Below are 72,089 nucleotides of genomic sequence, written 5' to 3'. Positions count from 1 at the left end.
GTTGTTTAGTCTCCACATATTTGTCATTTTCCCAGCTTTTTTCTTCTGGTTGATTTTTAGCTTCATAGCATTATGGTCAGAAAAGATGCATGATATGATTTCAATCTTCCTAAATTTATTAACGCTTGCCTTGTTTCCCAACATATGGTCTATCCTTGAGAATGTTCTATGTGCACTTGAGAAGAATGTGTATTCTGCTGGTTTTGGATGGAGTGTTCTGTATATATCTATTAAGTCCAACTGGTCTAGTTTTTTTATTTAATTCCACTTTTTCCTTGTTGATTTTCTGTCTGGGTGATCTATCTATTGATGTAAGTGGGGAGTTAAAGTCCCCTACTATTATTGTATTGCTGTTAATATCTCCCTTTAGGTCTATTAATAGTTGCTTTATGTACTTTGGTGCCCGTGTTACATGCATATATATTTATAAGTGTTATGCCCTCTTGGTGGAGTGTCCCTTTTATCATTATACACTGCACCTTTTTGTCTCTCATTGCCTTTTATATCTTGAAGTCTACTTTGTCAGAAATAAATATGGCAACACTTACTTTCTTTTGTTTGCCATTAGCTTGGAGTATCATCTTCCATCCCTTCACTCTGAGCCTGTGTTTGTCTTTAGAGCTGAGGTGTGTTTCCTGGAGGCAGCATATTTTCGGCCCTTGTTTTTTCATCCATCTAGCTACTCTGTGTTTTGAGTGGAGAATTCAATCCATTTACATTTAGAGTGATTAGTGATATATGACTGCTTAATGCTGCCATTGTATCACTCATTTTCTGGTTGTTCTGTATTTCCCTTGTTTCATGTCCTGTGTATTTCAGACTACCAATTCAGTTTGGTAGTTCTCTATGATGGTTTTCTCAGTTTTCTATTTATTTATCATTGTGTCTCTGTTCCTATTGTTTGTTTAGTGGTTACCTTAGGGTTTGTATAAAAAAATCTTGTAAATGAGGTAGTCCATTTTCTGATAGCCTCTTATTTACTTAGTCTAAGCCCATTCCATCCCTCTCTTATCCTTCTAAGTTGTTGTTGTCACAATTTATTCCATCTTGTGTTGTGAGTTTGTGGTTAAAACAATGAGATTATATTTATTTTTGATGTTTGCCTTCCCTTTACCCTTAATGTTATAATTAAGTGTTGCTAATCTGCTCTGATAGAGAGCTGCAATTTCCTGATTTTGTCTACCTATTTATCTCCTTGCTCAATGCTTTGTAAACTATTTCTTTTTTTTTCAGATATGAGGTTGTCCTTGATCAATTCTTGTAGGTAGGGGTCTTGTGGCAATGAACTCCTTCAGCTTTTCTTATTTGGGAAAGTTTTTATTTCCCTGTCATATCTGAAAGATATTTTTACTGGATAGAGCATTCTTGGCTGAAAGTTTTTGTCTTTCAGAATTTTGAATATATCATTCCACTCTCTCTTAGGCTGTAAGGTTTCTGCTGAGAAATCCACTGAAAGTCTGATGGGGGTTCCTCTGTAAGTTATTTTCTTGTGCATTGCTGCCTTTGATATTTTTTCTTTGTCAACTTTTGCCAGTTTTACTACTATATGCCTTGGAGAAGACCTTTTTCCATTGATGTAATTAGGAGTTATATTAGCTTCTTTTACTTGTATTTCCAGCTCCTTCTCCAGGTTTGGGAAGTTCTCAGCTAGTATTTCTTTGAACAAGCTTTCTGCTCCAACTAGCCCCCTACCTTCTCCCTCTGGAATACCTATAATCCTTATGTTGCATTTCCTAACTGAGGTATTTCTCAGAGAATTTCTTCATTTCTTTTTAGTCTTAGTCCTCACTGTTCCTCCATCTGAAGCATTTTTATATATCTGTCCATCAGACTGCTAATTCTGTCCTCCATAATTTCAGCTCTGTTATTCAGGGACTCTGGATTTTTCTTTATCTCATCCACTGTGGTTTTCATCTTCAATGTTTCTGATTGGTTTTTCTTCATAGCTTTGATTTCTTTTGTGGAGAATTTTCTCTGTTCATTAGTTTTGTTCCTGATTTCATTGAACTGTCTATCTGTATTTTGTTGTAAATGGCTGAGTTTTTATTATTATTATTATTATAGCTATATTGAATTCTCTGTCATTTAGATTGTAAATTTCTGTGCCTTCAGGGTTGATTTCTGGGTTCTTGTCATTTTCCTCCTGGTCTGCAGTATTAACATATTTCGTCAGACTATTTGATGGCATGGATTTGTGCCTTCGCATAGTGATAGTATCTGGTTGCAGCTTCCACCTGCTGCCACTGTGGTGGGTGGTCAGGAGCTGTGTATTCTGAGCTCACTGTGATCCCTGGTGTCTGTGCCTATCCTTAGAATCTATTCTGACAGGGCCTGTCTGCAATTCCTAGCTAGCTCGCCGATAGCTGATGCGTTTCTAACATATGTGTGGGTGCTCTGGCTGACTAGTTGAGCTGGAGTGCCAGGCAGAGGGAGGGGCTCTTTCTTTTGTTCATGATCCCTGGGGCATTCTCACTCTGCCCTTGGTATTTGCTCTCCTAGGGTGCTGTCTTGATGGAGACACCCCTGCAATAGATTAGCCACCTCCATGTGGGGCATTCCCATGGGCTGTGAGGAAATTTGGAGAACAAGGGTGTTCCCATGGGGAGCTTCCCTTCCCCTCTCTTTTCTCAGAGCCTCATGTGATTCCATGCCCTGGATCACTGCCATTGGGGGAGGGAGAGGAGATCCCCTTATCTCCTTCCACTTCTTCTTAGGGTGTCCTGCACCTCCATCTTCAGACATATGGCCACATGGGTCTCTCAGACCTCTTTTATGTTGTGTGAATATCCTCTGTTGGTTTGTGAATGTCCTTTTCATTGTATCTTGGGGGGAGAGTCTAAGGGAAGAGCTCACTCCACCTTGATGCTGACGTCACTCATTGCCACAGTTTTACACCTACAAAAGCTGATCAGTCCTCCTTGGGATTCGTCTACTGGAGAAGGACAGAGAGAATTCAGAAACCACCCTCATCTGCTGTTCAGGAGCTATAGGCCTGAGATCACTGTAATGGCTGTTCATCATGCTATGGGCTTCCACTACCAGTGCTATCAGTTCAGGTTGGGCTCTGGGTTAACACCATTGTCCAGAGCCCAGCCTGCAGGCATTCTGTGCCTAAAACATCCAAAAATCACCTTTGTGGTTTTTAATGGTGAGCTTTAACATTGTTGTAAACTAGGAAATACTTCAGCTGATTCCTAAATCCCCAATAACTTTGTGATAATGTAAGGAGGATGATATTCAACAGAGAGGCTCAGAGCAGCTACTCACTCAATACATCAGAGAGAGTGCAGTATGCTCAAGACAGGAGTCGAAATGGCTCTTTCAATATTTTCAATGTAGCTAATGAAGGGCAAACCTCAGAATGTTCAGAGCTCCAGGACTTTTCAGATAAACACTGGAAATAGTGAGTATAATTCATGTCAGAGATTGATTTACTCAAATATACTCCATACAAAAATGGAGAGAAAATTTCAGCATTTTAATCTTTTCTAAATATGGTCTCCTTGAAATGCAGTGGGAAAGGTCTCATCTGCAAGCCAAGAGATGTGGGCCCCAGTGCTGGCTCTACTTAACTAGCTGTGTGGCCTTGGCAAGCTGCAGTGTCTCACTGGGCTTAGCATCCTTATCTTCACAAATGAGCAGTTGGGGAGCCCGACTGGAGGACCCCACAAGTTCCTTCCAGCTCTAATATCCAATGGAATAAACGACTTGGCATCTTCTATTTATTTTTGGTATCTTTTATTTTTAAAGCGGATGATCACCTTTGAAAGCATACACTTTAAATAAAACATGGATTTAAGGCATCTTGGAAAGGCATCTTGATGGCCACTGGCTGGAGGAAAACACACAGCAATTAGCAGCTGGAGTCAATGCAAAATTAATTCATGTAGCATGAGTATTAAAATATTTTCTTAGGCATAAAAATGAAACTTTCAAGATTATCATTTTTAAAATCATAACTTTCAAAATGTACACAGTTAGTAGCCATGTGAAAAAATAAAGCACAGCATTATAAACAAAATGCATTTTACATGTAAACCTCAATTATAGAAAGCAAAGCCTTCCTATGAATTATTTTCAAACATTCAAATTAGGTTTTAATTCATAACAGCCAAAATTTCCAACCAACTGTATATTTGTATTATACTAGCATATGTGAATTAGTGCACATAGGCTTAGTGAATTTCAAAGCGTTACACATTTATTTAAAGTAGGCTTCAGGGGCTGGCCAGGTGGTGTGGTGATTAAGTTCACACACTCCACTTGGGCAGCCTGGTGTTCACAGGTTCGGATCCCACACAAGGACCTACACACTGCTCATCAAGCTCTGCTGTGGCGGTGTCCCACATACAAAATAGAGGAAGATTGGTGTGGATGTTAGCTCAGCAGTAATCTTCCTCAAGCAAAAAGAAGAAGATTGGCAACAGATGTTAGCTCAGGAACAATCTTCCTCACCAAAAAAAAAGAAAAAGAAAGAAACTAAAGTAGGCTTCAGTATAATTGTACTTCCGTGACTCATCTGTACATTTTTGCTTCAGGGAGCTGAGGAACCCAGGGACATGGCACCTCTTGGCAAGCCATGCTGTGGTGGGTGTCCCGCATATAAATAGAGGAAGATGGGCATGCATGTTAGCTCAGGGCCAGTCTTCCTCAGCAACAAGAGGAGGACTGGCAGCAGATGTTAGCTCAGGGCTAATGTTCCTCAAAAAAAAAAAAAAAAAAACTGATGAAAAGGCACTTCCCATGGCAACTCATGTGAATTATGCTGGCACATTCCAAAATCTGTGACTGATGCCTGGTTTATGAATCAACTTTTTGCTTTTTGTTGCTATCACTGATACTGTTATTTGTCTTATTTTATTTTTGGTTTGGTTTTTCCCTCTCCCAAGAATTCTTATAATATGTTAATTTGTAGATATATTTTGAAACTGCATCTTTTTATCATTTTCTGTTACAAAATTATCTAATCCCTGATCCAAATTGTAATACAAATACCCCATCCTATTCTAGTCCTGGTGAAATCGAATAGCTTGGAAATATCTCTCAAATCCATTATCTGTCATCTCTGTGTTCCTCAAGGGACATTAGCTAAATTGCCAGACCTCTCCCTGGAGGTAACAATGAACCAGAGGAAGGTACCCCAACAAGTGAAAAGTAAGCAAATAAGAGAGATATTCCATACAGTGAGCACACACACATACACACCTACACACACATGGATGCTTATCTGTGTTTTGACCAAATGCCACATTTAGGAAACATTAGGAAACTTTATATAGATTATTCCTGTAAACATGGGATTGCTATAAATAATTATAATTCTGCAGTTACCAATAGTAAATGGTAATTGTGTGTCTTCTAGGTGGTCTTGTCAAAATCGGTCTCCTCTGATGGAAGGAGCTGCTTCCGACAGGGCTGATCTGCTACTTCTGAGCTCTTCCCTTTGGTTGCTCTGAGATGCTGAATGGTCATTTAATCAACCTTAAAGTACCCACTGAACAAGCTCTAAGGAAACCTTGTGATTTAAGTGCTGAGATTAGTGAGCTATCGCTCCAGGGAAATTGATGTCTTGAGTGTTTCTAGGGCAACAGTTAATCTCTCTTCCAGCAACAAGTCGGCTAGAAAATAAGGGGACGGGGATATTGAAACCCTTTAAATTAAAGCAAACACCATGTTTGAAGATTAAGGTCGATGGAGAGATGCAATCAAACACACACTAATGATACAAAGGAGCATGCTGTTTAAGTAATGACATAGTTACTCAGAAAAGCAGAAATCAAGAAAATTTTGCTTGATTAAATAGTTTTTTGTTGGGGTAATTTTGGCTTGGTTCGGTTTGGTTTTCTAAGTTCTTTTCTGTGGTTTGTCGATACAGTTTAACTGCTGCGCTGCCCAGAGGTTTGGCTTCAGGAGAATCTGAAGCAATTGGGCAGCCTTGACAGCAACAGAGAGGACTCGAGGCGCAGAGCTGCAGAATATTTACACAAACGCAGAGAACAAAGGCTACTATTTATTCCCTCGTCTTTTTTCTGCTTTCAGTGATCCTCCCCTTCTTCTTAGGACTACCTTTCCTCTCTATTATTTAATCTCCATTACTGATAAACCTAGAAAACAGACATTCTTCTTTAACATATAATGTTCTCAATTGTAGTGGTTTTTTCTTCTTTTAAAGTCTGCAAAGGCTTAGATCAGGGACCAACAATCTCTCAGAAAGGAGAGTGTCCTCTTTATAGCTTTTTCCTCTCATTCACAGGGAGGTGTTTAGGAAGTGGAAGACACAAGTAGTTTGGGTTTTACCTACCTTGTCAGGGGAGGAAAGAAGCCTTTCCATCTGCAGGAATCCTGTTACATAATGCAGATGGGTAGGAAGGATCAAACTGTTATCAACTGACAGAATATTTCACTAGCTGATAGCACTCCAGAGGGAAGCAGAAGTTCAAGAGGCTTTACAGAATAATGAGGGCTGCTACCGAAGAACATCTGGGAAGGAAACTAAAGGGGAACAAAATCAGTCGCATAACCTGCCAACCACCAGATAAGTAATCTCCCTGGATGGGTAGTTTGTTTACTGTTTGTTTGTTTTGGTGGGGAGGGTCAGACTGGAGAGAGGACAGTTCTAAGCAGCCACAATACTCAATTCAAAGAAAGAAGAAAAGCTCATTGAACCCTTAACACTTGTCCTTATGCCTTCAAGGACAAGTAAGTCCTCAAGAAGCTTGTAGCTAGTAGAAAACGCAGCTTCAGAGGTTTCCAGGTAGGGGGAGTCCTCACTAGTTTAGTGCACAGCTCACCCCACCTTCTTTCTTCTCATCAGTTCATGTGCACCGTCTTCCTCCGACATCACCAAGAAATAAAAGCTCTGGTTTTCTTCTTTTTTACCAAAGTAGCTACAGATGGGGAAGTGCTTTATTTTGTTTAATAAGATAATTTGAAAAATATTTCCCTGAAGAATCAGAGTTTATTCTCAACATACAAAGAAACTACAACATAAGTGAAGGGACGTTTCCGACCAGTGCATTGTGTGACTGGCTGACCTCCACAAGATGTGCGTCTGCTTGTTTTTCTTTATAACAAATGTGCTGTTTTAACACCTACTCACTAATGGTAGCGATAAACATTTCCAACTGACTGCCGATGCAGAAGGATTGGGAAGAACAGGAATAATAATTTCCTCATAGATGGAAGGAAAAATTATTACTCATGACGTATTTAAAAGCAGCCCTTCTGCCAATCTTAGGTCCTTGGGGAAGGGAGAGTTCCCAGCGCTTTACAAAATAAAAATTAAAAATATCAATGCACTGAACATGCTTTACCTATCTGAACACCTTTTGAAGCCCAAGAAAGAAAGAATTTTCTTTCTTTTCTCTGATCCAATAATTTTTTTAGAGATACTCTTCTTCCTGATTATTCTAGAGTATCACTGTGTAGGGGACTGGAATTGGCCACCCCAAGATATATCTCTTTGGCATGAGGATTATTTGGGGCTGGTTAATTTTAAAAACTGCAGACAGGAAAGAAACTCTGAAAAGTAGAATTTAGTTACCCTTTGTTGAGAGACATTTACATTTGTAAAGGAAATCTCCATCTGTAAAAGTGTCTCCCTCTCTGTACCAGGAAGGAGGGATGACCTTATTTCTAGAAACTCTTATCAATGTGGAAGGCAAGGACTCAAGTCTGCATAATAACCTGACTCTTGTTTACTGTACTTGTTTGGTAATCTCCCATGATCGACTCCCCTGACCCCCAACATCTCCCTTTGCCTTTAGCTGAAGAAGATATTTAAGGTGGTGGCTTCAGCCATTTTGGCAAGTTGCTCTGGTTGCCTGGGCCTCTCCCATGTATACATGTTATAAAACTTTGTTTAATTTTCTCCTGTTATTCTGTCTCATGTCAATTTAATTCATTCTCCAGCCAGAAGAACCCAGAGCGGGTAGAGGAAATGTCTTCCTCCCCTACAACCGTTATGCCTCTCCTGTGTTAAAGAAAACACAAATAGATGAGAGAGGACTTGGCAAGTTAAAAAATATGAGCTTTTTTTTTTTTAAAGAAAAGAATACCTGGCAAAGATTGTCTGATTATGTGTTCTTTGGTAAATCTATTTCTTTGCTATACCTATTAAAAAAATCATACCCAAGGACCACGTTGGAGTACATCTACTGTGAAAGCACTCCTTATCAGTTGCCAATTGAAAAAAAAACCTCAAGAGGCAATGAATTTAGTCAATATAGACCTTCTGAGTCCCAGGCCTGAGCTGCAGAAAAGAATGAATAAAGTTAAGAAGCTTTCACTTTTAACTTTTAATTCTGGCAGATTAAACAAACAACATCACCTCTTTTCCCTAAATTACTAACATTACCAGGCGTGGTGGGATTATTCAGAGGTTATTTTTCAAAAATTTCCCCAAACTCTGGCACAGGATTGGCACTGCCCTTGTAAATGTTTTCTTTTAAAGATTGGTGTTGAATAAGAAAAAAAATTGTTTTAGTTATACATTGTAAACAGTCTATCTGACAAATAGCTTTCATGGGGATATTTGTCTTGGTGAAACAAAGTGGCATTGATGGAGAGAAAGTGATGTGAGGGAAAAGGAGGCCAATGAGGAAACAACAGAGGAATATAAATTAAAAAGTAATAAAAGGAGCGGTTTAGTGACTGGCAGTAAATTGTTTATTCATGGCCATTTATTGATGTTATATTTCCAAAAATATGCTATGTAATGCTAAAATCTTTATATTTTAGATGCACATTTATATTTATCTCAAAGTCTTAAGAAACTTTTCACTTCATTTGACATACTTTTTCAACATATTTGATGTAAGATTCTGGAGAGAGCAAATATAGTAAAACTTTCCAATTCTTATCCCTACGATGTTTCCCTTCCTTTTTTATGGGTATTTGGAGGATCATAAGGCAGAATGTGAGATTCCATGTCCAGAGTGGGTAACTACTTTGGCAAACTCTTATATTCTGAGGATTGCTTCACGGTCTGTACAAATTTAGTCCTAGCCAGTGTGCGGGAGCTGGCTCATCTGTCTTGTGAGAGCCAACTGTAAAACTGTCAGGAGATTTCTGAGCCAACTAACATTCCCCCAGGAGTTTGAAATTGGCCATGTGGGAGGATTTACACCACGTTAATTGTCAAATACTATGAACGAGGACTCCCTAACCCTAGCCCGAGAGCTGGTTAACAAACGTTGACAAGCACACCATGGATCAGAGCTATTCTCTGACTTTTTTATCAAATGCCAAGGAAAATAAAATCTATTATGCAATTCAGCTTTGACCGAAAAAACCCTAGAAGACAATTTATATTTATTTTCTAAATCAATAATTTAGGAATTTCAAGAATTGGTACTATTAAACTTAAGGAATATAGGCCAATCAAATCATATGAAATTAGGTTTAGCTGTTAATAATCCTACATGTTTTATAGTTGGAAATTACGTCCTTCAAAATCTCTCTTCGCTTTCCTCAGACACACCAAGCCAGCAAGCGCCCCGCATGTGCCAGTCCCCTCTTGCTGGCCCTCCTGTTTTGAGGATTTCACTCTATTGATTCAGAAATTCCACGTCCTGAGAACACATTTATCTTACAGGTAACTTTATACGTGAAAAAAAAATTTACATTTTTAGCCATCTAGCATTACTTTGTTGAAATAAGCCAAAAATTCAGAAGAAAGTATAGTCAAATGCATAGAAATTTGAGTTAATATAAACATAAAACTAAAATCCTGAGGAGGAGACAGCTTCTGAGACTGAGACTCTTAATCTCAAATTTGTGTGCCGGATGTGCAGCAAGCCAAACCCTGACACATGGTGCTTGGAGATGGAGAAAGGCTCCATTCATGTTGACCAAGATGAGAAGGTGGGAGCCTGGTTTTGCTCAAATCTGCCTCCCCAAAAGCAGAAAGCAGGGAAGTTTTATAGAGCTAAGGGGCTTGACAGGAGGAACTTCAAGGAAACAAAGGGGTCACCCCCCACACGACCCTGGGCAATCTGACCTCTGGATTTCAATGGTTGCTAAGGGCCAGCCATCTGATGATCACAACCTCCCCAAAGGCATTCTCTTTCTTCTTCAAAACAAACTCACAAATCCTTGAGACCTAAGTGACCTCTCAAATTAAACAAGAAAACAGCAGATTGACAAGATTTATCTGTGACTGTGTTGAGAACAAGGTCAAAGGGCAATCATATTCTTATTGAATATCTATAGGAACACTCAGGTACTGGCTTCACTTCCTAGGCCCAACGTTATTTGGTGACAGCTCTGGTCAGGAAGGACCTCCCCGGATGGAGTAACGTGCAGGCTGAGCCCTGAGGAGACCCCATGCTATAGCGATTGAGACACACCCTCCTAAATTCCCAATGGACAACCAAAATGTAGTAACACTGTTTGCACATGAGCCTATTAAAGTTTTCTTCAACTAAATTGTTATAAGGAAAACAAGGTTGTTTCATTCGTTTTGGCTTCAGTTTCACATTTGGGCAAAGAAGAATACTGGTACAGACATCTCTTATTTCTCTAGTGAAAAATAGGCCCTGGGTCTCTGCGTAATAAATATTTAGTGCCTTTGTGGCAGGGTTCGGTTCAAGCAAGATTATGAGAGTGTCTCCTACGTTTACACACGGAAAGGGTTCACAGCGAGGTGAGAGATTTAAGCTTTTCTTTTTGCTGGGTTTGGCTCATGCTTAGTATTCCTCAGGAAATGAAGTGTGCAGGGATGTGCTGCCACACCAGAATTCAGAAAGAAGAGACCTTAAAACCACCACAGTAAACCTTCCTCTGAGGAGAACGTAGCGGGCTGATTATGATGCATTTCATCACTGACCAACAGAACAGAAATAACTAAAGCCGTGGGCTCGTTCCACAAACATTTCTGACCAGTTTTTTTGAGCTTCAGTTTCGTGGCTTCATATTTAATCACTTCAGTATTTTGCTGGTTAAACAACCCTGATGTGAAATATGAATCCCAGAAAGCATTGTTTCCTCCCAAACAGCTGGAAAATTGGTAATTTTTTTTTCCCTGCTACTTGTTATAGATTCAAAGAATCACTCCAAATCCCCACTCTTTATTCTGTTCAGTAAATTGTCTTGTTCTGTGGTTTTACAGAACTGTTAAACAGCAGTCCTAGCATCTCTTTGGAAATGTCTCAGTTTAGATAACTGCTTTAAACAGATAATCGAAGCTCAAACCCAAATTTAGGGTGGCGGATTCAGACTCAAGCCTCCAGAGCACTGGCATCTACACTCCACATAACAGGCAGGATGAGTTTGTTAGCACAGGTGGGGCAAGACCTCCCATCAGTGAACTCTTACTCTTCTCTGATTCTCATCATCACCATTATTTACAATTTTTTTAAGAAATCAAGCATCTTTGTAAAATTGTAGATATTATAACACTACTCATTTTCTTTGCTAAAACCCTACATCAATGACTTTAATACTGAAAAGTTATAAAAGGCAAAGTGCTTTTTCTTAGAGCATGCAAGATACCAGCAACATTCCTACTTTCTCTGCACCAGTGACGTTCGTGAACTTGATCAATGTGTAATCGCTTAAGAATCCAAGATACGATATGAGCCAGTTGGTGTGAATCTGGCTGCATCCACCACTTTTCATCCTCTGTGAAGGCAGTGGCCAGGTGTCGAGTACCACCGCTGGCTTCTCTCTGCAGAGAATGGCAGTGGCCCAGAGGGGACTGAAATGCAAGGCTTCCCTGCCCACGTGCCATCGATTCCGAGTGACTGGAGGCCATGGACTTTAGCACTGAACTCTGAGAGTCCAGGTATGAGGTGGTCTAGCCCAGGCTGAATCCTAATCAAGTGAATCTCCAAGTGGGCAAGCAGAACCAGCCCTTTCTGTCCCTTTCCCGGGGGTCTGAGAACTGATGGCCTTGGAGAGCACACTCTAGCTCTAGCTCCAGTTCTAGGCCGCAGGTCTCGCTCTCTCATCTCCAGACCCATTTTTCAATTTCTAGGAAACTTTGGGTAGACTACATTTGGACCACATATCTATATGATCATTCTCTGGATGTGTTTGGATTTTTCACTACGAAAAAGCCACCACAGATCCCATTTAGCCGTCTAATTCCAGGTTGGTTCCATGTTAGCTTCCAGGAATTTTGCTAAGCAGAGGAAGAAGCCCCACACAGTCGGTCTTATCCTTTGATGCAGCACATTTGTTCTAGGTGTCCCCACAGACCGAAGCAGCAGTAAGTCCGTTAGAACATTACATGAAACAGAAACCTTCTTCATGTTGGCAGTGACAGTTCTCATACTGAGAATAAGATTAGGTTTTTTTCCTTCCTATTGTATTACATATTTTATCAGTAATCTAAAAATCCCAATATTAATGCGTCTGTGCTGCGTAGTCAATGCCTGTAAGCTTGCACTGTCAGCATTTTGCATCACTATTTATCCTTCATATTTTTCTTTGGATGTGCCTTTGAATGAAACAAAGAAGGATAATTCTTCCTGTTTTTTGTTTTCCTTCCACATCTCCCTGTCCTTTGGGCTGCTATTTTACAGAACACTCTAATTCATAAAAGAATGGTCTCTCAGAAGTGACGAAGTATAAGAATTTTAAACCCCTTAATTGCTATGTTTATTTCAAACCTTACAACAATGAATTCTAATTTGTTCTTCAACAAATTAACATCCCAAGGATTCTTTTATCTAACAATGTTGCAAAATATCAAGTTGAAAGTCAATGCAAGAGGCATAACAGTCCCACACAATTTGGGGTTTGTTTTATGGTCAGGTGCCTGGGAGAACTCCAGAAAAAGGTTTGCTATTTTCAGGTAACTTGTTTCCTTTCTGCAATCTATACCCAATTAAATAGAATTTTTAGCATTCTTTTTATTACCTACTAGATCTTCGTTTAGTGAAACACAGCATGTATATGAATATATCAGTTTATGTCTCATTTTCCCCAAATTTATGACACCATACTTTTAAGTTTACAGTCTAAAAGTGGAAAAAAGATTCACAAACATCGTTTATGTTTTCTTTTGCTTGAGTAATGGCAGTGGTATCACATGGCCTTGGCCAACACTTGGGGAAAGATGCCAAGTACAAACAGACAGGCCAAACGTCACTAAAGATAAGCAAGTCACTGTGCACGGTCTGTGGTGGCACCAGACATCTGCATAAAATAATTCTTCAAAATAAAAGAAACTCACTGAAGAGAAGTGTAGCTTATATTAATAAACTTTCCTCTGGCAATTGATATCTTCTCATGAAATTCCAGAAACATCCAGCTGCGTAGCCATGATTGTTTGGACAGCTTCTCGTGTGAAGGCCCTAAGTCATAAGGAGTCACAGACTTGGTTCCCTCCATCCCACACAAAGAGAGCTGGGGACTCTTGATTAATGCTGTGTGTTGTTACATTAACTTGGTGATAAATTAAAATTATTGTTAAGAAATAACAGATTTTTTAAAGAACTAGGCTTTGGTTGAATAAGCTGAGCTGTAGAAGTATGGATGTGCCTACAGTGACACTTGCGTGAATTTAACCCAGAGCAGCAACAACTTAACAGAAATGGATGAGACTGCATCAAAGCGGTTTCAACAAAATGCTTACTGACACTTTTATGTAGTTTGTTTTCAAACATGTTAACTCAGTCTTTGGAATTCTTTTTAAAAGATTTTATGTTTTTCCTTTTTCTCCCCAAAGCCCCCCGGTACATAGTTGTGTATTCTTTGTTGTGGGTCCTTCTAGTTGTGGCATGTGGGACACTGCCTCAGTGTGGCTTGATGAGCAGTGCCATGTCCGCACCCAGGATTCTAACCAACGAAACACTGGGCCTCCTGCAGCAGAGTGGGCGAACTTAACCACTTGGCCACGGGGCCAGCCCCTCAGTCTTTGGAATTTTTTTAAATATTTTAATGTCTTCTATAACATAACTCTTTAAATAGAATAAACAGGTACTTACTAGACTCTAAGGTTAGGGTTACAGATTGAAATTATTGTTTTAATCACTTGATTTGAGACCATCTCTGTTTTTAGCACTTGAGCCAAAGGAGCAGGAAGGGCTATGCACCATAGCATGCCCTGACTTAAGCATTAACATGTGACTGACTCTAACTGACAGGCATCTCGTGATCGATCACCTCTCTCCCCCCCACTCTCTCTGTCTTAGTCCCGACCTTCATTATCTCTAACATGGCCTCTGGGCCTCCAATCCCCCTCTCGCCCAGCTCACCCTCTACTCTGCAGGAATCTGCCCATTTGACACCTTTCCTTAAAGCTTTGCCAACTGTTCAATTGCCTTTAGTCTTCAAAGTTCAAACTCCTGATATAATAAACCAATTTCTTCACAATTTGTCTCCAACCTACTTCTTCAGCCTTGTCTCTAACCACCCCATATGGACTTTCAAGTACCTTAACCTGTAATTTTTATCACAATGGCTAATAACACAAGCTGTGTGATGGACTGTCTGGGCCCTAATCCCAGTGATACCACCCACAGATGTGTCAGCTAGCGACAAAGTACTTAGCTCCTCTAGATTTCAGTTTTCCTATCTGCAAAATGGGGATCAAAGAGTCGTCGTTAATATCAAATGACACATACTAATACTCAACAGAGTAGCTAGTATTAATCACAGCAAATAAACACTTTATTCATTCTTTTTTAAAAAAAAGATTGACACCTGAGCCAACATCTGTTGCCAGTCTTTTTTGTTTTTCCTTCTTCTTCTCCCCAAAGTCCCCCAGTACGCAGTTGTATATTCTAGTTGTAGGTCCTTCTGGTTGTGGCATGTGGGACGCCGCCTCAGCATGGCCTGATGAGTGGTGCCATGTCTGGACCCAGGATGCAAACCGGCGAAACCCTGGGCCGCCTAAGGGGAGCACACGAACTTAATCACTCGGCCACTGGGCCAACCCCACTTTATTCATTCTTACTTCCATGCCTTTACCCAAAGCCACTTGCCTGATGTGTCCCTCCCACCTGGCATCCCTCCATGATGAGCTCCTATTTGTCCCTCAAATCCTGGTTTAAATAACTGCCTTTGAAAGCCTTCCTTTACCATTTCACTTAGAAAAGGTCGTTGCCCCACTGCGGCACTTTTACTACATTTTGTGCACGTTGCACTATTACAAGCTGCATCTTCACAGCTCTACATATTTTGCCTTCTCCTGCATACGGTAGCATCCGCATGCAAAACAATGGCTTTGCATCCTTGTACTCTGTTATGGGTTTTATTGTGCCTGCCGTGAAAAAAGATATTTTGAAGTCATATTACCCAGTACCTCAAAATGTGACCTTTTTTAGAAATGGGTTGCTGCAGATGTCATTAGTTAAGACAGGGTCATACTCGAGTAGGGTGGGCCCCTAATCCAATGTGCCTGGTGTCCTTATAAGAAGACAGCTATGTGGAGACACAAAGAAAACACCATGTGAGGATGGAGGCAGAGACTGGAGGGAGGCATCTACAAGCCAAAGAACGCCAAGGGTTGCTGGCCTTCACCAGAAGCTAAGAGGCAAGGCAGGATTATTCCCAAGAGGCTTCAGGAGGAGTCTGGCCCTGCTCATGCCGTGATTTCAGGCTTCTAGGCTCCAGAACCATGAGACAACAGATTTCTGTTGTTCAGCGCCCCTGTTTGTGGTGCTTTGTTATGACAGCCTTAGGAAACACACACATATTCCCAGACTTAGGAGACAAAACTCCAATATATTAGTGTTGAAGAAGTAATTGGCTTTAAGAATTTCACTTAATACATTTGGACCTACATAGAAAAATAAGAGTATCCATAGAAGGCTATATTAGATCATCAAAAGTTCTGACTCTAAGAATCTATCGTTTTATGTGATTTCATATTTTAGTGTCGTATTTCAACTCCCCACCCTATCTAAAAATTTGAGATAGATTCTTAGGACTTAGAAAACTTTTCTATATTCCTCCTTGCCCTGTAACCTACATTGATTGCTCATAAAAAGGAAATTATTATTAACCATCACGGCAGTGATATAAAGGTTTTCAACACATGATTCATATAAATGACACAATTATTCATCTCTGTATGCTATCTCTAATCTGAGGATATTGTGTCTGAGACTTTAGAAAAATTTTTTTCAAAGAGTTTTTAATTACAACATGTTTCCTTTTAGTGTCGTATTTATCTATTACAATGCAATTACGCTGATATGTGCTTTACCCAGAAACATTTTATACGGAAATAACTGTGTAAAGATGGACAAAACTAATCTTATATTCTAGGCCAGAATCAAGGTCTACTTTCTACTTTAGGAACTGTAGCTAAGAAAGAGGGAAAAAAATTCTGGAAGAATTTGGAAAGAAAAATGTAATTTCAGTCATTGTGGTTAGAAGAGACATTCATTGTATAATTGAAAATTCTGAAGTATACAGGGAAGGTAGAATGCCATACTATTTGGTGCCTAAAATAACACATTACTATAAAGTAAAGCAGTTTCATTTTGGGAGCATGGAAAAGCCAAGTGTGCTTTCTGAGATCTCTCTGAGCCTTGACTTCAAGAACAACCAGTGAAAGTACTAAATCTGTCATGAAATAGAAACTCTGCCCGCCCTGAGCCAAACACCCAGTTTTCTGACACCTACGCTAAGGCTGATTCTAAATAGATGCCTCGCCTTTTACTGTCCAGGTCTGTGAGCACCAGGCCCCACAGTGAAGGAAGTGAGTATAATCAAGGTCCAGTTGTCCAGCTTGTGGAACCTCTGCGAGTGTACATATTCAATCCAGTCATGCAATAACCCTGGGTTATGTTTTATCCCAGGCCACCACTGATTTGCTGTGGTGGCTTTGGGTAAGTTATTTTTCTCTGAAGTTCAGTTTCCCCATGGGTAAGTGAAGATAATGACAGGATCTGCTTCCCAGGATTAAATAAAAGAAGACTCAGGGTGCTTAACGTAGAGCCTGGTACATAATAATCACCCAATAAAAGTTCATTATATCTTCATCATCATTATATTGGGGTGCATAATGGAACTAGTAAGCCAACTGAAGGTAGGACTATGCCCATTTCTTAATGGACACCCCATACTAATACTCTAGGCCCGTGATTAGCAACTGAAAGCCATGGGCCAAATCCAGCCCAATGCCGGATCCTGCAAAGAAACACCTACTGGAACAGTCACTCCCATTCTCTTACATGTGCTCCATGTCTGCTTTACCCTGAAGGTGTGAGCAGCGGTAAAAAAGACTGTATGGCCTTCGGATCTTAACATATTTATTACTGGGTCCTTCAAAGAATAGGCCAGTGCTACTTAAAGTGTGGTCTTCAGCTGGTCAGAATGCAGACACTCAGGCCCCCAGATCTACTGAATCAGACTCTGCACACTTTCACAAGATCCCCGAGTGATGCACACGCACGTCACAGGCTGAGAAGCACTGGGGTAGGCCATAGGTCAGCAAACCTTTTCTGTAAAGGGCCAGACAGTAAATATTTTAACCTTTGTGGCAACACGTCTTTGTTGCACTTATTCAACTCTGCCCTTCTAATTCGAGAGAGCAGCCATGCACGTGCATGGTCCTATACCAGTGAAACTACTTGTGGAAACTGAAATGTTAATCTCATATAGTTTTCATGTTTCACAAAATATCCTTTTAATTTTTTCTAACACTTAAAAATGTTAAAATCTTTCTTAGCTCAGGGGCCACATGAACACAGGCAACAGGCTGGGCCTGCCCCCAGGCCATAATCCACTGTCTGGTCTAGACAGCTGGGACATCCCTGCCCAGCCAACACTTGGCTCCTCCCCCTCCTCACTCTCCCCAAGACTAAACACCTATTTATATTTTCTAGCACATGTGACTTTAGAGAAAGTACCTGTTACTCATCTAAGTTATCCTAGAATATATTTCTGTTCCTCCCATATAATTTCTAACTTGTAACATAAACTTTCTGTGAAATGATGTGAAGATGGACTACATTCCTTCCTCATTAGCTGAATAGAACACAGCACAGAGAGGCTGCACTGGGAACACACATACACTTGCCTCTGAAAAAATAGGAAACTGATCATAACAAAGAATTCTTTTGGCCCTAAATTCAAACCAACCATTTTGAGCACTTCTAAATATGCAATCAGAGCTCAAGGCTCTTTATCTGATATACAAATCTTATGATATACCAAGATTATACGCAAATCAGTTTCATAAAAGAAGCGTAGTTCATAAAAGCCTTTAATTTATGTTCAAACTTTACTGAAGCTGAGCTCAGTAGAGACCTGTCACTAATGATGGGTAGATAAGAGGCTTTGTTGAATTAAGACGGCATCAATAATTTAAGTTTAGCAATTTAAGAAACACAAAAGCACTCAAGATTTATCAGATGCACAAACTATATAAACTATTTGAACAGTCTTAGATAAAACATTTATATATACAGACATATATATATATATATTTACAATATATAACCTTTACATTTTTCTTTTTCTTTTTTTTTTGCACAGAAAGATTCACCCTGAGCTAACCTCTGTTGCCAACATTCCTCTTTTTTTTCCTCCCCAAAGCCCTAGTGAATGGTTGTATGTCCTAGTTGTAATTCCTTCTATTTCTTCTACGTGAGCTGTCACCACTGCATGGCAATTGACAGACAGGGGGTGTGGCTCTGACTGAGAAGCAAACCTGGGCCACCGAAGCGATGAGAACGCTGAACTTTAACCACTAGGCCATCAGGGCTGGTTCTACCTCTTTTTTTTTTTTTTTCAGGAAGATTAGCCCTGAGCTAACATCCACTGCCAATTGTCCTCTTTTTTTTTTGCAGAGGGAAATTGGCCCTGAGCTAACATCCATGCCCATCTTCCTCTACTTTGTATGTGGGATGTTTGCCACAGCATGGCTTGATAAGCAGTGCATAAGCCCGCACCCAGGATCTGAACCAGCAAACCCCCAGCCACCAAAATGGAGCACATGATCTTTACCACTGCACCACTGGGCTGACCCCTGCTTCTACATTTTTAATCTGAATGAATTTGTTAGAATAGGTTGACTCCTGGTTTAGGTTACTGCCACATCTTTATATTTTTTTTATTTTTACCTTAACACACTATTTTATCTTTCTACAGTCATCCAATTTTTGCTCTCCTTTCTAGGATAGTATATTTTGTGGGACAGGCTGAGATAAAGACTATTCTTAAGCTGACAAATCCTTCAACTGTAAATCAATCACTAATGAAATATTTCCCCAGTGTATTAATTAGAAAAACCTCAGGTAAAAGAAACAGAAAATCCTGGCTTAACTACCTGAAACCTTAGGAAATTTATTCTCTCATCTAAGAAAGTCTGAGTCGAAGCAGCTCCAGGGCTGCTTAATTCAAGGCCTCCACAACATCAAGGACCAAGGATCTTTCCACTTGCCCATATTGTGTTTTTTAGGGTGTAGACTTGTCCTCAGGCTGACTGCCTTATTATCGTAACCAGACAAAGTAATATCCAATAAAAATACTATCTTTTCCTGTGTCTCTTTTCATTGTTACAAAATTTTTCCCTAAATCCTCCAGAAGATTCCACTTCATGGCTCATTGACCAGAAATGTAACATACCTATTGCTAAAATATGAACAGCCAGGAAGAAAGGGAGTACCATAATTGGATTAGGAAAGCATCTGGCCATGGGAAAAAGGTTAAATTACCTGAACAAAAATCAGTATTAGAACAGAGAAAGGGGCCAGAGTGTGTGAGCTATTGCTGAATAGTCACACAATACTCAATACTACAACCAGAATTAGTAATTAGCAAACTGCCACTGATAAAACTTATCCCATTCACCAACTAGGGTTAATGTGAAGTAGCTAATTACTTTTCATGGAGTGGATACCATTGGGAGATTCTGATTGGGACTATAAAACTTGATTATTGGAATAATATAGATCCGAAAGAGTGAAAATATAGTTGCACAATTAAAGGCACATACCATAATCTGAGAATCACTACAGAACGTGGCGAAACCTCACACCTCTCAGTAGACCAACGTCCAAGCAGACCATGTGATTCAGGCAGTTGGAATTTGTAACCTCCACTCAGGCTCCAGCCAAATTTCTCCATGATGTGATCATTTCCAATTCACATAATTGCTGACCAATTAGAATCTGCATTCTTTTTAGATCCCATTTTGTCCAGTTCAATCAAAATGTTTGTCATTTTAGTAACATTCCAGTGGATCCTAAATTCCTCTCACAATTTTGTTGTACTGTCAGTTCTTGATCACAACTTTACAGTCATCCTAAGTTTCACTATTTGTACTTGTCAACAGCAAGCAACACTTCCCTTCACAGGTGGGGGATATTAGGGAGTGTACGGTCTGTGAAAAAATGGAAAACATGTTCTCCACTCAAAGGACCAGATGCTTTTCAGCTTAGCTGACTGATGCTAGTGGAAATGTCGGCTCAATATTATGAGATTTTCCAACTTTTCAAAAGAAATCAGGAAGCTGGATATTTACATAGTAATATCTCAGTTTGTCAGTTTTGGCAATTAATTACTGGGTGTTAATTACATAAAGGTGTTCACTTTGTGACAATTCCTTAAGCTGCACACTTTGATTTGTGTATTATTCTGTATCAAAGAATAACATGTACTTGAATACAGAGTTTACTTTAAAATAAGCAACAACAAAAATGAAAAAAGCAAAACTAAGTTAAAAAAATAAAACAAGAACACTCTGATATGACCTAGAGGCTATCAGTTTGTGACTATTCAGGGAGCTGTCTCTGACAGCTTCATTTCAGGGTGCTGCAGGTGGGAAGAAACATGACTTGGTCACTTGGCTGACAGGTGACAACAGACTGAGACAAGAAGAGAAGTTGGGGCATTCTCTTCTTTCTGTCCCTCGCTGTCCACCCTTAGTGTCTCCCCAGCAGCAGAAAGTACAGAAAGCTTAGCGAGGACGGAGCACTGTTTCTAAGACCCAGCTGCTGGAGGGTAACTATGCAGACAATTGCTATTTATTTTTTCTCAACTATTTCCTCAAGCAAGGAAACAAAAATCTATTCTAAATGTAATCTATTCTAAAACCATTCTATGTTTTCCAAATATAATATAAAAAGCATCTCAAACAAATTTCCTTTTTGTAATTTAAAAGTCTAAGCTGGAAACTGACTGATGTTTATTAACATAAATCAGAACATGATGAGTTTCAGAGAGAGTTATTTATCTTAACTTCTTGCTACGTTTTGCTCTTTTTTATAGCAATATAGTTATAGAGCGATTGGGTTATCTCTAAGTGGGCTTCACAACAAATAGTTTTGCTGCAGACTTACTTCTTTTAAGTACTTTACTGCTAAAACAGTGACAGAGTTCCTCCTTCCTTTTCCCATGAATGTCCTGAAGACACGTTTAAATGTTTTAACCTATGAGAAGCTGCTTACTTCCTCTGCAGAATATTGAAGGACAAAAAGTTACCATTTGAACAGGAAAGAAGGAGGCATTTAAATATGATCAGATATCTAGAAATGAAATAGCACATTCCATGAAGAAACTGTGAGAAATCACAACAAAGATATATTGTAAATGAACGACTCACAAATGTAGTATAAGAGAATAGGAATATAAGTGATGTTATTATAATTCACTTATTAGAATAAGCAAAATGACACCAGATTAAATCTATTGGTTTTTCCTACATGGAATAGAGGAAAAAGTAAGATAAAAATTCATGGTATTAAATTTTGCCATTCTTTCAACTTAAGGGTGAATTATATAGCTTGAGAATTTTCTGAAAGTTTAATGAATAATTATTTCCCTTTAAAATCGAAGTTTTTCCCTTATAACTTTTTGGAGAACTATCTGCTCCTTGATAGTACTCAGTCTTGGCTCTTGAATAAGGCAAAAATAGTTTACGAGCGATGCAGTCTTTTATGTATGGATGTGTGTGTGTTGGTGTGTACGTGCATAACTGTTTATAATGGAAACATATTCAGAACAAGGATGAAATTACTGATTGAATTCTTAAAAGACATGACTACTGGGGCTGGCCCCGGGGCTGAGTGGTTAAGTTCGCGCGCTCCGCTGCTGGCGGCCCAGTGTTTCATTGGTTCGAATCCTGGGTGCGGACATGGCACTGCTCATCAGACCACGCTGAGGCAGCGTCCCACATGCCACAACTAGAAGAACCCACAACGAAGAATACACAATTATGTACCGGGGGGCTTTGGGGAGAAAAAGGAAAAAATAAAATCTTTAAAAAAAAAAAAAAAAGACATAACTACTGACTCAGAGCCTTGAGAAAACTTGCTCAGAAGCTGCCAGGATTCCAAGAAATCAACCAGGAAGTCTAAGGGCAAATGTAGGGAAATTTTAATTAAAACTTCACTATCTAATCTAAGGTGACTTGAGTACTTCTATAAATGTCTATGAGATTTTATCACATATCATTAAGGTTCATAAAACACATGATTTATACACACAATAACCATATGAGTCAAACTCTGTAAACTTTTTAGTTATCATCCAGCTCACTTACCCTGATTTAGTACATTGCGCAGGATTCCTCCTGGATGGGAAAGATGAGATAGTAGGAAAGTAGCTAAAGGCACAGCCAAGCTGCTGACCTTTATGCTTTCTCTCTAAAGGGTATTTAACAGTACTCACCTGTCTCAGGCAGGTAAGATGTGGGTTTACGTATACTTTCATTTATATAAGGTGTTAAGACCTTGGAATTTGAAAGATCACTTTGGTCTTTCAAAAAATGAGGAGAAAGGGGCGCGGAAAGCATTCTCTGTAAGTGTGCTTGAATCAGTTACTTTTGGTACGTTGGCTTTTGGAATGGAAGATGAGATCCTGCTGGAGATCAGACCCTTCTATTACCTAGCTCACTTCTGAAGGCCCTTCCAGTCCTGCGAAGTACACGATGCCATGAATACTTGCACAGACCCTGACCACAGCAAATTCAAACTGTCCCATAATAAGACACCCTTCAAATAGAGACTCTTGCATTCGATCTGCCTTTTACTCAAAAACAAAATGCAAAGTATGAAATTTTTCAAGATCTCATTCTAAGATTTGTTGTCTACTATTACCCAAAGCTCCACATACCTTTAATTAAATTTCTTCTTAGACTGAGGAAAAGCTGAAATTTCCCCACCACTGATATCAACCCCTGTCATGGAGCCACAGGTGAGCAGCCTCGTGTGTTCACAAAGCACCTTACAGATCCGAACATTCTCGTGCAACCTTCTTCCCCTGCCTCAGACTCTCTGTCCACAGAAATCACTGAAGAAGCAAATTCACTCATCAATATGGTTTGTTGCTTTTTTTTTTTTAAAGATTTTATTTTTCCTTTTTCTCCCCAAAGCCCCCAGTACATAGTTGTATATTCTTTCGTTGTGGGTCCTTCTAGTTGTGGCATGTGGGATGCTGCCTCAGCGTGGTTTGATGAGCAGTGCCATGTCCTCGCCCAGGATTCGAAACAACGAAACACTGGGCTGCCTGCAGTGGAGTGGGCGAACTTAACCACTCGGCCATGGGGCCAGCCCCTGGTTTGTTGCTTTTAACTAAGAAGACTCTTTGTGGTGTTATAGAGAGCATTTCACCAACACCATAAGTCATTCATGTGGCGTTCTAAAATAGGGAAAACAAAATCTGTATCCTTTTTAGGATCCCAAAATCAACATGCGGCTAAAAAAAGGTAATAACAAATATCTCCATTGTGAAACACAAATCGAGACATACTTCCTTAATTCATGCTGATTTCTGAAAAAATTTCCCTTCTATCTAGTTCTGGTACTTTAAGCCCAGTGGATGCGGGAAGAGCACAAACATGAAGCCGTTATAAAGCAATAGAGAGAACACAGCCCTATTTATTTGTTGATAAGAGTTCTAGAAGCTAGGAACGGAAAGCAAAATAGGAAATAGTAGTTTACTTATAAATAGCTTATAGCTTAAAAGCAAGAGCTGGTCCATATAAGTCCTAATTCAGTCCAATTCATTGTCAAAATAGCCCCCTATCTTACCTAGTTTACAGCTACTCCTAAATTTCCCTTTGCCTTTGTGACATTTCTCCTTCTTTGTTCTGGATCTCAACATGGTGCCTAAGTAATAAAGAGCTGAACCAGGATTGTAGGTGCCTCATGACCCAGATCTTTTTCTCACTGGCTTTGCCAGGCATGGCTTCTGCTCCCACTGTGACCCTCCTGGCTGTTGGACGTGGGCCTGTCCTTTCAACCACCCCCCACCTCTCCCTCTTCCCCATGTCATCTTTCAATTCCTGGCACCCCTCTGGATGCTGTTTTGAATGAACTCTGGACCCCGCTTTTTGTTTTGTTTTGTTTTTTTATCTTCCTGGTTCTATGAATTTTATTTGCATTTGACCACACCAACCTGACCTTCCCACCCACCCCAGCGCCCATTCCCACCTTGTGAGTGACCTGAAATGACAGAAAGGAAAGTCCTGACAAACATCAAACTCCTATAGAGGGACGGAGCCCTGTAGACTTCACTTACAGTGTGCCCCTCCCCGGGGGAACCGGGGTTGAGGCACTGAAGTGAAGGAGGATAAAGCCCAACACATAGTTGTTTTGTAGAGAAGAGCAGTAACAGCCAGAAATGGTGTTTTGCCAGAAATTCAGTTTTCCTTTCTATTCTCTAAAGACCATTAATATTTTCCTAAAAATATGATGGATTTGCTAAGTAAATTTACTCCAAGAGTGTATGCATGTTTTATCTCCATTCATATAGCCCGAACTTTTAAGTCTCTTACAAAAAACAAATCCCCATTGTTGTACCCTTACCCCCCTTTCTTGGAACATTCCATCACCAAGTGTTATCACAACCCTCTCCCTGTTGCTCCCAAGACTGTCTGATTTTTTCCCCCGGGGCAGGCATGGCTAGGATGCCAGACACACCTTGGCCCCAGCAGGCAGTGGGCAGGTGAGGTTGGCAAGGCCCTGGTTTGCGTGGCACAGGAGCAGGCAGTGTCTGGAGGGTGCCTCCTCGGTGATGCAGCAAAGACAGACTGGGTCCAGCAGCCTGCCTCACGAGACAGAGGGCTGTCAGCCAGCCACTCCCATTTGGGTGGTCTCCTGTCCCACAGCCCTTCACTTCTGATAGTGGGAAGGAACGGGTGCCTTCCTGTTGCTGAGACCTTGCTCCTCAGCAGGCGGGTATCAGTACCTGTTGCCCTGCCCTGCTTTCTGCCACCTGGGGACCCAGGGCCTGCTGAGAGCATTTGCGCAGGTGCAGTCTGTTCCGCAGGACCAGTGTGTGCCAGTTTGATCCAGTCAAGGCCTGTTGGACCAGATCCAGGTTCCGCACAGCTGGGCATCATCAGGGGCTAGATGCCATCCCACATACCCCGGACCCCCCTACCCATTGACTTGAGTGGTTGGAAAGATAGCTGGAGCTAGACCCCTTCCTGCCCTATCTGGGATGTAGAGAAACCAGAACCCCTATATATATATATATGTATGTATTTCACGGAAGCCACTGCCCTAAACATCAAGTTTCTTGTGCCGTCTCCACAGTCCAAACCTAACCCCGTCTATCAGTGGGGGACAGCAGAAGGAAGGCTTTTCACAGCCTCTGCATGCCTCCCTACCAGGCTTCCCCCTCTTAACCCTGAGTCTGTCTATCTGTGGTCCACTGAAACGTGGCTAGGGACAAAGGCTGAGGAGACATGGGAAGCCCTCCTTGGGAGAACAGGAGGAGGAGGCGGGAGGACTTGATATCGCCACAGCCCATGTCCTAGGAGAACAGAGGTCAGCAAACAGTGTACGCCGTCCAGCCCCGAGGCCGGGGGAGAGATGATGACTCAGCTTGCTGCGTAGGGAACAGAGGCTCACGTGAGGGAGGGACCGGGAGCCGGGGCAGCAACACGGGAAAAGCTCTTTTTGAGATCTTTTAGTGCTCATTTAGCCCCAATTCTAAGGCGAAGCTCTTCTGGGGTTTCTACTAAATGCATCATCTATTCATGAGGGTCTCTTTACTTTGGCTTGTGGAAACTTGAATGATTCTCAGACCTCTATGAGCTCTAGGAATTGTTCATGTTGCATCTCCCTAACAATTGTTGTTTTCCCTGAAATTGTCCAAGGACGTACTTATAAATTGATATTCAGCCAAAGACTCAATGGGACTCCTGTGAAGATACCTGGGGCATGTCTGCATAGCCCCCTTCTCTTAGGCAGTCTGCACCACAAATTCTAGATGCCTCGGCTTCCCCAAATGATGATTTCCATCTCAACTCAATGACATACCCAAGCTTTGTTTGGATTCCCCTTCCTGTACTTTCAGTAGAAATTACTTCCAGGCAGAAAACCTGGGCAAAGATAGGGTTCACCTCATTTGTTTTTCTTTCCTCCAGGATTATAGCCCTGTGCCGCCCACCATCGAGTATCTTAAAATAGTTGTTTCCTAAAATGTGTCTAGTTTTCTAGTTGTTTATGGACAGAGGGTAATTCCATATCCTTATTACCTCTTGTGGCCAAATTCTGACTTAACTTAGAATGGAGTTTGGTTTTAGAAAATCTTGAGATCTAATCTTTTGAAGTACAATAGAATTGAAAGTTACTTTAAGCTGTAAAAAAAAAGAAAGAAAGAAAGAAAGAAAGGAAAAGTAGCTGCCTTTATTATTTAATCTCACATGTCCTTTGGAGTCCAATTCCTTCTACTAACAGGAAAAAATAAATAAAATTGGCCAAATAAAATTAACTCACCTTCTTTTTTAATTGACTTATTTTTTCCCAAAATATTTTAAAATTAAGTTGGTCACAACAGTTTCTCCTCTTGTACAGAGACTTCTCTCTCTTTCCTCTACAGCTGGCTTCTGGGTTTGGGCCAGCACGGTGGTGTAGGAGAGATCTTTGGTCCACATGCTCTCTTCTGCTGGAATTTTCCCTTCCCTCCCTCGTCACTGGATAGCCTCCACCAGTGTGTCCTGAGGTCTGACTGATCTGGTCTTGTTCCATGGTGTCATCTGCTATTGATGCCGCTGGATCTTGTTGTGTTCTCTCATCCTAAGGTCCCCATAGTGGTTCTTGTCTGTTCTACTGGTTGTCTCAAATCTTTGACCCTCGTGGGAGACCCAAGAGCCGTCAGCCGATTTTCCACACCATGCACCAGGATGCAGAATTCTCTGAGGCAGCCTTTAAACACTTCCTCAAACACGGCTCTTCTGCCCAGAGACTACATGAACCAACACAAAGCTGAATGCAGGGCTTTGCTAAGGCGCTCAGAGCATTCCCTCTTCCCTCTCCCCAGGGCACTGGCACCCAAGGAAGTGAGTAGATCACTCATATCTATACTCTCTCACTTCTCTTCCTCCATTTTCCAAATCCTACTCATCTTAGAGAAAGAGAACCACCTTCCTGTCATAAGGAAACTTCCCTTGCAGTAGTCTCTGTTCTCTTTACGCTATAGCATCTTGTAAATACAGCTCTATAGGAATTGAGTGAACTGAGCCCAGACTTTTAATTGTAAAATGAAGCTTTTGGAATTTATAAAACACTCTTGTTCTTTAAAAATGAGACTTAAGTCTTGCAATGGATAAAAACATGTTAACTTGAGGACTCAAAGAGGAATAAAAGGCCTCTTTGTTCTGTACCTGCTCTCACTCTGAAGCAATAAATGCCATTGATTTAACAGATAGGGCAGCCACTAAACACCTAGGGACTAGGGGACAAAAAATAAAGGAAACACTGACTTACTATATAAAAAATATTATCCTTTTTACCTCCTCCAAAGTAAATCTTTGTGTGAGAACTGACTTTCCTCATATCCTCCTCCTCCCTACTAGCATCTGCATGACCTGATTGTAACAATAGTAAGAGCTAAAAGGTAGTGATTTCATACAGTGTGTCAGGCGCTGCTCCAACTGCTTAAACTCACTTAATTCCTGTGACAATCCTGTGTGGTATGTATTTTCATTACCCCCACTTTACAGAAGGGACAGCTGAGACACGAAGAGCTTAAGTACCTTCCCTGAGATCACACAGACACTTTTTCTTAGAGAAAATTACTTACCCTTCAATTCTTAGAATTTTCAGCTACAGAATGAGGATAGCAATTACAGTAATAGAAATGAGGCAGTGTGTGTAGTAGCTAAGCTAAAGTGTCCCAGGTCCAGACCGCCTGGGTTCAAATTCTGTGTTTCGGAATTGCTAGCTGGTACCGTTGGGCTCCCTGACCTCTGACCCTCAGTCGCCTCAGCTATAAAGCAGGTAGGATGACAAATGCATCTGCCTCTGCGGATTATTGTGAGGATAAAGGAATCAATGTAAGTAGAGACTTGGACCCAAACCTGGCACACAGCGAGTTCTCAGTAAATGTTGGCTCTTTTCAAAAGCACCCCCTACCTTGTCTGAAATCCTAGAGATCAGGTGAATTTTGGAATTTGGAGACTTTTTAGAATGGCAATATGGAACATTACCCCAGGGGGTCTGAGAAACACCCCATGACCAAATATTAAGATTTCTACTGCAAAATGCATGAACATTCACTTTAAGTGAGATAAGTAAAGACTGAAAATAGCCTCGTGTCAGTTCAGGTCAGATTTTGCTGCTGGATCAATTATTTCCAAGTTTTCGTTTGCAGAGATTTTTTTATTTTAGAGTTTGAGATGAGGCATTATAGACTGTTTTATTTCACATTGTTGTGAGGATTAAACGAGTTGATCTGTGGCAGCTGAGCCAAGCGTGATGCCTGGCACATAGGAAGCTCTCCATAAATATGCATTTGTCATTTTATTGAAATTAAGACTATTACTATATTAAATCCACAAAACATTTACAGCTACAGCTGCATCTTCATAGTACCTTTACAGTATTCTCCTAGATATTTTCACAGATAACTTCCTATGAAGTTCCTGATTTCCATATTCTATCATATTTTATGCTTGGGCATGAAACTCATGTATCCCCTTTATCTACTCCACCTTCCTTGGTGAACAGTCCTTCATGGGATCCCACAGCTTTGTCACTGTCTCATCAGTCAGAGTGAGGGAAAGAACACAGTCTCATAGAAGAAAGGAAGAATAAAATGATTGTCATTTATTGAACATTTGCTCTGGGATCCATGCTAGATACTTTATATAATTATCTCATTTAATTCTCTCAACCACTTTGTGGAGTAAGTATTGTCATTCCCATTTTACAGATTGAGAAACTGAGACACAGAGAGGTTAGGTGATTGCCCAAGGACTTTAGAAAGAAGTCCCTGACCAGCTTCCCTGGTGAATTCTATGAAACATTCAAAGAAGACCTAACACCTATTCTTCTCAAATTCTTCCAAAAACATTGAGGAGGAGAGGAAGCTTCACAACTCATTCCAAAAAGCCAACATTACCCTGATACTAAAATCAGACAAGGACAACACAAAAAAAGAAAATTACAGGCCAATATCACTGATGAACATCAATGCAAAAGTCCTCAACAAAATACTAGCAAATCAAATACAACAATACATTAAAAAGATCATACACCACGATCAAGTGGGATTTATTCCAGGGATGCGGGAATGGTTCAACATCCGCAAATCAATCAACGTGATACACCACATTAACAAAATGAAGAATAAAAGTGACGTGATCATCTCAACAGATGCCAAGAAAGCATTTGACAAGATACAGCATCCATTTATGAGAAAAACTCTAAATAAAATGCATATAGAAGGAAAGTACCTGAACATAATAAAGGCCATATATGACAAACCCACAGCTAATATCATTCTTAATGGAGAAAAACTGAAAGCTATCACTCTAACAACAAGAGACAGACAAGGATGCCCACTTTCACCACTCTTGTTTAACATAGTATTTGATGTGCTAGTCAGAGCAATCAGACAAGAAAAAGAAATAAAAGGGATCAAAATTGGAAAGGAGGAGGTGAAACTGTCACTATTTGCAGATGATATGATTTTATATAGAGAAAACCCTAAAGAATCCACCAGAAAACTTTTAGAAATAGTAAATGAATACAATAAAGTTGCAGGATACAAAATCAACATACAAAGTTCAGTGTGTTTCTACACACTAACAACAAAGTAGCATAAAAGGAAATTAAGAATACAATCCCATGGGGCTGGCCCCGTGGCCGAGTGGTTAAGTTCACGCGCTCTGCTTCAGGCGGCCCAGTGTTTCATTGGTTCCAATCCTGGGCGAGGACATGGCACTGCTCATCAAACCACGCTGAGGCAGCATCCCACATGCCACAACTAGAAGGACCCACAACGAAGAATATACAGCTGTGTACCGGGGAGCTTTGGGGAGAAAAAGGAAAAAAATAAAATCTTTAAAAAAAATAAAAATAAAAAAGAATACAATCCCATTTTACAATTGTAACAAAAAGAATAAAATACCTAGGAGTAAACTTAATCAAAGAGGCAAAAGATCTGTACACTGAAAACTATAAAATGTTGAAAGAAATTGAAGAAGACACAAAGAAATGGAAAGATATTCTGTGCTCTTGGATTGGAAGAATTAACATCATTAAAATGTCCATACTTCCTAAAGCAATCTACAGATTCAATGCAATCCCTATCAAAGTTCCAAAAACATTTTTCACAGAAATAGAACAAAGAATCCTAAAATTTATATGGAAGAACAAGAGACCCAAATAGCCAAAGGAACCCTGAGAAAAAAGAACAAAGCTGGAGGTATCACACTCCCTGATTTCAAAATATACTACAAAATATACTACAAAGTAACCAAAACAGCATGGTGCTGGCACAAAAACAGACACACAGATCAATGGAACAGAATAAAAAACCCACACATCTATGGACACCTAATTTTCAACAAGGGAGCCAAGAACATACAATGGAGAAAGGAAAGTCTCTTCCATAAATGGTATTGGGAAAACTGGACAGCCACATGCAAAAGAATGAAAGTAGATCATGACCTTACACCATACACAAAAATCAACTCAAAATGCATTAAAGAATTGAAGGTAAGACCTGAAACCTTGAAACTTCTCAAAGAAAACATAGGCACTATGCTGTTCAACATTGGTCTTAGCAGCATATTTCCAAGTACCATGTCTGACCAGGCAAGGGAAACAGTAGAAAAAATAAACAGATGGGACTACATCAAACTAAGAAGCCTCCACATGGCAAAGGAAACCATCAACAAAATGAAAAGACAACCTAACAATTGGGAGAAGATATTTGCAAAGCATATATCTGATAAGGGGTTAATATCCAAAAATATGTAAAGAACTCATACATCTCAACAGCAACGAAACTAACAATCCAATTAAAAAATAGGCAAAAGATCTGAACAGACATTTCTCCAATGAAGATATACAGATGGCCAACAGGTACATGAAAGGATGTTCAACATCAGGGAAATGCAAAACAAAACTACAATGAGACGTCACCTCATTTCCGTCAGAATGACTATAATAAATAAGACAGGAAACAACAAGTCTTGGAGAGGATGTGGAGAGACAGGAACTCTCATACACTGCTGTGGGAGTGCAAACTGGTGCAGCCATTATGGAAAACAGTATGGAGATTCCTCAGAAAATTAAGAATAGATCTACCATATGATCCAGCTATTCTACTGCTGAGTATTTATCCAAAGAACATGAAAATGTGAATGTGTAAAGATGCATGGACCTCTATGTTCATTGCAACATTATTCACAATAGCCAAGACTTGGAAGCAACCTAGGTGCCCATCATGGGATGAATGGACAAAGAAGATGTGGTATATATACACAATGGAATACTACTCAGTCATAAGAAATGATGAAATCTGGCCATTTGTGACGACATGGGTGGAGCTTGAGGGTATTATGCTAAGCGAAATAAATCAGAGCGAGAAAGTCAAATACCATATGATCTCACTCATAAGCAGAAGATAAAAACAACAACAGTCACACAGAAACAGAGGTTAGGTTGGTGGGTACCAAAGGGGAAGGGGGGAGGGAGGAGGGCAAAAGGAGTGATTAGGCACAAGTGTGTGGTGATGGATTGTAACTAGTCTTTGGGTGGTGAACATGATGTAATCTACAAAGAAACTGAAATACATTGATGTACACCTGAAATTTATATCAAGTTATAATCCAGTGTTATCACAATAAAAAAAGAAAAGGAAAAAAGAAAGAAGTCCCAGAAATTATTCAGGTGCTTCTCCTCCCCTACCCCATGAGGAAGACTCATAGATTATTCACATTTCCTAAGGAATACACACTGTTCCAAAGCTTAAGAACCCTTGAAGTCATAGATACTATAAAAATCCTAGATAATCTAGGTGCACTAATGAGTGCTATCAGATTCCAGATTCAGGCGGGATTTATTTACAAGTCCTCCCTTCAACCCAGGAAATACAATACTGGTGCCTCTGTGCAGATGGGGATTAAAAGACACCCCAACAACAACATTTTGTTATTGCAGCCTTCCCTTCTCAGCTCACCTTCAACATTCTCCCCACAACCTCTATCTCGTTCACTCTCTAAATCTGATTTGTGTGCTCCCTTCAGTATGCCACCTTCACCAGATTAAATTCTCCTTTGAAAGCAGGGGCCATGTCTAATTCCGCCTTCCATCCATCCTCAAACTGCAATGTTTTACCCATAGTTACTTCTTAATATGCTTTTGATGAAACAGAAACTAAAGCAATATCTCAGGGGAAATCTCAGACTGCCATTTCAATGTCAGTTGCATCCTTATTTTATACATATGTCAGACTCAACATCCGCTACAGCCCTTACCTTCCTTTGAGTTCCCAGAAACTGAAGAATCTTGGGGTTCTTGTCAAATAACTATAAAAGAACTTTTTAAACATTATAATAAGTATTTCTCCAGGCTTAATTCCTTAGTTACTCCTATTCTCCTGCCTTTGAAATTATCAAATGCACTCCGCTTTTCCTTCAGTCCCTACATGTGCGGGGTGTAGATGTCTAGAAGTAGGTGGTGGACAGAAATCCTCAAAAATTAAGCCCAAGTCAACATAAGAGTGAAAAAAAAAAACCCCAGAGATAATCCCTATCATTTCCTTGTTTACAATACGTGGACAGCTTTCCTATAAAACACACATATATAGAATATGATAGACTAAAAGCTGTTTCAATGATATGACTTCATCCCATCATCCATAAAGTATACACTATAGAGCCATTTGAGTCTTTCTGTTTTCCAGAAAATCATCTGTCTCTTCCTTTAAGAAGGACTCTATTTGCATGACGCTTTGGGTCTTTAGGGAATACTGACAGTATTCTTTTCATTTTCTTCCAGGACAATGAACACTCAAATAAATGCATGTTTCTGTGTTAAACCACATGATCTCTCTACTGAAAAAAGTAACTAAAGTTTGAATTAATAAGCATTGAGAAATAGAAGGTATTTTTCCTTTGTTTATATATAGTTTAATGATTTTTTGTGACACAAGTCAATAGCTTATAGCAGGCGCTTCTTTTCTTTCTTTCTTTTTTCTATTTTTTCAAGGCCATATCCACTGATCCCAGTACATATTCTGGGTAATACAAAGATACCGGAAATTTCAGGGTAGAAAGTACATGCCTAGCCCTAAAGTTGGCCCATAAAACTCTTCAAATTGCATCCAGTAACTCTTGCCAAATGAGTTCATTGAAACAGTAATATTAACTTAATCATATATTATTTTAGTTTTTATGATGAAATCGTTCCAAGGAATGTGATGGAGTAAATTCTTAGTTTTTTATTGGGAAATCCATTCTGTAATAATAATAACTAGGTACTCACATTTTTCTTAATGTCCAAGTAACATACTGAGGTTTGGATAGGGCAAATTAATTGTCTAAAGTCACTCAATAAAGGGCAAAAGTTTGGGGGAAAAAAGAGTTTCTTTTCCTGTTGTGAATAGTAAATCCACATCACCTGAATAAGTTAAGGAATAAAAAAATGAGCCATAAAGACTTTCAGCTTCCATTTCATCTTGTGTGCAACAAACATTAAATTCTAAGTTAGATATATTTCCTTCAATTTTTTAAAATAAAGAGATAAATGTCATCTATCAATGTTAAATAGATGATTATGAAGTACTTCTGATTTGTGTAATCAACTTTTAAATTAAAAATTTATCACAAAACTAATAAAAAAGAAAAGAGATAGCTTTAAAAAAAAAAGTGGGTGGGACATTGTAGTTTCTCAGTTGAAAGGAACAGCACTTCCTTTTCTCATGATACCCAGAGCTCCCCGGATAGTGGATCATGTCTGATTAGAAAGTGTCTCTCCCTCTGGCAGAGCAGTGCCATTAGTTTTCCCAGCAGCCGATTGGGTCACTTCCCCTCAGGGCACTCAGCTGACCGCCAGGGTATTACATTCCCAAGACTGAAGACTCTCCTTTTTTCCCCATCACTTAATGCATCATTCGTCTCTGTAGAAACTCAAGCTCCTTCCTCTGAAAAGTAATACAGAAAGACAGCTGAATTATGGCTCTTTCAGACTGAAGCATGATCTATTTTCTCTTCTTTAGTTCCTGGAGAGTAAGGGGAAAAATACATTTAATTCCTGATGTAACTTTGACTCCCATTTTCTGAATTGATAGAGTAGACATTTGAAATTCTTGCATTGAAAAAAAAATTGATACACGGTGACTATATTTTAGCTTTATTTCAAGAGGACAAGAATTCCATTAGATTGAATATGGGTAACATTGGGGAATAAAGGACTCATTAAGCAGGAATTAGGTCACTAACCTAGTTTATTTTCGGTACCATAGATTCTACCAAAGAATGACCTTCTCTCCTAGCTTACACAAGAATGAATGAAAGTATGCGTGATGAGAGATCATTTTTGTGGCTTACAACTCTGGAAGGTTGTTTTACAGCCTGAGTGGAGAAATGAGGCTGAAAGTCTTTGATCTCTAAATTCCATCGATAGCTTTTAAACAAAAATAACAGTAGAGTGAGCTGTGGAAATAGTAACGAAAGAGAGAGGATGTTTCAAGGAAAATATTCACACAATTGTTTAACGTTAAGGGGATCAAACAAAATAAGATCATGAGCCATTTTCTTCTAAGGAAGAAAAAAGGATGTTTACACTCTTAATTTTTCTTTTCATCTGAGTCCAATAATGAAGAATCCAAGAGTCTAAGACTTGCTGGATCTCCCAGTAATTCTTCAGAGAAACTTTCAATGAGGAATTAAGAAAACCAATAAAGGAAGCTGTTTTAATGGGAATGTGGAAATTTGGGGAGAAGGGGATGAGAAAATAAAACAATAAAGTCAAAAAGGGAAATAACTCCAAAAATATAAATTTTTTCTCTGTGGTTCTTAACCTGGCACTTCTGATGGAGATTTTTCATAACACAGTTGCCAAGGTGCCACTCTAGGCTCTTTAAATCAAAAACCCTCGAAGTGGAAGAGGAGCATGGATCTTTTTTTGCAAGTTCCACCAGTTATTCTGAAGCACACTTCAGCTGAAGGGCTACTTTTCCAGTGTAATCCACACTTACCCCAGGCCTCACCACTCTATGATTACAAAACTGCAATAACAGCAATAGCTCAAATCTCATGGTCCTCCACCTCCATGTTGATTGCAGGATCTCATCCACCTATTTTTGTAGCCCCCAAATGCATAGCACAGGGTTGGAAAGCACTCTTCCTGGATTTTTCTTGTTGCGTTCCTGGCTAGTAGAGTCACTTGAGAGTGGTACTTAACACTGGCTCCCTGCTCCAAGAGTGGACCCCTATCCTGGTTCTCCCAAAGAGCAAACTCTCAAGCCCAAACAGACTTTGTCATCTCAGAACCAAGCTATGGTATGCCTAGATGTGGCGAAAATGATGCTCCTTCACAGCCCGGAAAGCACAGGTTCACTAAAATGCTGAGGCCTAATCGCAGGAATATAGAATGCTCCCCCTTCCCCATATGCCTCACTACCACATTGCTAAAACCTATTTACAGCAGTTCCTGTTACCAAGTACCTCATGCCTGGCTATCAAGAAAAAATTACAAGGCATACCAAAAGGCAAGAACACAATTTGGAGAAAGAGAGCAAGCATCCAAACCAGACATGGCAGGGATATTGGAATTATTAGAGAATCTAAAACAACGACGATTAATATGCTAAAAGCTCTAATGCATAAAGCAGAAAGCGTGCAAAAACAGATGGGCAATGTGAGCAGAGATGAACTTCTAAGAAAGAACCAAAGAGAAATGCTTGATGTAGAAAACACTGTAAGAGAAATGAAGAATGCCTTTGATAGGCTTACTGGTAGACTGCACATGGCTGAGGAAAGAATCTCTGAGCTTGAGGATATACCAACAGAATCCTCAAAAGCCAAAAAGCAAAAAGAACAAAGACTGAAAAAAATAGAACAGAATATCCGAGAACTGTGGGACAACTACAAAAGGTGTAACATTTGCATAATGGGAATTCCAGAAGAAGAAAGAGAAAGGAATAGAAGAAATATTGGAAACGGAAATGGCTGAGAATTTCCCCAAATTAATGTCAGATGCCAAACCACAAATTCAGGAGGCTCAGAGATCACCAAGCAGGATAAACGACAGAAAAACGACACCTTCGCAATATCATTTTCAAATTACAGAAAATCAAAGATTAAGGAAAAAATCCTGAAAGAAATTGAGGGGGAAAACACCTCACCTGTAGAAGAACAAAAATAAGAATTACAGGGGCCGGCCCCGTGGCTGAGAGGTTAAGTTCACACGCTCCGCTGCAGTGGCCCAGGGTTTCGCCAGTTCAAATCCTGGGTGTGGACATGGCACTGCTCATCAGGCTATGCTGAGGCGGCATCCCACATGCCACAACTAGAAAGACCCACAACTAAGAATATACAACTATGTACTGGGGAGCTTTGAGGAGAAAAAGGAAAAAAATAAAATCTTTAAATAAAAAAAAAAAAAGAATTACAGGGGCAGCCCCAGTTTGCACGCCCCACTTCGGCAGCCCTGGGTTTTGCCAGTTCAGATCCTGGGTGTGGACCTACTGCTCATGAGGCCATGCTGAAGCTGCGTCCCACATAGCAGAACCAGAAGGACTTACAACTGGAACATACAACTAGGTACTGGGGGGATTTGGGGAGAAGAAGGGGAAAAAAAAGAATTACATCTGAGTTCCCAGAAACCATGCAAACAAGAAGAGAGTGGAGTAAAATATTTGAAGTGTTGTGAGAAAATGATGCTCTTCCCTAACCAATTCCTGCTTCATCATCTTGGCCCCTAAGCCGCATGATAGATGCCTCTGTGCCGGTGAAAGCAGATCCCACAGATTCTTCTTGCAGCCTTCATCTCCATCAGGGTTCAAATTAACTCCGTGGGACCCATTAATAAAAGAGAGAGCATCCTGTCCACTCGTGTCCTTTACCATCTCTGTTTCCGGACACCCTGCTCTTTGGAGACGCTTTCCTACCATGTAACCTACTTCACCCAAATAGCCTCCGTGAGCTTTTAGCTGCAGCTTTTCATCAAACACACACCAAAATTCCAAATCCCAGTTTAGGTTGAGACGAGATCCCTATTACACTAGTAATTCTTCTATGACAATATTCTTTCTCCCAAGTCACCTAAAATCTAGCTAAATCCAAGAAAATCACAAGGTCTTAGATCAAGTGAGTTGCTAAATGTCAACCTCTATAGTTACCTAGAAAATGGCAACATCTGCATTTCAAACCCAAGGCCCAAGTACCATTTGGATTGCCCCAGGGATAAGGGGAGGGAAGAGGGTGAGAGCATTTGATAGAAAATGTATTCTCAGATCTCCAGTCCTAAAAACTACTAAGGAAGATACAAGCCTGTATCATGTCAACACTTCATGATCCCCTCACTCCCTACACCCTTCCTCTGCTCCCTGTCCTCCCCCACTTTCCAAACCTTCTTGTCAGGACTTTTCATCTGAGCAAGTGGCTCCAACACTCAGCCAGTTCTTGTCAGCGAAAAATTGGTTGTCAACTTTGACTCTTCCTTCTCTTTCCTCTCACCTCCCACGACAAATTTATCACTAAGTCTCATTGGTTCTATACACTAACTTTCTATTGATTCTATTTTCTTCTTCTCAGCATTCTCATAGTCTCTAGTCTAGACTGATAGCATGACTTGCTGAGACTAACGCAGTAAGCCACAACTCATTTCCTCACGCTCACTTTTGTACCCTGAAATGTTTTTCTATTGTTTAATCAGAGTAACTTTTTAAAAATGTTTGCTTCCCTTCTCTTAAAAATCTTAAAATACTCTTGAATCCATTGCCAGGGTCTGCAACTGTAAATTGAGACAGTGATTTTTACATTGATGGTTATGGTAAGAATTTGAGAGAATATAAAATATATGTATAGAGGATATGTATATAAAAAGCTTTATATACAATAACTTTGAGCTACTTCAGCAATATGTTTCACCATCTTGTCACACAATATGAAAACGATGTGTACTCAGGGATGAATTGTAATAAAACTAGTGAATGTTTCTGTTTCATCAGAAAATTCTTAAATAAAACTTGCAGTTTTTCACGGAGAATATGTTGACATGAAGAATTCCGTGACTGTAAGCCTTAATTAGAGCTAAATTTCCAGACATTTACCCACTATTGCTTTTGCACTATCAGTGCAAATGTCAAAACAATTTAAAGGGCAAATAATATCTTAGCATTATCACAAAAATAATTTTTACCTTGTCCTAGTGTACTTTGAGAACAACTACTGTAGTCTAAAGTCACAAAGGTCTCTTGGTTTGGTTATTCCAATAGGTTCCCCACATCCATTCTGGCCACCTTGTAATCTGTTCACCAACAAACAGCCAAAGTGGACTTGTAATAAGGCGATTCTAATCATGTCACTCCCTACTCAAAACCTTTTTATGACTTCCCATTAGTCTTAGGATAAAATTAACAACCTTATGATGGCTGACGGAGCTTTCTACGATCGGGTCCCTGCCTACCTCTGCAACCTTATCTTCCTCTGTTCCCCTCTTCAATCTATTGGCAACAACCATACTAGCATCTTTCGGTTCTTCAGACACAGTAGATTTGCTCCTGTCCCAGGGTCTTTGCACATGCTCTTCTTAGTACTTGTAATGCTTCCTCCATGTTCCATTTGCCTGATTAACTTGACCCGTCCTGCAGCTATCAATTTAAATCTCACCCTAAGAGGCTTTCCTTACCCGTCCTCCATTAGATTAGATCCCTCATCATATGTTTTCACACTCTTGTAATTATATAATTAGTGTCCTACTTATTTTTGAGATCTGCCTTCTCTGTGAGACTGTGACTGTCCTCAAAGACGAAACTGTCTGCCGTGTTATCCACGGGATCCCGAAGGCACAGATTAGGGGCTTTGATTGTCTGATTTTATTGAAGGGTGTCACCGAGCATAAAGACAAAAGGAACTGGAAGATGATCTGCATGTAAGTGTCAGTCTGTCTGCTCCTTAACCATGTGCAACACTGACCCTGTGGGCCTCAACTGAAGGAGCAACAGACCACCTTAATCCAGCACCAAAGTGCCTCACAAAGGCTTCCAACATTAAGAAAAAAACCGCACACACACACAAACAAGAGGTGCAGAGAACACATCACTCCTTCCCCACAGGACTAAGATTGCAGCCAGACCAGAGTGTCTGCACCCAAAACTGAAACTCCACTCCAATCATAAAGGTTGGATTACAGGGATAAATTTGCCAGACCTCGATTCCTCTTTCCCTTAACATGATGCCTTTCCAAGGAGGTTCCTAAATTCTCATTCAAATAGACTTCAAAGAATCTTCAGACACGTCCAGCAAATGTCTGAACTCTAGCAGCAAGCGTCGCTCAGCCCCAGATGTGGACTTCCACCACACTTTATTGGTGATTTTGTTACCTCCTCCGTCCCTCCATTTCTGGAAAAATATTGAACCATGAACGCGCTCTGAGTCAAGTCTGTAACTTCTAAACTTTCTGGAAAAATTATCCTACTCTCAAGCTTAACATCACAGTAAATTTTACCTCTAGAAAATATTGTGGCTCTCCCGTTAAAGAAAAATGTACCAGAAATTAAGTAACTCCAGGAGGCTCAAAGTTCTTCTTCAGAGTATACCCAATATGGCTTGCACATGTCTTACACTGGGTGGATGACCAGCAGGTGACTGGAGACAGTAGCCAAAGAAGATACCGTTAGAAATTATAATTTTTTTTTCTTGCTGAGGAAAATTAGCCTTGAGCTAATACCTGTTGCCAGTCTTCCTGGTTGGTTTTTTTTTTTTGCTTGAGGAAGATCAGCCTTGAGCTAACATCTGTGCCAGTCTTCCTCTACTTTATATTTGGGTCACTGCCACAGCATGGCTGATGAGTAGTGTAGGTCCACACCTGTGATCCAAACCAGCAAACCCAGGCCACCAAAGCAGAACTCGCCAAACACAACCACTATGCCATGGGCCCTGCCCCAGAAATTATAATTTTCAGTATTTATTTTTTACTTAGTTCAAAATAAGTCACCCAAATGATCTGACTTCCTAAAATACTCCGTTAATTCTACTCAAGATGAAATTGATTCATCTTACATAATGCTGTGTATGAGCAATTCATAGTAAGTCATAAAGCTCAGGATTGCTTGGTGATGAAAAGTGGAAGTTTTGGTTAAATGGCTAAATATTTGATTCACAATGTCTCAGTTACATGTAGAAGAATGTGAGATAGTGTTTCCTTTTTCTATTTCCTGCAGTATTGCTCTCAAAGCTGAGTTTGTTTTAAAAAGACAAAGATTAAACACTGCAGTGAATTATGTCTACACCCATGTGCAAACACCTTTTTCTTTTTGCTGGTCTTTGTGGCTTTTTGAAACCTAATATTTACTACATTTTGTTTGAAAAAGAGACAGGTAAAATGTAGCTTAGAAAAGAAAATGGTAACAGTAAGAGATCTCATTACAGTGACTTACCGTAATTGGGTCAGCAAGAGGCCAGGAATGAATGTATTTGTAATGGAAATAGGAACTTTTCTGGAATATGTAAATAGCTGATACGGTGCCATTGCCTTGGAAACTGGCTTGGATGTAATCAGTCATTTTTTTAGGCTGGTTTGAGAAAGGAATACCAGATGGAAAAATTCAAAGTAGGAGGTTAATATCTAGAGAGGAGCTAGTGGCTGTGCTTGGAAACCTAGCCATCAGGAGACCACTGGAAGGGCTGATTGCTGAGAGGAAGTGAGAGCCAGGAATCCCAATCCTGTAAGTGTGGACGCATCAAGGAAGAATTCCAACCTCTGCAGCAGCCGCTCCACGCGGTTGCCGCTAGTGCAACTGAGGAACTGAATTTTTAATTGTATTTCATTTTAATCATTTTAAATTTAAATTTAAATGGCCACGTGTAGCTAATAGCTACCGTGCGGGTTGCCACAGCTCTCGAAAATGCCTTTCTAGTTATCACAGTCAGCTGTACAATGTAATTTCATTAACTCCAAATCCACTAATTCAGAAACCACGATTATTCGACTTGGATTGAACTAGTCTATCAGCAACTTTTTGAACTACGAAGAAAATGGCCGATGATCAGATTAATAATGCAAAAAACTTTGTAGATCAAAAGTTTAACTTACACAGTGGCAGGCACTAGTTACAAGAAGTAGTTTATAACTATTAAAACTATTTGTTAATGAATATAGAGAGTAGATTTGTTAGACAATGAAGCACTTTTATTATTCATTGATCTGAAGCTGGTCTAAATGGACCTTTACTTGGAAACACTCTTTCAATGGTTCATTTTATGTCAACCCGGCTGGGCTAAGGGATGCCAGATAGCTGGTGAAGCACTGTTTCTGGGTGCGTCTGCGAGGATGTTTGTGAAAGAAGTCAGCAGTTAAATCTGCAGACTCAGTGAAGCAGATCGCCCTCACCAGGGTGGGCAGGCATCAACCAATCCTTCAAGGGCCCGAATAGAGCAGAAAGGTGAAGGAGGGCAGATTCTCGCTGTCTTCTTGAGTGGGACGTCTCATTCTCCTGCCCTTGGACATCAGAGCTTCTGTTCTCGGACCTTCAGAGCAGACCTGGGAACACCAGCAGCTCCCCTAGGTCTCACGCCTTCAGACGAGGCCTGAATTAGACCAATTTTCCTGTCTCTCCAGCTTGCAGATGACAGACCTGGGACTTCTCAGCCTCTATAACCACATGAGCCAATTCCTATAATAAATCTCCTCTTACGTATGTCTATATATATCCTGTTGGTTCTGTTTTTCTGGAGAACTCTGCCTGATGCTACTCTTTAATAATTAGTTATATATTTATTCACTTATTCAAATTGTATGCCAGACACTAGACTAGTGCTGGAGACTTTTTAAAAAACTTACCCTTAAGGATCTCAATTTTACCCTGGAGATTAAATATGTATTTCTGTCTTATTAGAGTTTAATAGATATTCATATATTTGTCACCTTAAAGATATGTAAGGACATTAAACCACTTAACCTCAAAAAAAGCTCACTTTTATTTTTAAAGATTTCACCAGCGCATGATCTAATATAGTTCGTATTTCATATTTTTCACACAAATAATACTGAACTCTTCCCCGATTACTACAAAATGATGCCATTTTTAATATTTTATTTAATTGTACTTTATACTAATTATTATTTATATGATTATGTTTCTTTAGTATAGTAGATTAGCATACAGTATATATAAATATATACGAAATAGTTTAAGGTTTTCGCCACATATTTAGTTAACGAGTTTAAAATTTCCTGATATTTAAAATTTGATTTAATTTTATATATAGTACGTAGTACTAATGTACTAATAGAATACTAATTATATTCTATAAAACTAATATAATACTAAGATAACCTGCCTCCTCTGCCACAGAGAATATATACTAATATAGGTACTATACTACTCATATAAGAATTATGTGTAATTATACTTATATAACCATAAGAATAACCGTGAGTATATATACTAGTATAAGGATAAATACTAATAGTTTCTTTTTTCTAATTTTCTGCATAAGGTATTAACACCTAATATGTACTGTCAATAAAATAGCGAATTGATTTGCACTTAGTGAAAGGGGCTTAATCTGTTAACCTTTCCAGGAACATTGAGCACGGGCTGTGGAGCTGGACTGCCACACTGTTGGACTCCCAGCTCACCCCACACTAGCTATAACCTTGAGCAAGTCATTAAGCTTATCTGTGCTTCTACTCTTCACTGGGAAAGTGGGAAATAATAACTGCCCCCTAATGGGGTCATTGTGAGAGTTACATGAAAAGATTCGCGGAAAGTGGCTTACGGATTCCCTGACACATGGTGAGCGCGCAATAAAACTTCATCATTGTTATTATTATTGGAAATATATTGCAAGTTAAACTAAATAAATTTGACACCCTGTGTCACGTGCTTACAGGAGATCCTTGAGGAGAGGAGCTTACCAATGTCTGTGTGTTCTTATAGAAGGTCACGCAGGGTCTGTCCTCACACAAAACTAAACCAGAGTTTCATACTGGAAGATTTTTACTCACTGGTATCTAAATTTGTAGATAAAACCTTCAAGTATTTTCATTTTTATAGAATGTTAATATACTTATCTTTTTCCTTGAAGTACAAGATTGGAAAATGCACACTGTTTTGTACTTTTCATACTTTATCTTGAAGAATATGCATTTGACGTGGAGTGATTGCAGAAGATGTTTGTCATGCTGAAAACAAATTGTTTTTTCTCTGAAAGAGGACTGTATGAAATTTGAAAATACGGCCTTTACCCAGCGTGCCTGTCAAAGCCCTTCTCTTGCAGAGGTGTGCTTCTGCTGATCACGGCTCTCCTCTAAGTGGCATATAAAGAAGGATAATTTTATTCTTAAGTACATTCTATCACTTACCCTAAAACCAAATAAAGAAATTAAGTCAGGCAGGCCCCATGGCTGAGTGGTTAAGTTCACGCGCTCCACTTTGGTGGCCCGGGGTTTCGCCGGTTCGGATCTGGGGCACGGACGTGGCACCGCTTGTGAGGTCACACTGAGGCGACGTCCCATGTGCCACAACTAGAAGGACCCACAACTAAAAATATACAACTATGTACCAGGGTGCTTTGGGGAGAAAAAGGAAAAATAAAATCTTAAAAAAATTCTTAAAAAAAAAGAAAAATTAAAAGCTATAAGACTCTACATGCTGAATAAAAAACACAGATGGCGTTTCTGCACTCTAACATCCTTTGCCCTTCACAGTGGATTGGTAGGAATAAGAGAATTAAAAACTAGCAGCTGGAAATACAGGACACTACCTAACTTAAGACCAAAATGAAAACTAGAGTAGCCAGGAGACGTGGACCTCATATTCTCTCTTTTCCTGCCAGCCTATCACTTTCACTGGTGTTAAGACAAGTGTTAGCTTTATGGGAGGGGGAATTTTACATATACACCAATGCACACGAATTCTCCTGGGAAGCCTTGTAACTGTTGCATTTAAGATCCTTGGAAAATTTTGGCGTTGGAATATGTGAGCCCAACAAAATAATCCTAAAGAGTTTAACGTCATCAGTGACCAATGGTCCCCATCTCAAACCTGCCTCTTCTGCCACAGAGAATGAAATGCTGCCACAATGAAGCTTGAAGCTGATAGTGTTGGAGCACTCAATGGCTTTCTAACAAATTTAGACCTGACAGTTATTTTGTCTTTCTCTTGTCTTAGTGGATTAGTCCACAAGAGCACTGCCTGTTCTCTGGCTGCTCTCGGAATTCACACCAACCTACCTGCCTGCAGGCAGCTGGCCAGGATGCACACCCTACAGATTGGCTGAACCAACGCCAGCTGTTTGACAGCACGGGGAAGGATGTCCAGAGGCGATTGTGGGTGAATGCCAGGCCAGACTTCTCGACTTCTCATTAGTCTCCTTTTATAGGCTTGAGAGCTAACCACAAGCAGTTGCATGCTTTGATAAAAGTGGATCACAGAAATGGAAATGAATGCCATATCTGGCAGCTATTTTAGGCTCATTTCTTTGGACAATTGAACATAAACGGTTGTCTTTATGGGGCAGTAATGTCTAGTAGGTATTTTTAAAGGATTTATATGTTATCTAATAATATTGTATAAATTAAGCCCTTTTTCTGTAAAGTAAATAGCATCTGAATACTGGCATTTCGTTGTCACTGACCTGTAAAGTCATCTAGAAAAATTTGCTTCATTGTTAGAGCCAAAATTTTCTGCTTATAAAAATAGCAATAATAAAAATCATCTTTCTATTTCCTGTGTTGGCGGGAAAGCTATTGCACAGATAATGTAAAATATCACTTGGGCATGAATTAGCCCTGAAGGATGACGTGGGCCTGGGCTAGGAGACTACAGAACCTTATAGGGCGCCTTCTTGGGAGCCAAACTTAAAAGGCTAATTCATCTTCCTACCCTTGTTTATCTTTTTCTCTGATTTTACTACCTAGCTCTTTTAACTTGTTATGTGTATATATATATGTATACTTTGTAAGATACCTGCCCCAGATCCTTTTGGAATGAAATGAGGGTATAAAAACTAAAATTTTATTGAAATGCTATAAGCATTAGTTGGATTTTCTTGAGCACACACTGGGTGATTATGGGGACGATGAAACAAGGGAATCGTAGAAAATCCTCGTACATTTCTCAGGAACCCCAACTTGTTAACCACTTAAAATGCGTAAATCCCATACAAACAGACAGGCTTTCCTTGACATTTGGGAGAAATCTGAAAGCGAGAAGAATGCTGGATGTGAGAACTAAATATCTATTAATACACTTTTAGACTACATATTATGTGCCAGACACTATTCTGTTTGTTTTACATGTATGATGTATATCCTATTATTACCACCATCCCCATTTTACAGATGAGGAGACTGAGGGTCAGAGTGGCTAAGTACTTTGCCTAAAGTCACACTGGTAAAAAGTGGCAGCCTGGATCTGAAACCACTCAGGCTGCTTACGGGGTCCATTACACCATTACACAGCATCATTGATCCAGACAGCAGAAGACAGTTGAGGACACAGCTTTGTGATTCTCAACCTGAAGGTCCAGTAGCATCGTCTTTGGAAGGGGGAGAGGGGAGGTTAAAAACACTTTCTGATGTCTGTGCCCCACTAGGAAAGCATCACGTCTATATTCTATAAGCCCCACGGGTAATTCTATTCTAGCACCCTGGGTTGAGAACTCCTGAAATAGACAAACCATCAATTTCAGCTCATAAACTACAGAGCAGCAAGGACTCCGAAGGGGTATTCTATATTCTGAGCAGACTCTTCCAAATCTTTAAAAGAGAGGAAGGAATGAGTAAAGTGAGTGCAGTGTCATAGTGATAAAACAGTTATGAGAATAATCATGACCCTGAGAAACCAAGCCCTACACAGGTCCCAAGTTGTCACTCTCCTGCCAACAAAAGACACCACAGTCGCAGTAATGGGGAGCTATATTCTCTCTTCAAGAGAACACGGAAATTTAAGCGCAGAGATGAAGGGAGGCAGATGGAGCAGTGCCTGTTTCACAGCATGTGCAGGTTACACTTTGCCTTAATAGAAATAGAAAGAAGCAATACTGTGAGAAAGCCACTCACTGAGCTACAAGCACAGCCACATACTCCATTGGTACGACACAAAGAAGAATGCCCTTTTAAACCTGTGTTTTATGGTCACAACTATGCAAAACATCTTTAACCACTTTATGTTGTGATAGACGATCACAGAGACTGAAGGTTAATTTACTGAGTTAATTTACTGAGTACTGTGTTCTCAAAAACAAGATGTTATTTGGAGAGAGAGCAAGAGTAAAGGAGCAAGAAAGATTAAATGAAAGAGGCTGAGACACGTATTACCAAGTAATAAATTAAAATGGAGGTGTGTGTTTCCCCTGGGAGTTGTCGATTCTGCGTGGAGACATCTGATGCTGTGCCTTTTAACGGCAACCCTCCCAACCCTTTCAGTTATTTCAGTTGCTGGAGTTTTCCAGATGCACAGAGGGTTGAACAAATTAGACAGACCGCATATGTGAATTATCCACTGGACTCCTTTTGTGTATTTCATCCGTATCCACACTGCTAGATGCAAAGGCGTTAGGTGCCAAATTCCTGAAAAAAGGTTGTCGTCTGCTCAGTAACGGCTCAGTAACGGCTCAGATGCTTCAAATCCTTTGGGGCATGACGGGGGTATAAAGAAATGAATTCATATTACATGTCCTCAAAGGCTACTTGTGTCTATTCCTGCACTAACATCAAACTGATTTGCTAATAAAGTGGCTTAAAGTAGTGGTTACAGTTTCTTACTCATGTTTGACTATGACATTCTTAACTTTAGGGAATAAACTGCTATTTGTGCCCAGAAACTCACTCTGATACCTAATTTTATCTTGACTGCCACGTGGTAAATAGTCCTCAGACTTTATTTGGCTAATTTTGTTCTTTCTTTCTCTTCAGACTTTGCCGTTTTACAGTCTGAAACTATAACATAGCGCCTGGAGAATCTGAGGAAGTCACCCCATATGAATTTGAGTCAGCGAAAGGGACAACATTGTGTACAATCCTCCAGGGAGGAGACACATTTGTGAGGTGTTATACTAACTTCTTTCATGCTAAGGGGGAAATCTACCAAACAATAAGAAAAATGATAACCAAAATGATCAATAATAATAATAATCTGGAAGCATGATCATTTGGGCGGGCTCTAGGTTGACATTTTCTCTATAGGACGTAAGTAGTTCGAAGAGACAGGCTGAACAGATTAATACTCCAGGTAAGATTACAGAGCAAATAGTATTCAAAATAAATATTTCCTCGGATGCTAAAAGCATCTGCTGATCGACAGGGCATTCTTTGGGGCAGGGGTTTGCCTGAGGCGGCTCATTGCACACAAGTCATGGGGGCTCATCCTGCTTCTTACAGTGTCTGCGTCTGCCAGGCAGGCCTGATGTCCTCCATGGGGCTGGCAGGGCAGGTGCACGTGGAGTCAGCCTTGCAGAGCCAGCTCCACCTGCCGAGGGGCTCCAAGGGCTCCGTTCTGAGACACAGGTATAGAACATTGCTGTTTTAACCTTGGGTCCCAGCTGCATATGCTGAGTCAGTGTTACCAGCCATTAGCACACAGACTCTTTGATCTTTTTCTCTTATTTGTGCCTACCTTCTACCACTTAGAACTCAGAGAAGAAAAGGAGTGGTTCATTGACTCCTAACTTCCAACGGCCTCCTTAGGCAAGTTGCTTCACCTTCTTACGTTTCTTAGATGTAAAACAAGGAGATTTCTCCATACTAAAGTCCCCTCCTGCTATTTCATTTACAACTTTCCTAGGCAACACCTTTTATTTTTTTTTGGTGAGGAAGATTGGCCTTGAGCTAACATCTGTTACCAATCTTCCTCTTTTTGCTTGAGGAAGATTGTTGCTGAGCTAACATCTGTACCCGTCTTCCTCTATTTTGTATATGGGATGCCAGCACAGCATGACTTGATGAGCAGTGTGTAGGTTCATGCCAGGGATCCGAAACTGTGAACCCCGGGCCCCAGAAGCAGAATGTGCAAATCTAACCACTACGCCTCCAGGATGCCCCGTTAACACATTTTTTTTAAGCCAGATTCAATTGGTTATAATCAAAAGTAGCTAAATGTGCATTTTTTAAAAACACTGCAATTATGTTCAGGTCTTCAACAGAGGTCTGTCCAAATTTGTGAGACTTTAAAATAGGAATTAAAAATACAAAATAGAGTTCATCTACCTTACTTCTCTCTATTCCTTTAAGACAGTAGATCAAATAGTCAAATGTCTTCTTTCCCATTAAAGGAATTTTACAAATATTGCTGTCATTTTCTTATCCTATTTAGGATACACATTTCATCTAGAAGATTCAAAAAGAAAAAAAAAAAAAGACTATGTGGAAAGATATATGAACCTAATATGTGTTTTCATGAAATAAACATCCCAGAGCCTGTCATCTCCAGATTGCTGGGAATCAAAAACTCAAATATGATTGCAAACAGTTGCCACGACCAAATTTGCCTGAAAAGGAAAAAGAAAGAGAAGAGAGCTTCATCTTCGGAACATCCAGATGTGCTAAATATGATGTTAGAGACATTTATATATCTATGTAGTTGAAATCTTTGCAACAGCTTTGTGAGGTAGATAATTTTATTTCCATTTTCACAGAAAAGTCCATTAAAATCCAGAGAGATTGAGCACGTGCCCAAGAGCACATTGTTAATGCCAGAGACTTCGAACCCCTATCTGATGAGCCCAGAAACCAAGTCTTTTCCGAACTTTCCCAAAGTGGTCTTTCACTTCTGACGCGATCAACTCCCTTCATACTCCCATCATCTGTGCTCTTTTTCAAAGAGCATCTCTTCAGTCATAAGCCTGACATCCTCAGGAAGCAGGCATCCCGTCATTCCCAGAGGACTGTCGTCTCCTTGCACGTTGGATGGAATGAGGTCACAAATCAGGCCCACGGGACTGGGCTTTGTTTAAGGTTTGATAACACATTTGTCTTAAGGTCAAATGGGCTTATTACCAGAACTCTGCTGAAACGTAAAAGGCAAATGGAAAAGTGACCAAAAGCAGTGGTCAGAACTCCAAAAAAAGAATACAGAATGTATTTGATGTAGAAAAGGAAAAAACCAGGGGATGAAAAAGCAGGAATACAGATGTATTTTACAAGCATCATAACGATTTGTTTAAAAAACAGATTTTAGTTTTGCAAGACAAGGGGATGAAATCAAGAAAATTCTTGCTTCTTTGCTGTTGAGGGAGAAAAACTAGTAACAGATGACATTAAAAACACAGATACTCTGGGGGCCAGCCCGGTGGCGCAGTGGTTAACCTCACACGCTCCGCTTTGGCAGCCTAGGGTTCACCAGTTGGGATCCCAGGTGTGGACATTGCACTGCGTGGCAAAAGCCAAGCTGTGGTAGGTGTCCCACATATAAAGTAGAGGAAGATGGGCACGGATGTTAGCTCAGGGCCAATCTTCCTCAGCAAAAAGAGGAGGATTGGCAGCAGATGTTAGCTCAAGGCTAATCTTCCTCAAAAGAAAAAAAAAAACCCGACAGAGACTCCAAAGTATTTTACTCCTTCATATATTTTATTTTTTTACTGAAAAAAATAACATACATATAGGAAAGTATATGCATTCACTTACATATACACAAGTATACATTTCAGTGAATTTCCATAAAGTGAACACATCTAGGTAACCACCACTCAGATTCAGAAATAATACATTTCCAGGACTCTGGAGGTCTTCCTCACACCCCTGCCAGTTGTTGCTCCCTCCCCTGCAAAAGTATCTATCCGGACTTGGAATACCCAGAATACTGAGATTTATCTGTTTTTGCCGTTCACATAAGCAGAATCATGTAATGTGTACTTCTTTGTGACTGACTTCTTTTACTGAACACTATGTGATATTTCACTCATATTGCTGTATGCAGCACTTGTTCATGCTCATTGTTGAGTAATATGTGGTCGAATGAATAAAACACAATTTATTTATCCATTCCATATTTATAGCTCTTTGGATTGTTCCAGTTTTGACTATCATGATGCTTAAGAATATGCATATTTGCGTAGACGACTTTCTGTTGTCCACATATTTGTTCCATTTCTACCTAGGAGTGGAATAGCTGAACCATTGTCTGTGCATTTGGTCAGTTTTAACATTTACTGCCAAAAGGATTTCCAAAGTCGCTGTATCAATTTCCATTCCCACCAGCAGTGCGAGAGAGTTCCAGGTGCTCCACACCATTGCCTGAGTTGGTATTGTCAATCTTTTTGATTTTAGACATTCTAGAGGGTGTAGAGTGGTATCTTATTTTGGTTTTAATTTGTATTTCCCTGATGAAAAACGAGATTGAGAACATTTTCATATGTTGCCAGCAATTGGATACGCTTTTTTGTGAAATGCCCGCATAAGTCTTTAGCAGTTTTCTTACTTTTTTACTTTCTCTTACTGATTTATTGGAATTTTTTTTTTGTATTCTGACTCTAAACCTGTTGGTTTATGCCTTGCAAATATCTTCTATTTTATGGCTTGCCTTTTTACTTTCTTAGTATTACATTTTTATCAACAGAAGTTTACAGTATGATTTATCAGTATTTTCCTTTATGATTAATGTTTCCTGTCTCCTGTTTAAGAAGGCTTTCCCTACTCCAAGTTCATGAAGCATTCTCCCGGGTCATCTCTGTAAACTTTATTATTTCATCTTTCACATTTAGATTTCAACATCACTTCAAATGGATTTCTGTGTATGGTAGAAGTTTCCTGTGTCTTTTGGAAAAAATATCAATTCTAGTCAATTATCCAGGACGAGAGATAGAAAGAAGCATTAAAATGAAAAAAACATTTTAATTGTAAAGTCGTCTTAAAATATTATACACGTTTGGATTATTTGTGCTTGAAGATGGGCTCCTCATTTACAAAATATATCAGCAGCTGTCACTATAGAGTCAGCAGCTTTATTATGACAGTATAAGAAAGAGAAACAGAGTGACTGTTTTGAGACACCACAGAATACAAAATCTCGAGTGAGTTCAGGAGCTTTAGCAGGGGTTTTGGAGTCAAAAAGAACTGCGTTTGTATTTCAGCTCTGCTGCTCCCCAGCTCTTCCTGCTGCATTATGTAACTCTCCATGTTTCTCACCCGCACAATTAAAATCACACCCATCTCACTGGGTTAAAAGGAGGAGGCAATTAGACACCATATATGTTTTGTTCGTGGTTGTGTTTCCAGCACTTACAACAGCATATGTTGCATCGCAGGAGCTTAATGCTACATTCCTGTCTGTCCTACACTATCATTATTAGTTATTTACACTCTAATTAGGATAAATTTAGAGGCTCCAATGAGGGTGAAAAAGCAAGAGGTCACGAGGTAACTTGCAAAACCAGAGACTCTCTACTTTCACAATTTGGTCAAAGCAAAATTAGACAGCTTAATGTCGCTATCCAAGGAGAAAGTAGAACACCGTCATTGGGAAATGTCCTTGAGGAGCCGGAAATAGAGTAATTAGCATGCTTTTGCAGACCCAAATAGTTCTAGAAAGACCAATTTAATTTCCTTTCCTGATATATAACAAATATTGAAAAAGGGAAATCTGTAGATTCAATCTCTTTAATCATTAGGAAGCCCTTTCATTTCATCCTACCTAGTGCTCCTGCTAATACACTGGATTCTTGCTCCTCAAAGACTGGGCCTTGGCCCCAGACCAGCAGCATCAGTATCACCTGGGAGCTCATTAGAAATGCAGCCTCTCAGGCCCTTCCCCAGACCTGCTGAATCAGAGCCTACATTTCAGCAGAATTCCCAGGGGATTGTTATGCACTCTCTTTTTGAAAAGCACTGGACCAGACAGTAGATTAAAATATCTATTGATCTGATAATCCACATTTTAAAAATAAAGCTAGGAGTGGAAGAAAGGATAGAAAGAGGGGGTGTGAAACTGAAGAAATGGCAACCATCCTCTCTGAAGGTCAACTTCTTTGTTAGAAGGTCATTCTGCCTGTGTGGCTGGGGAAGTGGGCATGGCGTCCTTTCAGCCAGGGTTATTTATCTTTCCACTTAACCTCATTTTTTGGCTCTTTTCTCCACAGTCTCAAATAAAAATCATGATGATTGTAGCTTACTTTTCCTTTTGATTTCTATCTTAGCTCAAAGAGGACTGCAGGCAAAAGGAAGGAAGAAGAAAATGGGGGACAGGAAGGAGGCAAAGGCTTTAAAAGAAACTGCAGCTGACATCCCACGCTGATCTCTCATTCGGTCATTGATTCGGCCAAAAACCATTTTTCTTTTCAACCTCTGACTTGGAGTTCCAAACCCTCTATCTGTACCTTCCATTGAAGAAAATTCCATAGAATTTTCTCCCTTTGAAGAGAAAAACAGCATGAATGGCTTGGGCCACAGAGTCTCTAAAAAAAGTATTTTTTGTCAGTTGGTTTGTAGAAGTAAGCTCCGGTGAGTTTAATAATGATACGAGAGGGCGGGATTGCTGAAGTGGTCTGTGAACCCAAAAGTCTGCGAATTGCTAGATGGTTAAGGCCATTCTGTTAAGTGAGTACCCCCAAAACTTACTGTTTAGGGTTAACTAACTTTGTTAGAGAATGTTTATAAAATAATGATAGTGGTAAAAACTACTAATATATATGGTTTGATTAATATGTGCTAGGACTATGCTAAGTGTCTTAGATACAGTCCCACATTTAGTTTTCTCATTAATATCATTAGATGATTTAGGGAGACCTCATATTAGTATTCATTTACTGAGTCCCAGTGGTTAAGAGGAAAGTAAAAGTCACAAAATATTCATTAATAAATTTGACCACTTATAGAATGAATTCCCACTCAAACAAACATGACTTCCATTTAATGCCAGCATTCAAGGACAAGAGCCAAAGCTTGTGTCCCTCAGTGTCCTGTTCATCGTATCAAACATCCAGCAACACAGTGAAAATCAACAGCAAAGTGCAATTGTAGATTCTGGAGCAGATGCCGATTTCATGAAGTTGGTGAAAAATATGTTGGAACACTGCTCAAATCACAGGCAAAACATTACTAAATAAGGATCTGGCAGAATTTAGAATAGTTAACAACTGAAAAAGAAAAATCAGCAAACTGTTGATGGGTTATGTTCTTTATATCATATGAATGACTTAAATATCAAAAGATTCTGATCCTGCTCTCAAAGCCAGATCTGAAGTGAAGACTGTCTATCATGCTATGATATAATTTTATCCCCCCAAAATTATGCCAAAAGTTAATACCTGATTCATTCTCTATTTACGCTAAGAATTAGTGTATCTTTGCAATGTTAATTATGAATTAAAATGAATTCAGCTTCAGGGCCAGCCTGGTGGCATAGTGCTTAAGTTCAAATACTTTGCTTTGGCGCCCCAGGGTTCCCGGGCTTGGATCCTGGGTGCAGACCTACACATCACTGATCAAGCCATGCTGTGGTGGTGTCCCACAAGCAAAAAAAGCAGATTGGCAGCAGATGTTAGCTCAGGGCCAATCTTCCTCACCAAAAAAAAAAAAAAGAAAAGAAAGAAAGAAAAGAAAAAGAATTCAGTTTCACATACTTTAGCTTGAATTTTTTTTCTTTGAGGAAGATTAGCCCTGAGCTAACATCTGCTGCCAATCCTCCTCTTTTAGCTGAGGAAGATAGGCCTTGAGCTAACATCCATGCCCATCTTCCTCTACTTTATACGTGGGACGCCTACCACAGCATGGCTTGCCAAGCAGTGCCATGTCTGCACCTGGGATCCGAACCGGGGAACCTGGGGCCGCCAAAGCAGAATGTGTGAAGTTAACCTCTGTGATACCAGGCTGGCCCCAGCTTGAATCTTTAAAGATGAATTTGTAAACTTCTTACAATTTGCTATAAAATGTATGACATTTGAAGTGGATTCATTTTGGGGGGGGGTTCTTCCAGTATCAACCCTGCTCAGGTAAGAAGGCTCTCCTAGTTTATTTTCCATGTTACATGTCAGAAACCGAGGCTTTACACGGCTCTGTGACTCGACCAAGATCACAGCCATGCACGCAGTCTGCGACATCCAGTCTTGGTTCTACAGAGTCTTGCTACTAAAGTCAAGATTCTAAAATCATTCTAATAATAAGAATTTGACCAATGAAGCCGGCAAGATGGGAGAGAGGAACTTTAAGTCCTTGACTTCTAAAGTTGTTGAAAGGAATATGATGGTGTAAGATATAGAATAGGATCTGTGGAACTCATTGAATTCATTATTTGGGGGTCAAGATGCCTCTTCTTCTTTAGAGAAAGTGAATACAGCTGGCACTGAAAGAAGCAGTTTTCTAAAAGTGTGTGTTCAGTGGATCTTTTAGTACAAAGCAGTTTTGAAAGATCAGAGAACATCTGGAACCATAAAGCCATGTCACCCAAGCCCAGTGCTACACTCTGCTCCAGTTCACGGGCTGTGAGCACGTGATTGATTGCACATGCAAACTGAAACAAATGATGAGTTTCCTGTGGGAGCTCTGGGGACGAGCTTCCATTTACAGACACAGCTGTAAGTCCCTGACTTTATGGATGTACATGCTAATGGCAGCAGTGACAAATTCCCTCATGATATAAACTGTACGATAAACGGTTATGAGGTGGACATCACCTCTTTTGATTCCAGTCGCTAAAGCATGTAGCTTTGTCCATTCCTCTTCTTCCTATATTTGAGGGAAGATAATTTGCCTCACATTTTTAGTTGGATAAGCAAAATATCCTTGGGGGAGCAGGGAGAGAGAACAATTTTTTATGGCCCATTATCAGCACTGCCACTGGCACAAATTAAATGCAATTTTGTTAGAGATAGAAATAACAAAAACAATAAATTTGACTCATGAGAAAGATATACATGAACTGAGGAAGTTAGTTGCTTGCCAGGATCAGTCTTAAGTTGACAATCAATTAAGAATGTTAACCCTCTTCTCAGGAAAAGTCGGTGTAACAAGGAAATTCCAAGACACAAAATAAAGTGTTTTATAATCAAAATGCATTAGTGGGTTAAACTGAGCCCTGACAACTCCTCACAGAAGAGACACATTCAAGCTAACGTAACTTCCAGCATTTATCGCGGTGTGTGAATTATTCTTCTGAATACATAATTTGCTTTCCTTCCTTTTTTACTCACTGTATATTAAGAGATAGAAATATGAATGCTTATTACTTTTGGCTTCTGGGACAGAATTAAACAATTGTGTATGATTGGTAAGATGAATTATACAGTGATTAATGTTTACTTGTGCATATTTGCAAGGGTGGAGAAACACTAGTTAAGCTGAGTGTTCAGCTATGCGCTTGCATGAGGGTGAGAGTTATAATATTTAAGCTGGGCTAGCTAAGGTAAGGGTGTAGGGAATGGGTAGATTCGGTTATACACAACTACAGAAACACATGGTAATTTGAAGGAAAGTCAGAGAGGTCTTTGAGGAGATGGGGTTTAATAATAATTATAATGATGAAAGTCACAGGCACACCACTATGGATCCTGGGTGAATAAATTGTGAATGAATGAATGAATGAAGGATTTAGTCAATGACTAAACTAAAAGCCTCCAAACGAAATGAGAAATGCTTAAAGTGTATGAACATGAGATCACTGGATGAATATTTACATAAGCCTCGAAAAAACAGAGCAACTGCCCCATCAAAGTCTATTTGGACATGTCAACGGAAGTCTCTCAAAAGCCCGAACACTGCAGAAAATGGCCTGTAGCATCCGGCCATATCTGATTAGCTTGGGAAATCCATCTGGGCAAATCATTGTCACCAGGTTTTGTGTAAACTAGAATAATCCTCTCTTCAACTAGAGACTAGAGTGCTGGCCACGGTCACAGTCACCTCATTGGAAAGACTCGTCATCCAATGGAATGTGTGCATAAAGGTACAAACAGCCACTACACCAAATGTCACTCTACCTGCCACATGTTCAAGTATATCATCCAATGTCTAAAACCTACCATCTATGCTGAATACAATACTGGGCAGCAGGAAGGAATCCACAGTATGTTTATTAAAGTTTTCAAATAATACTAAGTTGGGTGGGTTAAATGCAGACAAAAACAAGGTAATAGCTAGTAACCAGGAAAGACTGGCTAAGAAAAAATAATTTAAAAAAGTCTAAAGAATCACAAGGGCTGACAAATTAAACATGATGTCCCTAACCTTAGCCCTATACCGTCACACAATGCTTACATGTAAGATAGATAGGACAATCCGAGTGAGAAAGTATTTTCCCCTCAAAATTAACATACATCAAATCTTAATAAAGAGTGTTGCATTTGAGGGCCTTATATTCCCCAACAAACTGGGAAACAGGAGAGAATCTTGGCAGAATCTTAGGAATAATAAGAAATAATTTAAAATATACTAAGTCCTGTGAAACAGTAAAGATGTTTGTATAAGAAAAAAGAACTGTTGTGTCTTCTGAGAGGCTTGTCTCTCATTTATTTCCAAGTAATATAAAACAAAAGATTTGTTTACTGATTTTACATAGAATGGAACTCTTTATAACCCTTTAATGGGAGGATGATATCAAACCATGTATAATCACAATGAGATACCACTTGATATCCACCAGGAAGGCTATAATCAGAAAGATGGAGAGTAACAAGTGCTGACAAGGACATAGAGAAATGAGAACCCTCTTACATAGATTGTGGGAATGCAAAATTGTGCAATCACTTTGGAAGGCAATTTGGCAGTTCCTTACAAAGTTAAACAGAGCTATCATGTGATTCAGCAATTCCACTCCTTATATATACCTGAGAATTGAGAATATACGTCCACACAAAACCTTGTACATGAATGATAGAAGCATTATTCATAATAGCCCAAAAGTGGAAAAACCCGAATGTCCATCAATTGAAGAATGAATAAACAAAATACAGTATATCCATACAATGGAATATTATTTACTCATAAAAAGGAATGATAGAAGCTACAACATGGAAGAACCTTGAAAATATTATGCTAAGTGAAAGAAGCCACACGTGAAAGGCCATATGTTATGTAATTTCATTTATATTAAATTGCCCAGAATAGGCAAACCTATAGAGGTAGAAAGTAGATTAGTTGGCGTAGAGAGGGGATGAGGATGGAGAGTGACAGCTAATGAGGTCAGAGTTTCTTTTGGGGGTAATGAAAATGTTTTAGAATTAGAAATGTTCTGGAGGGGCCGGCCCGGTGGTGCAGTGGTTAAGTGCACACGTTCTGCTTCAGCGGCCCGGGGTTCGCTGGTTCGGATCCTGGGTGTAGACATGGCACGACTTGGCAAGCCATGCTGTGATAGGCATCCCACATATAAAAGTAGAGGGAGGTGGGCACAGATGTTAGCTCAGGGCCAGTCTTCCTCAGCAAAAAGAGGAGGATTGGCAGCTGATGTTAGCTCAGGGCTAATCTTCTTTAAAAAAAATAAAAAGAAATGTTCTGGAAACATATAGTGGTGATGATTGCATAACTCTGTCAATATACTGAAAACTAATGAATCATACACTAACTAATATTAGGAAAATAGCTATTATGTTTTAGGAAAAAAATGTCTTTTTATCTAAACTTATGCAGTTAAAAAAATTCATTTAAACGATAGTGCACATCAACTGTTCCCTCTTCTTTAGAAAAGATGAAACAAAGGTAAAAAGACTGAAATAAGATTAATAATACTTGTTCTCTGCCTGCATAGTCTGCAGTAAAGTAGACACACATACAGACAATTAAATTACACAAAATACATAGAAAAAATAAAGAGATCTATACAAGGTATAACACAGAGGAGAGAAGGTCTAATTTCGGGTGGCATCAAGGAGCTTCGGAGAAAGTATAAATTGATCTGAGTCTTGAAGGACGAGTGCATATTCACCAGACGCACAGGGCATGGAAACACGCACACACCAAGAGGTCTGAAACAGCATGTCAGCTTCTCAGATCTGCCAGTCATTCCATTGGGACAGAACTTTTGAGTTTTTTCAGAAGAGCTGATGAGGCTCAAAAGGTTTTGTTTTTACAAAGAATAAAACTGTGAGCTTTGTTTCATAGGAGATGGAGAGCCATCAAAGATATTATTTGAGGAAGTGAACTATTCAGATTTCAATTTAGGTAGATCATGCTGGCAGCTTTGTGGGGCAAGGATCGCAGGAATACAAGGCTGGAGGCCAAGAGATGCATAGAGAATAAATGATTAAGGCAAGGCAATGACGAAGCAAGATTAGTAGGAATAGAGATCAGGTGGGCAGTTGGAGAGCTCCTTGGAAAGGCACCGTGAGCTGAGGGAAGAGGAGGAACTGAGAATGACTCATCTCTGACTTAGGCAGGAAGTGCGTCAAGGTGTGTTTGTGTTGGTTGAATTTCTAACAAAATTGTATTTAAATCGTAATGTTGAATTTGAAGTGTTCATTGCAGGTATAGAAATCTAGTCAGTAGGATTCTGAGTTTGCAGCTTGGGAGAGAAAGTCTGAGCTCGAGATGTATGTTTGAGGAGTCATTAGAACATACCTGAAGTAATGGGAATGGATAAGATTGAGCAAGAAGAACTGATAGAAAAAAGAAAAGAGAGCAAAGACCAGAAGCCATTAGAATCCTAGATTATGGATACGACAGCATAGAGCCTGGCACATATCGCTCAACGAGTGTTCGTCAAAGAAACAGACAAGTGAACACATTTGGTCCCTAGGATAGCAAGTAGGATGAGGAGACGAAAATGGAATCAAGAAAGAGGGATGCCACAGAATCTTCTTCTCTAGCTGTCTATGTATCACAATGAGAAATAAAAGTCAGCCTTGTTCTTCATTGGCTGGGCATATAATTTTGGAATTTTTCAGCTCAGAGGCGAGATGGCTGAGGAAATGAGTATGAAGAGAAAAGGGAGCTGAAGACTGAGTCCCAGTCAGGAAGAGGAGGCAGACTCAGCCACCAGAGAGACAGGCAGCCAGTGGGATGGGGGGAAAGAGAGATCAGAGTGTTGTCTTGGAAACCAAGTGAGGAACATGGAGAAGGGATGGTCACCTGCACCAAATGCTGCTGATTGAGGCAAGTTAGATGAGGACTGAGAATCTTACCCTGGATATGGCAATGTGAAGTCGTTTGTGACCTTAATAAGCGCTCTTCTGTGAAGTGGAAATGGGAGAAAGCCTGGATACAATGGGTTCAGGAGCAAGTGCTGTGGAGGGGCAAAGTAAGTGAGTTCCAGTAAAGGATCCAGGCAGAGAATGAGGAAGTGAAGAGAAGAGAAACAGGTATGGAGCTCCACCATAAAAGGGGCAGAGCTAGAGTGGGATGTGGAGTCAAGAGAGGGCTTGTTTTTAATAAGATGGAAGATATTCCACATGTTTTCATGTTGATGGGAATAATTTAGTGCAGAAAGAAAGGACGATGCAGAAGAGAGAAGGGGTCAACAGAGCCTCATAGAAGTTAAGGAGGAAGAGGACCTGGTACACAAGTGGACAGGTGGGAGGCAGGCTCCAGCAGGAAAGCAGAAGATGTGGCTCCGGATGCAGGAACATTGATAGAATTGATGGAATTTAATTTTGCAGATAAGAAAAAAAGAAAAGTAATAAGTAACTGCCCAAGAACGAGGAAGCCAGGATAGTTAATTTAATTTCTATCTAAAAATTAATGGGACATATGCTAAATGTTGGCCTAAATGGGACACAGTATCATTACTTAAAAATAATGCTATTATTTTCGTAAAGTAATTTGTCTCTTAGGAAGTGTAAGAATAAAATGCTATAAAAGTTTGAATATAGGAGGTAGTTGGTTTTTACATATCAAATAACGTGAAAGCAATTACATTGGAGTCCATGTAAAGGAAGCTTTAAGAAAACTGGACGATTTCTAGGGTCACTTGACTAGCCTGACATTAAGCAGGAAGCCACCAAGAGCAATATTCACTTTAGAAATTCATGTCCAAATCCAACGAGCTCAGAGGGTACGATTCCCGGCAAAATAGAAAATAAATGGCCTAATAGCTGTCTTCCTGGTCATAGTATATTTTCACGAAACACTTTTAAATAATTGCAATTTATTTTACACAGGAGGAACTCAAAAATCATTTCTCAATGAATACACGAATGGATGAACAAAGCTTGAAGAAACATTGAGGAGCTTTCTGGATCCTAGGAATGGTTGAATTATCCTTTCATACATGAGTTACCTCCCCTTCTAGAACACTGCTTGTTTGGGTCCTAAAGCAAAGCACACACACACAAAAAAGTATAAGCTCTAAATCAAGTCACTTTTGTAGAAAAAATAATATAAGGGATAAATGTATCTGACTAGAGTCACATTTTTATTAGATACTGGAAAAAGGCTTGGGCAGGTAAGGTGATAGAGATTTCAAAAAGCATTAGGAAACATTTTATCTCCTAAATTCACTAAGTGAATGTTGGATATGGTTATCACTACTCATGTTTTCACTAACTTGTATTGCAACTCGAGTTTCTTTAGTTTGTGATGAGGTTTTCTCTACTGTAAACAAGGCAGTGGGGAAACTGTGTCCACCTTATGAGGTGGCGATATGACTTAAACAACCTGGATTTTTATGTCCAGCAAGGAAAATAATAATATTTAAATACGGCACTTTGCACATGGTGATATTTAATAAATAATTATTAATTTGGTTTAAAGATTGCAGCCATTTCACATGAAGTAGTAAATATTTAACATCATAAGCTATCAGTCCGAGAACGAACTGGAAAATAGTTACTCTCAGATCAGCTGGGGACAATACAGTGATTAGATATGAACAAGCTCTGACCAACAGAACAGATATCCTGCAACTTACTCAATTAAAAAAATAGAATTATGTTTTTTGCAAAATACATAAATACAAAGTAAATGCAAAATACAAAGTAGAAATCTCTCTCGGACTCCAAAAATCAATACACTACCTTACTTGAGAGCTGGATCAGCTTTTTACCCCTTTACTCCTACGTAAAGTAATGTGTGCCATAAATGTTAGTTGGGAAGAAAAATAAGCAAACTTAAGAAATAATCTTTCTTTACATAAAAAGTAAATGGGTTTTTTTTGACAGTTAATCATTTGATTATAGACCATAAAAATCACTTAACAAATAAAACCATTTCAATTTTTAAAGTAAATTTGGGTCCTATTTTATACTCAAGAGCATATTTATTCAAGTCACGAGCATACTTCTGGAGTTTAAGACAAATGGTAATTCATAAGTTGCTAATTGTTCTTCCCTGCTGGGGCTCTAAACAAAATGGATACATTATTTTAGGTTAATTGCTTGAGATAGTTCAATTTGAAACCCCATATTGATAGTTCTGTGATCATTTAAATTCAGAATGCTTTCTAAAAATTGCGTATACTGATACCATCTACTCATTGATCAAATGTTCTTTTTAAGGTGAGAAGTATCCTTACAACTTGTAATACATTTTAATGGCTCCGATTCGAGTGATTCTCTTTAAATGTGCCTAAAAAGTAATTCATGGCCTTTTCTTAATTTGGTGGATTTTTTAAATCTTATTTTTTTAAATTCTAATCATTTCATGTGGTTCTAAAAACAGGCAAATGTTCTACAGCAGTTCGTACACAAATTATATACCCCTCTTCCCTCTTCACTGTCCTTTCCAGGTAAATTATCACTTGGGCTTCTTGCTATCCCTGGAAATGTGTAATTTCACAAAATATGCAATGTACAATGTTCAGAAACTGAAACTTGATGACTTCAGATGAACGGGCATTCTTGAATTGGCAAGATTTTTAGCTAAAGTAATCTGTACCGGGTGTTTATTTGGCTTGGCAGGCCCCTAAGTACAGACTTCTGGGTTTGCATGAGTCTCATCATTTTGATACCATGAGCAGGACTGTCTTTTTTATTCGTTTTATTGACTCTACACCAGAATTATATTTACACAATAAAATCTTGTAGTGTATAGGTTAGAATATTTTCAGCTGCAAATGGCAGAAAACCCAACTCAAACTAGCTTAAACAATCAGATATTTTTTGGCTCAATTAATTAGAAGAGAAGGAGGAGGGGCCTTAGAGGTGACAGTCCTGTCACCTGCTAGAGTTCTTTGCCCCACTCTAAATGGAACCTTCATCTTCAGGGTAATAGCAAAGTAGTTGCAGAACAATCATGCAACGTCTGGAGAGAGGGTTACTCTGAGGATCTCTCACTGGGATGATGAGTCGTTCTCAGATGCCCCTTGGAAACCTCTCCTCACATTATTTTGGTCACACGTCCTCTCCCGTCACTTGCATTAGGGATGGAGTTAGCCTTGGATGCACCAGAGTCACCCGTGGAGCAGGTAGTGAGGTCTGCTTCTCCTGAGGTCCATTCGAGGTGTGAGGAAGGGGAAGACACTTGAATAAAGTCTGCAAAGGAACGGAGAAGCGAATGCTTGTGGACAGCAGAAATGTCTAGTTCAGGGGCTGGGCCGATGGCCGAGTGGTTAAGTTCTCGCGCTCCCCTCCGGCGGTCCAGGGTTTTGCCAGTTTGGATCCTGGGCGTGGACATAGCACAGCTCATCAGGCCATGCTGAGGTGGCATCCCACATGCCACAACCAGAAGGACCTACAACTAGGATATACAACTATGTGCTGGGGAAATCTGGGGTGAAAAAGCAATAAAAAAAAAGTTTGAAAACAAAAAAGAAATGTTTATTTCAAATGGTGATTGGCGATCATATATTAAATAAAGCCCTCCAAAAATCAAAGGTAAATAAAAACATTGAGAGAGCAATGCTCTTCTATATGTAAAGAATTTTTATTTTGTAGCTTTAGAAGTATAGAGAGTCAGGAGACTTTTTGCAATCCTGTCTTTCAAATTCATAGTGTGTTTTCGACTTTTTGCAAAAAAGGAGTCATATACCAGGCGAGTCATTCTGTAGCTGCTATTTTTTAAATCAGGCTGTAACTTTAGAAATAATATCCAACATTTTTTCCTTTTTGCCTCCCCTATTCATTACTGTGCATTTCAGACGATGTTTTTGCTAACTTTTTATGCAACCAGACTTTACCTTTTCTTTTTTTTAACCAAACTTTAACAAGGACTTCCTGTATTCACAGTACGGTGCTAAGCACTCCTTCACACATCTTTCACACATTATTGGCATGTGTAGAGTTCACGTAATCAGTGGAGGAGGTAGAGTTTAAGGAGGATATGCTGGGCTATCTGACAATAGGATTTCTTTGAAGTGATTAATTGTAAGAAATAAGAGATATGCAAAGTGTTATATTACTTTTATATTTATGTTAAATCTCAGTTTAGTTGCTAGACGTATTCAAACATCCTACTAACATTCATGCTTCACTGGACACTTGATTTAAGTGTGATCTTAACTGATGCTTATAAAATCAATCATATGGTTAGAGATCCATCTATTATAACCACCTACAAGAAACTCCTGAGCCTATGAAGCTATTTCCTCCTTTATAAGATACCTCACCGAATTGCGGGAAGATCCCAGTGAGATGAGCTAGGTAAAATTGTAGAGCAATGTCTCTCATAAAGCAGGCTCTCTGTAAAGGTTAAGCAACTTCTGGAAAATGTCTGTTGATGGGGTCTCCCAATTAGAGAAGCTAACATTCAAAGGACGTGAGGCATGTACATGCAAATCCTGTAATTTTGCAGTATTACAAGATTTTTTTTTTTCAAAGATTGGCACCTGAGCTAACAACTCCTGCCAATCTTCTTTTTTTGTTTTCTGCTTTATCTTCCCAAACCCCCAGTACACAGTTGTATATCTTAGTTGCAAGTCCTTCTAGTTGTGGGATGTGGGACGCCGCCTCAACGTGGCCTGAGGAGCGGTGCCATGTCTGCGCCCAGGATCCGAACCCTGGGCCACCGCAGCGGAGCGCGTGAACTTAACCACTTGGCCACTGAGCCAGCCCCTACAAGATTGTTTGTTTAATGAAGGACAAAAGTAAAAAATATAGAAATTAGTACAGTGTCTGGCTGGGTGGCACAGTGGTTAAGTTCACACGTTCTGCTTCTCGGCAGCCCAGGGTTCGCTGGTTTGGATCCCAGATGCAGACCTGGCACCGCTTGGCACACCATGCTGTGGTAGATGTCCCACATATAAAGTAGAGGAAGATGGGTATGGATGTTAGCTCAGGGCCAGGCTTCCTCAGCAAAAAAAGAGGAGGACTGGCAGTAGTTAGCTCAGGGCTAATCTTCCTCAAAAAAAAAGAAAAAGAAATTAGTACAGTTTAAGTTCAGATTCCCAAAAATCTATAAAGAGGAAACCAAAAATTTTTTTAAATTTTTCTAACAGAACACAAACATGTGTGTCTAGTATGGTCTGCTCCATAAACCCGGAGGAAAAAAAAATCAGCTACACGTATCTCTTATTTTGTTCCAATTAACCCCGTCAGTCAAAACAACACCTACAAGCAGGCAGCCCAGTAAACCTTAAACTCCACCTTATCCTCTCCTCCCACTCCCCACCCCTGTGACTACCTCCACTTCCCCACCTCCCACCCCACACCATCACCATTTACCAGCAACCTCCAGGGATCACTCAGTGCCAGTTCGGTCAATCCTTGCTGAGAGGCTGAGTGGAGAGATGACTGAAGTCCAGTCGGCCCACTGCTACCGGTGTTTCTCACTGCCACACAGTGCCACTGTGGAAACCTGGTCCCCAGAGTTCCTCAGGTCCTTGTTAACCCTTGCTGAGCTGGTCCAAGCCCATGCTCTGGCTTCAGGGACGCCTCCTGCTTGGATTCCTGGAGTAGAGCTCTCATTATTTGTCTACAATGTCTTGCTTAGCCATTATTCCCCAAAAACACCATCTCTAGGCAGCTGGGTCCTGAGGGTCTTGTAACATACATCATCAGCTGTGTCAGATCAGTCGTCCCCCCAACAACACTTGGGATCTTATGTCGAGCCTGGATCGGCCAAGACCTGCTCCCTTTTCTAAGGACACTGTATCCCCAGGCATCCCATTGGCCCTCTCTGCTACTGTGTCTTGATGGGAACCCTCTGAGTCTACCCTGACAGCTCACTCTAACTCCAAATTTTGGGGTATGTGTCTTGGTCCCAGTATTTCTGAGTCTGCTATCCTCTTCATGCAAATTTCACATCTGGGTTTGTAAGGAGTAACAACATGGAGTGAGTGTCAAAAGGACTCTATCCTCATGCATACCTCCTCACTCTATACTCACATAACTAGGGAAACCACAATTATTAGTTTCCTATGGCTGCTGTTATAAGTTATCACAAATTTGGTTTAAAACAATACAAATTTATTCTTTTATGGTTCTGGAGATCAGAGGTCTGAATAAAATCTTACAGGAACAAAATGAATGTTTCTGCAGAGCTAGTTCCTTTTGGAAGAGAATCCCTTCCTTACCTCTTCCATCTTCTAGAGGATGCCAGCATCCCTTGGTTGGTGGCCACATCACTCCAATCTGTACTTCCATTTTTACGTCATCTTCTCCTAACTTTAACACTCCTACCTCCCTCTTAATAGGACCCTCATGATTACATTGGAACCACTTGGATAATCCAGGATGATGTCCCTATCTCAAAATGCTTAATTTAATTATATCTGCAAAGTCCCTTTTACCATGTCAGGTAACATTTTAACAGGTCCTGGGGATTAGGACATGCACATCTTTGGGGACTCATTATACCATACCAATCAAGCCATTGCTTAGACAACAGAAATCTGCTTCAGGGGCACATTCTGTTTCCACCCTGTGCTTAGTGGACGGTAACAGGATTTTTTTTTTTTTTTGAGGAAGATTAGCCCTGAGCTAACTACTGCCAATCCTCCTCTTTTTGCTGAGGAAGACTGGCCCTGAGCTAACATCCATGTCCATCTTCCTCTACTTTATATTTGGGACACCTACCACAGCATGGCGTTTGCCAAGTGGTGCATAGATCCGTGCTGGGATCTGAACCGGTGAACCCTGGAGCACTGAAGCAGAACATGTGAACTTAACTGCTGCGCCACGAGGCCAGCCCCAAGGATTTTTAAATATATGCCTCAGTGAACATTCCCTTAAAATCCACATTAAACAGCCTCTACCTCACACCTTCCTAGCTGCATGGCAGAGTGAGAAAAAAACGCAAAAGCCTAGGATGTCTTTATCCAATAGGTTACTAAATAATATGTGATTAGAGGACAAGATGGTCAAAGGCATGATTTGAACATGGAATTCACAACTTCCCCTTCCTATGGTCTATCCTGAGTCTCCTCTTTCTCTCTTTCCTGCTGGGCCTCCCTGAAACCCTGCCTCAGGGCCACCCCTTACAGTTCTCTGCTTGGGTTCAAGGCTGTCCACCTTCGAAAGGCTAACTGCTAGGTAGGTTCGCCTATTTCAGTGGGGCGCCAGGTTCACACTGCCACGAGCTGTAGTGAGCAACATGCTGACCTCAAAAGTGTTGCTGACTTTAGGTTTTTGTCTTGCCTCATCCCTGAACAACGAAAAAATGTTTACTGTGGGCCAATTAGAATACCCATTCCACTTAAGTATTTTAGGCAATGCTAATACAGAAAATACTCAACAATAAAACAATGAGGAGCCACATTTTTAGTCATCTGATATGAACAGTTATCTAATACCAGCTTTATTGGAAAGTACCCAGAATATTAAGTTGAACTACACGCAATTGCCTACTTTTCCAGTTTTTTTAACCTACAAAAATGGTAATTTCATAAGATAAAACAAAATAGAAAGTCTGTTAATGGAGGCCTCACAGACTCCAGCAGCATTCACCTGAAGCTCTATAAGGGACAACTGGTGACTCACCAAAACATACTCCTCCCTCCCCCACCCGGACCCTGGTGATATCTTGGTGTGTTGGGTACCTTCTGTTTGCCTGTCCAGACCCATTCTCCACCATCTCACCATCACCCTACTCCAGATCCTGGGAGACTGGTCTGGCCATATGGCCTTCAGGGGCGTTAGACATGGGGATCAGAGGGCAGGAGGACAATGAGGTGAGAGGGTTTAGTCACCCTCCTCCTACTCCCCCAGCTCATCCTTGGTTATCTGCCTCCCTCCCTAAAGGCCACAGACATTCTCTTCAAATAGCCTCAGGGTCCAATCAGTCCTGGGACAGGTAACGGCTCTCTCCTTGCTACTTCTGGAGTTCTACATAATCGCTTATTTTTGGTTTTTCTTAAACTCTCCCCATGCTTTTAAAAATAATCCTTTTACCTAGTTTGAACTTACTCTGTATTTTCTTCAGAAATCCTGACGAAAACATTTAAATAATCACCTAACCCAGGTTCTCCAAAATAATAACTCCCACACATTTCATTTTGTGGGTGGCATCTCCTCTAAGCACCCCCGGAACCAGAGAGAGGGTGGAGGGTTGTGAGGGGTATTGCAGGCTGCACATCCAGCTAGACCCGCCCAGGAGGGAAGGAGTCTTCAGATGATTCCAACCCCAAGCCTCCTCATCCTCCACCTGAGACTCGGGACATATAGGATTGGAGGGCCTGCTGTAGCCCATGTGAATTCCCCATCCACAGAAACCAGGAGACATAAAAACTTACTGTTGCTTTCAGCCACTGCATTTTGAAGCAATTTGTAACACAGCAACAGATAACTACTGCACTTGTCCTCTCTAGTGTCTGCCCTGTGAGGAGCATCCAACCTCTCTCTCTTTCTCACTCTCCATCAGCTCTGCCCTCACTGAGGCTAACCATACAGCAGAGCAGCGCGACTCATTTCTCTGGTTTTCTAAATCTTTCCTGCAAGATTTAACGGCACAACACAGTGGTAAAGGGTGCACACTCTACATCTACCGTGTGGCTTCGAGCACCAGCTCGGCCACTTACTAGCTGTGAGCCCTCGGGCCAGCTATGTGATCTTTACACGCCCCCATGTTTTCATGTGTAAAATAATAATAGCACATGGCTGATAAGGTTATTAGGAGAATTAAATGGGTTATTATTTGCAAAGGTCTTAGAAGAGTGCCTGGAAGATAGAAAGTGTTACATAACTGTTAGTTAAACAAAATAGTGCAGTGTCCCAGAAAATGACCATTTTCCTCCCAAACAAAGCAAAATGGGTAAGATTCACTGAATCCAGAAAATCTTAAAGGAAAATCTTAAAAACCTAGTCTTTTCTAAAGTATTTCAATAAGGGTAAGATGCTAATTACCCGATGTAAGTCCTTGATATAAGTACACAGACATACTGTTTAGCTAGTGCAAATTTTTCTGTGGCTTTCTGAAGCATAATTTTGAACTTCCTTACATAGACTGTAGCTTTCTCCTCTGCTCTTTAATAAGTCTTGAGATGTGTATCACGTCTGGTAGATGAGCCAAGATTCCAATAGGAAACAGATGATACTCTCAAACTGGGTAATTCAAGAGAGTTTAATTAGGGAACTATTTTTAAAAGGTGGATAAGATTTAAGAAAGCCAAAAACAAAGGCTAGTACAGCTAGTAATGGCAGGGAGCCATCACCTCCCACAAGCTGGATGGCAAGAAGAGCTCTGTGGAGAAGGCTGTCTTGAAGAGACTTTGGCAGAGGCACATAGCCCACCAGGGATGACCCAGTGGGAGGTTACCAGGTGCTTAGTTATTGGTTGCTGTGTAATGAACCACCCTCAAACCAACTAGGGTAAAACAATAATTATGTATTATGCTCACAATTTTGTGGGCTAGGAATTCTGGCAGGACACAGAGGAAATGGATCATTTTTGCTTCACAATGCCTCAAGCCTCAGCTGGGCTGGTTTGAACAGCTGGAGATGCCTGGGACAGCTCAATGGGGGTCATATATCTGGGGCCTCAGTTCTGCTGTTGGCTGTGTTTCTTGGTTCTTCTCCATGATATATCTGCTGGGGTTGGAATGTCCTCCAAGATGGTGTCTTCACTCACATATCTGCCCGGGAAGGCCGGAATAGCTGAGGGGGGACCAGCATTGCTCTCTTTCCACGGAGTCTTTCCCTGTAGCTTCCTCCAGCAGGGCAGTCACAGGGTAATCAAACTTCTTACATGACAGCTCAGAGCTCCAAGAGTGAGCGCTCCAAGAGACTTGGGTAGATGGGGCTGCAAGGCTTCTTGTGATGACTTTGCCTCAGAAGTCCAAAAATGGCACTCCCTCTGCATTCAGTCATTCAAGCAAGCCACTTAGGCCAGTCCAGATTAATCGAGAGGGAGGAATTAGGCTCCATCTTTCACTGGGAGAAATAGCAGAGAATTTCCCACCATGTTTAGTCCACCATATCAGGTCAACGAAGATTTTGAGCTCATTCTCCTCCTGCCCCCCATCTCATACTGATGCTCCCTATCAAGGCAACCAGTAGCCAGAGGGCAAAGGAGCTTAATGAGGCGGTCCTTACAGGTCAGCCCTCTGGGGAACACAGTAGGACATGGAGGGACAAACTGAAGATGTCCAGCACATCCAATGGCTCTCCTAATCCTCAAATGCTTGTCTTAGGTCTTTCAAGCACTGTGCCAGAGTTATACAGGGGTGTGTTCTTAAGAACATAAGGATGACCATGAGGAGAGAGCCATATAAGACCTCCATTACCTACACTTGTATTTCCCATTATGGTCCCTTTTACTCTTACCGTCTTAATCAGTGTTCATATAGAGTTTTCATTTGGGATAGAGTTTCATCCTCAAAGCACACTCTCCATTTCTGGTACCTCAATTTCTCCACCTACAGGAAAAATAACCTTACTTCCAGTTGGAATCTGCCTATGGAATATTCTTACAAGTGATTCCTACACTAGAGCAGCGAGCACCGTGTCAGTCTGTGCGTGCCAGCGTGCTGAGGCTTGGGAGGCAGTGCGCTTGACCTACCAGCATCGTTGGACACTGGGTCTTCTTCCATCGTGAGGCTCAGTTTTCCAGACAAGTTTTTTGGTGGAGGGCAGGGAGTGGTAGAGTCTCAGGCAAAAGCCTCAAAAATCACACTCTACGTCTTCTTCTCTTTGCTTTGTCTTAGGAGTCAAACAGTTAACACCTTCTTCAGCAAACACTGGTAAAGTGGCATTTAGATTCCACTTCTTCCAGAATCTTTTGCTAACCATCAAATCAGTGACTTTAAAACATCTTGTAGTCTCATTTTAAACTAAGTCTCATCATAGTTTTCCAGGTTCCCCAAATAGAAAGAGCTTGTTTCTCTTGAATAGTCCACATACGTCTAGTGACAGGTGATACAGGGCACCACAGGAAATCTGGCCCTTTTTGTCCTGGGACCAGGGGATTCTGAAGAGTGGGTGGTAGGAATATTCTTGTTAGTCATTCCTGCACTAGGGCAGCTAGCAAAAACTTAACAATAAAAAGAATTGACTTTGAACCAGTTAAAGATGTCACCTTTAAACTAAACTAAATTAAACATATCTCTACATCAACCTCCCCTTAGCTGGATCCCAAAATGGCTGCAGCCACTCCAGTGATGCTACTGAAGAAGTCCAAGATTGGAAGGTTGGGCTGGTGAGAGTCAGCTGTCTTCATCAGGCAGCAGTTAAACACACACAACCATGTGGACACATTGCTAGGGACCCACTCAGAGACTGAAGAAGGGGCCCTGTGAGCGAAGGACCCTAAAAGCTTCCTTAGCTTTGGGGTAAATCCACCTCCACCCTTTCTGCAGATGAGTTTTCCTGGGGGAGCCCTTGCTCATCTCTGCCTCTGAGCCTAGGTCAGGGACACCCTGATTCAACTTGACAGATCCCCCATCCCCCCCGTGCCAAATCACAGGGAACAAAGTCACATGTTTGAGTTTCTCTCCTCCAGAATTTCGAAGCTTCTTGTACAAATTAATCTAACTCTATCTCAGGGGCTTCCTTTGCTCACGGGTCTTAGAGAACGGCAGCCTTTTGTTTCAAGATCTTCCTTCCACTTCAGACAGGAGAAACCTTCCTATCCTACATTTACATAAATGTAGGCAAAACTTAGATAAGGGCAAAACTTCAAGTGATTCTTAGCAGAACAAAGATCTGATTCAAAGAAACTTTTTGCCTCCTTTTCCACAGGTTGGAGATGCTCACTTAATTTTTAATTCCCCCCCCCAATGCCTACCCACAAGGATTGTCTGTCTGAAGAGGCTCCCTGTTACTCATCCATAATAGTAACCTCTCTGAAAAGATACAAAGGTAGATACCAGCTTTTTGAAGGCAACTTCAACTAATATATGTATATATACCTATCAATTATATACTCTAACATTTCAGGTTAGAGGATGTGCAGCATATGCATTTTACTGTTCTCAGGGAATTTATAATCTGGAATTCAATACTTTACTAACATTAAGCATCCACTCTGTGCCAGGCAATATTGTAGGAGCTGAGAACCCACTGGTAAAAAATCAAACAAACTCAGTCTTACGGCGATTACAGAGATCAGGAATAAACAAACAAATGATAAATATAGACTATAATTTCCAGAACAGATAAATGCTATCAGGAAAAACACAGCTGTGTTTGGCAGTGGGGTGATTGTGTGTCTTATTTCCTTATGTGATCTGAGGAAACTTCTCTGAGATGGATGGTGAGCAGAGACCCACATTAAGAGAGAGGATTAGCTATGCATCTATTTGGGAGAAGGTATTGGTTTTTCCAAGGATTTCCAAGATTTAAAAAATAATCCTAATAGCAATAAAAATTGTTAGTGAGTCACAAGAATAGTAAATAAGTTGTCAGAAACATTATTTGTTCATTCATTCATGTAATAAATGATTACTGATCCCTTTTATGTTTCTAGGGGTACATATATGAACACCAGGTCCTGGGGGGCTCAACTAGGACCAGCATGAACATGACGCAGTGCCTTCCCTCCAGAAGCTCATGTTCCGATGTGGAAATAAATTTCAAATAAATAGAGCTTTACAATAAGGTG

Source organism: Equus caballus, chromosome 30, assembly GCF_041296265.1.
Source record: "Equus caballus isolate H_3958 breed thoroughbred chromosome 30, TB-T2T, whole genome shotgun sequence".
Lineage (NCBI taxonomy): Eukaryota > Metazoa > Chordata > Mammalia > Perissodactyla > Equidae > Equus > Equus caballus.
This window is presented reverse-complemented; position numbering follows the sequence as displayed.